At 35.1% G+C, this 59,933-nt stretch overlaps 7 protein-coding genes, 1 long non-coding RNA gene and 6 pseudogenes across 20 annotated transcripts; 3 read left to right on the top strand and 11 right to left on the bottom strand.

The window, feature by feature from the left end:
- Window positions 1-2,264: 2,264 nt before the first annotated feature.
- LOC18606320 (auxin-responsive protein SAUR36) lies at window positions 2,265-3,166 on the top strand. Its single transcript, XM_007039868.3, has one exon. It carries the CDS (start codon window positions 2,589-2,591, stop codon window positions 3,078-3,080), a length of 492 nt encoding a protein of 163 aa, XP_007039930.3. The 5' UTR covers window positions 2,265-2,588; the 3' UTR covers window positions 3,081-3,166.
- A 3,885-nt stretch (window positions 3,167-7,051) lies between these two features.
- Window positions 7,052-11,834, bottom strand: BETA-VPE (beta vacuolar processing enzyme). Its single transcript, XM_018117356.2, has 9 exons — window positions 11,613-11,834; window positions 11,117-11,281; window positions 9,604-9,760; window positions 9,174-9,259; window positions 8,885-9,084; window positions 8,541-8,589; window positions 8,225-8,428; window positions 7,586-7,789; window positions 7,052-7,498 (listed from the first exon to the last, which is right to left on the bottom strand). The coding sequence occupies exons 1-9, from the start codon at window positions 11,832-11,834 to the stop codon at window positions 7,316-7,318; spliced, it is 1,470 nt and encodes a 489-aa protein (XP_017972845.2). The 3' UTR covers window positions 7,052-7,315.
- Window positions 11,835-11,936: 102 nt separating this feature from the next.
- LOC108661343 (uncharacterized) lies at window positions 11,937-12,620 on the top strand. The gene is made up of 2 exons (XR_001927100.2): window positions 11,937-12,076; window positions 12,194-12,620. It is a non-coding gene; the product is annotated as an uncharacterized LOC108661343 (long non-coding RNA).
- Window positions 12,621-13,030: 410 nt separating this feature from the next.
- LOC18606322 (Terpenoid synthases superfamily protein) lies at window positions 13,031-15,416 on the bottom strand. 4 transcript variants are annotated; one of them, XM_018117359.2, is made up of 2 exons: window positions 15,126-15,416; window positions 13,031-14,268 (listed from the first exon to the last, which is right to left on the bottom strand). In XM_018117359.2, the coding sequence occupies exon 2, from the start codon at window positions 14,209-14,211 to the stop codon at window positions 13,414-13,416; it is 798 nt and encodes a 265-aa protein (XP_017972848.2). In that variant the 5' UTR covers window positions 14,212-14,268; window positions 15,126-15,416; the 3' UTR covers window positions 13,031-13,413. The 4 variants fall into 4 exon arrangements, with proteins under 4 accessions (XP_017972848.2, XP_017972847.2, XP_007039932.2 ...); XM_018117358.2 differs by having other exon boundaries at window positions 13,031-14,329; XM_007039870.3 differs by having other exon boundaries at window positions 13,031-14,340.
- A 377-nt stretch (window positions 15,417-15,793) lies between these two features.
- On the bottom strand, window positions 15,794-19,248 carry LOC18606323 (hsp70-Hsp90 organizing protein 3-like). 2 transcript variants are annotated; one of them, XM_088804284.1, is made up of 8 exons: window positions 18,189-19,248; window positions 17,086-17,374; window positions 16,772-16,857; window positions 16,454-16,677; window positions 16,297-16,363; window positions 16,147-16,206; window positions 15,926-16,041; window positions 15,794-15,830 (listed from the first exon to the last, which is right to left on the bottom strand). In XM_088804284.1, the coding sequence occupies exons 1-7, from the start codon at window positions 19,095-19,097 to the stop codon at window positions 15,928-15,930; spliced, it is 1,749 nt and encodes a 582-aa protein (XP_088660410.1). In that variant the 5' UTR covers window positions 19,098-19,248; the 3' UTR covers window positions 15,794-15,830; window positions 15,926-15,927. The 2 variants fall into 2 exon arrangements, with proteins under 2 accessions (XP_088660410.1, XP_017972844.2); XM_018117355.2 differs by having other exon boundaries at window positions 15,794-16,041; window positions 18,189-19,247.
- A 291-nt stretch (window positions 19,249-19,539) lies between these two features.
- SCO1 (Translation elongation factor EFG/EF2 protein) lies at window positions 19,540-23,717 on the bottom strand. The gene is made up of 4 exons (XM_018117354.2): window positions 23,278-23,717; window positions 21,173-22,587; window positions 20,339-20,851; window positions 19,540-19,936 (listed from the first exon to the last, which is right to left on the bottom strand). Exons 1-4 carry the CDS (start codon window positions 23,531-23,533, stop codon window positions 19,769-19,771), a joined length of 2,352 nt encoding a protein of 783 aa, XP_017972843.1. The 5' UTR covers window positions 23,534-23,717; the 3' UTR covers window positions 19,540-19,768.
- Window positions 23,718-28,777: 5,060 nt separating this feature from the next.
- Window positions 28,778-29,690, bottom strand: LOC18606325 (21 kDa protein pseudogene; annotated as a pseudogene). The gene has a single exon (XR_016025367.1). The product of XR_016025367.1 is annotated as a 21 kDa protein pseudogene (transcript).
- A 2,546-nt stretch (window positions 29,691-32,236) lies between these two features.
- On the bottom strand, window positions 32,237-33,171 carry LOC18606326 (21 kDa protein pseudogene; annotated as a pseudogene). The gene has a single exon (XR_016025148.1). The product of XR_016025148.1 is annotated as a 21 kDa protein pseudogene (transcript).
- A 3,203-nt stretch (window positions 33,172-36,374) lies between these two features.
- Window positions 36,375-37,657, bottom strand: LOC18606327 (21 kDa protein-like; annotated as a pseudogene).
- Window positions 37,658-39,179: 1,522 nt separating this feature from the next.
- LOC18606328 (21 kDa protein pseudogene) lies at window positions 39,180-40,195 on the bottom strand (annotated as a pseudogene).
- Window positions 40,196-42,457: 2,262 nt separating this feature from the next.
- On the bottom strand, window positions 42,458-46,422 carry LOC18606329 (ent-kaurenoic acid oxidase 1-like). Of its 2 annotated transcripts, XM_007039879.3 has the most exons (8): window positions 45,946-46,421; window positions 44,218-44,695; window positions 43,869-44,132; window positions 43,673-43,762; window positions 43,488-43,566; window positions 43,268-43,374; window positions 43,026-43,147; window positions 42,458-42,788 (listed from the first exon to the last, which is right to left on the bottom strand). In XM_007039879.3, the coding sequence occupies exons 1-8, from the start codon at window positions 46,176-46,178 to the stop codon at window positions 42,662-42,664; spliced, it is 1,500 nt and encodes a 499-aa protein (XP_007039941.2). In that variant the 5' UTR covers window positions 46,179-46,421; the 3' UTR covers window positions 42,458-42,661. The 2 variants fall into 2 exon arrangements, with proteins under 2 accessions (XP_007039941.2, XP_088661154.1); XM_088805028.1 differs by lacking the exon at window positions 42,458-42,788 and having other exon boundaries at window positions 43,022-43,147; window positions 45,946-46,422.
- A 1,924-nt stretch (window positions 46,423-48,346) lies between these two features.
- BSH (transcription regulatory protein SNF5, putative (BSH)) lies at window positions 48,347-51,797 on the top strand. 6 transcript variants are annotated; one of them, XM_088804949.1, is made up of 10 exons: window positions 48,347-49,125; window positions 49,261-49,349; window positions 49,482-49,570; window positions 49,678-49,743; window positions 49,848-49,895; window positions 50,040-50,123; window positions 50,286-50,324; window positions 50,416-50,498; window positions 50,696-50,758; window positions 51,461-51,797. In XM_088804949.1, exons 1-10 carry the CDS (start codon window positions 49,076-49,078, stop codon window positions 51,558-51,560), a joined length of 711 nt encoding a protein of 236 aa, XP_088661075.1. In that variant the 5' UTR covers window positions 48,347-49,075; the 3' UTR covers window positions 51,561-51,797. The 6 variants fall into 6 exon arrangements, with proteins under 6 accessions (XP_088661075.1, XP_088661076.1, XP_007039948.3 ...); XM_018118497.2 differs by having other exon boundaries at window positions 48,351-49,125; window positions 49,476-49,570; XM_007039887.3 differs by having other exon boundaries at window positions 48,351-49,125; window positions 49,672-49,743.
- Window positions 51,798-52,940: 1,143 nt separating this feature from the next.
- LOC18606331 (21 kDa protein pseudogene) lies at window positions 52,941-53,857 on the bottom strand (annotated as a pseudogene).
- A 1,269-nt stretch (window positions 53,858-55,126) lies between these two features.
- Window positions 55,127-56,337, bottom strand: LOC18606332 (21 kDa protein pseudogene; annotated as a pseudogene).
- Between the last annotated feature and the right edge of the window lie 3,596 nt (window positions 56,338-59,933).

Below are 59,933 nucleotides of genomic sequence, written 5' to 3' on the forward strand. Positions count from 1 at the left end.
CAATTCAAGTAGTTTAATAAAAGGAAGCAGACAAATTAGTGTATGATTAATGTTTTATCCTTATAAATTAATCTAATCAGCTATCATATAGAGTCAAGATCCTAATACAATAAAAGAATTGGCTGCATTTTTGTCACCATTGGGAGCAGATGTCATGTTGGAAAAAAAAGTAGCTAGTCCATATATTCCAAATATATATGGCAGCTAACTTTTTGCGTTAGATTCAAATATGGAAATGGAATTCAGTGGCTTAAAAGATTTGGCATTCGTGTAACCTTTGTTCTCTTCTTCAAGTCCCAAATGGTTGTATTCTCCTCTGCCTAATCGAAATTTTATGCTGGAAAAATCAACGCAAGTCTCATCAAATTTACAGAAAAGGTTAAAAGTAGAATTGGGGTACAAAAGGAGTACTTTCTCTTGGTCATAAAACCCTCTACTTCTTATGTGAATGTCTATTCTGTTTTATATATATATATATATAATAATCATAGGATTCTACTCAAATGTCCTTCACGAAAGGAAAGTATAACCATACATATGGATGGAAAAAGCATGATTAAACATACGAAAATAAAATATAAAATAAAAAGTATCTGATGTCTCATGGACTCTTTATTGTATACTAGGGTTTATCAAAGACTCAACCAATCAAATGCAAGAATTCTTTTTGGGGGGGGAACAGTGCTTAACGTTTAAAAGTTAATGATATCATCAAAGGAAAGAATGTAGCTTCTTTCAAGTTTCCTCCAATGTCATGGTAAGATTGACAGAGCCAGACGGCTTAATCCCCATTGCCTGCTACATCTTTTGTTTTCGAGCAATAACGTTATTTTTGTGCTCCCATGAGTCAGTTACATGCACTAAAAACGACACTACAATTTGCAGAACAAAAGCCTTGCCTTACGCCTTCCATGTTTTCTTGTCTTCTGGTCTAGCCAATTTCCGTTCGCTATTTCATGCACAAACACGGTTGTCTCTCCTCCCTCACCTGTCCAAAGACGGCTCTTAATTTCTTGGTTTTGGAATGGAAAATTTCGGCATTAGACTTATATACCAAAAGTGAGAAAAACATTTTGCTTTAATTAAAGGGACACGTGTGTGATTCTCTTGAGACATGGACGTCCCAAGCGTCTGTAGCTAAAACGTTTTTGCGTGTGGTCCATTGTTCCAAAATTCCATATGTTTAATATGATCAACACTTTCCAACAAAAATCTTTACATCAAAATAAGAAACGACTACTGAAAAAAAAATGCTACTATAACTTTTTTAACTATTTTTTCTTTTTTGTTTTAAAAAATGGACTTTCAATTTAAAAACTAATTATATATTTCAATTTCAATTATGTCGTCCTACTTTGTTACAATTCTCTTAGATCAATTAATGAAAATTAGTGAATGAGAAGGAATTTATGAAATTTTTGCTTACTAAGAACCTAGATATCTTGAATTCAATATTTAATTGATTATTGGAAAGAACCAAAACACTGTACCAAAAAAAGTACTACCTTGTTAACCCTGAGTAACTGCAAAATTGTTCATTACCCAGAAAAAGTCTATTAAGACTTTACTGATAATCAGTACGTGTTAATTAGATTTTAATGTAAAATTAATTATGGGGAAGTTATGAATAATTGTTAATAATTAATTAAACTGATCAATTAATTCAAATCCTGGCTCTCCGGGACACCTAAGAGCCTCAATCGGGCTGTTCGCCCGATCCTTGACGTCCTTGGTTTAATTTGATAGCAACAGCCAACAAGGCCTTTGATATTTTATATGAGAAGGATATTAAACCCCATTTGGTTAAATTTGTCTGATTTTTTTGCTAAAAGGAGTCAAGAAAATGCAATTATTTGTCAAATAGGTTGAAAAATATACCTAAATCAAATTACGATTTTAATACTTGGCTTGAAGAAACAAAATCCCATGTGTTACGATTATTTAGAGTAATGCTATTTTTAGATAAATAGAATAAAATTTTCAACATGACAATCCCAATAAAATTAATCCGAAATTATGGACTTTTAATACTAATACTTTTGAGATCTGATATGTGGATTGCATATGCCTCAATTTGAAACCCATGTTATCCTCACATAATTGAGGTTAGAATTCCAATATTTATATGTGGTACAAACTTGGTAACACCTCAAAACAAGAAAATTTTTAATTTACTTTATTTTGTTTTTTTCTGTCCCACGCTTCCGAGCATCAGCGCGTGCCCGGTGCCGACCATACCATATCTTTTTATGCACCTCTCTTTTCTTACGCTAGTCTGACAACTCAAAAGTCTCCTATATAAACTTCTCTCAATCTCCCACCGTCCGAACCTTATTCTGTCATACTTCAAACTCGAATTCAGGTATTCATCCACTGCCCAAAACCACCAGGGTCAACACTTCTTCTTTTCCTATAAAACCAAACTCAGAAACCTGAAAAATAAAATAAGAACAAGGAACAGAGGCATTGCTTTGACCCTTGTCTGAAAACAGACATCAGTAGCCAGTCTAGCGAAAACCCATTTCCCAAATCAGATTTTAACACTACCCATTTGATTATATTTCATTTTTTTTCTTGACAAAAATATTATGAAGAAGATTAGAGGGTTCAAGCTTGGACGCAAGCTAGTGAAGGTTTTCAAGTGGATAATCCGACCCAGAAGAAGAATCTACAGGAACAGTTTCTTGAGTCCTCCAACCCGAAGGTACAATCCGTTATCCAGAATCTGCTCTTTTGCGAGGTTTCTTCGACGTGGAACCAAGGGGCTGTGTAATTCGAATGCGGATCCGGGTTTCATCCAATTGGGTGAGGAGGGAGTGAAGCGGGTTGGAGTGCCGAAGGGGCATCTTGCCGTGTACGTTGGCGATTCAGAAGGTGACACGACCAGGGTGGTAGTGCCCGTAATTTATTTTAATCACCCGCTATTTGCGGAGCTGTTGAAGGAAGCCGAGCGGGTTTACGGGTATAATCATTCCGGAGGGATCACGTTGCCCTGCGGGATATCGGAGTTTGAGAAGGTGAAGATGAGAATTGCCGATTGGGAACATTGCCGACGGAAACCACACCGTCGTTATTTGTAATGATATTTTTTCCCCTTATTTTATGGTGGATAAAAATTTGATTCATCTAATTTTTGTGAATATAGGATGTCTATGATTTTTTCTTTTGGAGGCTCTATTCTCGCTCGCTCTCTGTCTTCTTATATTTTTATCTTCTTTTCTTTTTTAACCATTCCCAAGTCCCAAAGGCCCAAGTGAAATTTTTTGGGCATAATTTACGAGAATCACTGCACGAAGGCTCCTTCCTTTTTCTTCTGTTTTTTTTTTCCTGCTTTTCCATTTTTCTAATTTCATTGGTGATAGCTAAGCTCGTTTCCAGGTTAGCTTTATATTATTGCTTATTAATTGTTACTACAAATCCAAGCTTATCTTATTGGCTATTCGTGCAAAATAGCTACAATGCACCGTATAAGTAAACGAGAATTGTGATCGTCTTTCATACTGATTGTTTTGAGCCTTATCTTTTGCTTTTCTACTTTAAATGTCTTTCTACAGTTTAATACTCTGTTCCCTTAAATACATAGGAATCTCCTCATACTATGTGCGTTGAAAAGTAGTTTGTTGTCTATTTATCTAGATAAGAACTTTTAGCATTTTATAAAACATTAAAATGCTGTTAGAGTGAGCAAGTTTGACGTGATATTGGAAAATATTATTCAATTTTAAAACCTAACATGATTCATAAAATCAAAGGGAAAAAACTTATTTGCTCACGAAAAACAGACCCATGTGCAAGCTTGACACACTAAGAGGAAAAAAAAAATTGTTAGATTAGTATGTGAAGCCCGAGCAACACAATGATGGGAGTTGGTTAAGCTACATAAACTAAATAATTACGATTGGCATTATCCAAATACAAGAATCAACGTGTCCCGACAGATGAAGATTATTTAAATAAGCTCAAAAGCAGGAAAGATAAATCTAAAACTTGGTCCTCGGCTAGCCAAAAGGGCAGTAAACTAGGAAAGATAAATTCATGGAATCGTAGACGGAAGCTTGCTAGTGTTGTAAATAGTAGTAAGATGGAACTGAGAAATGATACAAAAAGCCGCCAGAGTTTTAGATTTTGATGCCGGCAATGAGTAAACTCAAAGTTAACGGCAGGAGCGTGCCATTCAAGGCATAGAATTGACGCACGATTGGATTCTTTTAATAAGGATGTCTTCCTTTATATGATTGAAAGGTCATCAAGAATTCCATCTTTTCTTTTGGCAGGAAACTTTGATGCTTTATGGACTTTTATTTATGGCTATGCTTTGTGGGAGAGAGCACAGCAGCTCTGTCGTGGTGGGCTCTAAAGAGAAAGTCCATGTTCATCTCTTAAGATTTTACTCGAATAAACTCTATAGCTTTTTAGCATTGGTTTTTCAGGCCACTAAAGAAAACCCTGGATATTGGAAAGAGCCTGGTTTAGATCAGCAATTCTCCAGGTTTTTAGCATTGACCATGACCATTTCATAGTCCGTTTAAGAATGGTCAATGGTATAGGTATCCTTTAAAATGAGATACCCAGGCCTAACGTATGTCAGCTCTCTCCAAGCAATATCATTATATAGATTGCTTTGGATACATCGTGCAGTTTTCGCTATTATCAAAGCAAGGAATTGAGGGGGAAAAAGCAAAAGAAATTCTAGGTTTAGTCAAACAAAAAGATAAGAAATTAAATAGTTAAACAAATTTGATTTTCATTTTTCTTTGAAGAGAGGATCTTTGTCAAACTTTCAACCCCTGATTTGGGGCTAGATGATGATCCCACCAGGAGACCAAGCACAGATTGAATTAGTTAGGATTTAACATGTGAAATGGAGAAATCGGTCCGCCGTTGCTGCCAAAGTCTCAAGAAAACAACACTTACAATTGATGGATGTCTATCAAATAATTGTTTCCCACTTCATCAAGATCAAGAAATTAATCGACTCTATCAACATCATAGCTTTCTTTTGATTGCAAAAATACAAAGTCAATCCAATTAAAATTTTAAGGCCATCGATTATTCCCATTATCCAAAATGATAAAATTTACTGTTAGGTTCTACCATAAGTTTTAACTCAAGTTCTAGGTCAATTCCTCAAAGAATTGTTTTCTTAGTCAATGTAATATTAATAACAATATTTATCTCTTTACAATTTATAATTTAAAACTAAATTTAGTGTCTATAATTTAAAGATTCAAAGAGATATCAATCTTTGACTCATTAAATAATATATAATTTTTTTGTTTAAAGAGTATGAGTTTGAATCTCCATTCTATCTAAAAAAATCACCAAAGAGAGACTCAAACCATTTATCCTATCATTACTAATTACTTAAATTGACTATTATCTTGAATTATTCAAGTTTAATGGTTGAAACTTCTGCATACTTTGAATATGTTTCTGTTCTTTCATACTTGGAAGAACTACTATAATATAAATATATATATATATATATATAAATTAAGTGCAAGTATGTGGAAAGTTTATCCAAGTTAGAATTTGTCCCACGAATTGTGAAAATCAAAGTGGGGTTTCAATATCTCAGTGTGCGTGACAAGTGTCACGAGTCCATTTCATTTAAGTCAATTATGATGAATTCTCTTCTATATTCGGACTCTGCGTATAGATGGAATATAAGAGAATATAAAGCTACAATTGAAACTTTTTCTTTCTTCCTTTTTTATTAATTATTTTTTGTCAAATCGCTCGTTTAAATAACGAAATTAATCTTAAATGTAAACTATTTAATAAAAATAAAATTTTTAAATATTAGAGACCAAATTAAATTCAAGTAGCACATGTATATTTAACTTATTATATAAATATAATGCTCTTTGTAAATTCTTATAATCTCCTGAAATCGGTTGATTACTTATTGAATACTTTTTATCTTATTTAATGTGATTGCAAAATCTTTAAATCAATATCATCATCTAAAAGATTTACAGTTTAAAATATGATCTTATGCGTTATAATTAGATGCGCTTGTTGTCATTGCTAAAATACGAGGGACAAGCCTAGAATGCCCCTTAAGGCAGCGATGAGTGGGTCAACGATCAAAGAAACTGGAGCTCAAAGACTAGAATTTCCAAACCCCCTTAACCATATGGGTGCTTAACTATTTAAAATACAGGGCCAGATTTTGGTAAGCTTGCAAGTATGGCAGCAACTCTAGGTCCCCTTTGATTAACGTTGAAATCATTTTTTGGTCCCCTATCTCCTTCTGTGTAGAACATAGAGAGAAATATAGGAGAAAGCAAGGAAAGCCTTATTTGCCAGTTGTCCAGAACTTAAAAGAATAACATCAAGTGATCATAGACATGAGAGATTGGGGGACCAAAGTCCACTAGTAGAGGTGAAAGAGGCAATAACGTGGCTATAGCCTTAACCTATAATTCAGGCCTCTCCCTCTATCCTGCTAGGTCTTCGCTACTCGATCGTTATTGTCATAATTGATCTTAACTTGGTCCATATAAATGAGAACCTCAAAGTATGTGACCCCAACTTGGCCCCAATTTGGGCCGTTACAGATCCCATACCCCCATCTCTTTCACCTTGTTTCTGGATATTCACCAGCATAAACGTTAAACAAGTATGGATCCACAAGGCCGAATTTCTGCCTTACCTCGTTAAACCGTTAAAATTTAAGTCCCTAACCAAAATTCCCCACTAGTCCAACTAGACCATAAAGTAGAAAAAGACTCCTAATCTTGGTTTATTCCGACTTCACCCCTCATGGCCGAGGTAAGCTGGGTGAGGCGAGGCTATAGATGTGGATTCACCCAATACCTAGTCCATTTTTTACTTTCAGACTGGCTTATCTTTGGAAGTTGAAGTTCAGTTCTCAATTAGCAAAGTTTGGACGTCAACATGCCCATGGACCCAAATTTTGGCAATTCCGATCACGGAGAGCTTCCCTCAATGCTTAAGCCCAAGGCTCAGCTGCCCAAGCCCAAGCTATCACAGGCCTCCTCTTGTCTTTGAAGAGAAGGAACTCACCCTGTGGCCATAGACTATGTTTTATAAATTACGGCTACTACTTTTATTAGTGCTACTATTTTGTATTCAATGTACATTAATATCAATTAATACGGTAAAAGAGTTCTTTCTGTTTACCTTGCTTTACCTACTTATGCATAAGCTTCATCTCTAAACAACTGCTAGGTAGCTACAATCATATATGCAGGAGAGAAGTGCAACTAGCAGAAATCCAAACATATAACACTAATTTTGGAAGATTCAGATATAATGGTAGCAAGTCCTTTGTGCATATTTTCCACAATCAAGCGCTATAGCCTTGATTTGAGGGATGCCACTGCCTTGTATCATGGCCGCTGCATGCAGCAACACAAGCTTGCTCCATTAAGGATTGGGAAACACCACTGTTGCAAAGGTTGGCGAATGCCCGCATGTGTTTCATGCCGTATTGGGTTAGTAACCCACAGTGTGTTTCAAACAAGCGAACCTGGAATGAAAGGTTTGGTTATGACCAACGAAGAAAGGAGACTAATTCAATTTTGAGAAGACAGTTAAGAGGAAAAGGGACTGATACCATGGATTTCAAGCACTGCCAGTCATCAACAAGGGGCAAACCAGGTTCCCTGACAGAGTTGAGAACGCCAGAACCTTTTGCTGGTCCATACAAGAGTGTTCCAATCAAGTCAATGCTGCCATCCAAATGGATCCTATGTCTGATAGTCTCAGTAATCTGTCTGAGTATTTCTGTCTTCTTTGATCCAGCTTCTGAATTTTTGTACTGTATAACAAATAAAATGACCAACATGGATATCAAGTTCAATGAGATATTATTTTGTAATTTAAACAAGGGACGTAATTTAAACAAGGGACTGAATTTCAGTACTAGTCAAGAAAGTGTTTCCGATATTATTTTGTAATTTAAACAAGGGACTGAATTTCAGTACTAGTCAAGAAAGTGTTTCCTCCTTTTATTTACTCTTCTAAATAGCTAGCCTTGTTAGGAAATGAGGGCTTCTGATTAGTCAGTTTAAGAATGCAAATCTCTTTTTGAGTTTTGATGAAACAACAAAGTCCAATTACAAATTTCATAGAACGATTTATAAGAGATTTAGCCAAGCAAAACTTCACTTAGGTATAAGGAGAAGTACAAAGATCCAATGCAATGTGACATTCTATGGTTAGAGGCTGAGAAAAGAATAGAGCCCAAGCTCACCATATGCCATAAAAAAAGAATATCTGCATCTCTCTGGTTAACAGCTTCCATGTGGGTCAATTCATTTGGAGGAAAGTTTTCGCTAGAAGGATCAAAACCTTGATACGAACAAAGCTTTTCAGCTTTAATGCTTGCATTCCCGTATTCCATCACATGCGATCCGCCTAAAGTGTAAGAGTTGAAATTGGAAGTCCGTTCCCTTACCTGCATAATGAGAATTCAAGAATTTCGTACGATAGTATTTTCCACTAAAGAGTTCAGCTAACCATAAGTGAGAAAACAACTCCAAAATTTGCTGAAAATTTGTTATGCTTACGGTTTCATACTGTTGCTTTACAGTTTCCCTCTTCAGATTGTGAGTTTCACTGCAGATCATAAGAGTATAAAAGAGCTAATGAGCACAACTCATTTGAGACACTAACTGAAATAAAACATCTACTACTGGTAATAATACCTACTTTGAGATCAAGATTCTTATATCATAACCGGAAAAGTGCTTTCCTCAAAAAACTAGATAAGGGAAAAATAGTTGGAACTGTGACAAAAACACATTCAACTAGAAAATCCCATGAATGTAAAGATCAAACAGCTTGTTACTAATCGCCTTTATTGAAGCTGATTTGTGATCTGAAAAAAGTTCAAAGGAGAGTAACCACATACCTGTCCTCCATCCAAGCCACACTGTACAAATCTCCTAAACAAGTGGTATACTCTGGAGGAGGAGAAGGTTCCATCCCAGGACAATAAGTTCCCCAACTACTCTCTTGCGCATTCGATGCTGTTGTTACATAAATGTTAAGATCTTTGGGCATTATGCCTTCAAAGACACTCCCACTTTCACAAGCTTCTACATATATAACCTGGTGGCATCAGAAATGCAATGTAAAAGATCATGGAATATGTCCAAGCGCAGAGCCCGAGTAATTTTGGAGTTAAGAAGATCTCTTACCATCTCTTTGTAGCTTCCCGCTGCATGTTTCTTCTTCAAGACATCAAGAAAATCCATTGCATACAGAAATGGCAAATTTGGCATCCCTAGAATCAAATATCAAATCAATTAGACCTTTAAGGCTTTTTTAACTCCTTTGGTGGGTATTTTTACATGCATCTTAAGTCTATGTTCTCAAGGACAAATATTAAACGGAGTTCAGATACAGCTTGGGATTTTATATAATCAGCTGCGATGGTACTACTAGTTTCATACAGAAGGTTATTTTAATATCATATATGCCAATCACAATTCTTGTATTTCAGCAAAGTTAGCAGAAGCTTGCCTCTCTTTTTAAACTTCTCATGGCGATTAGGTCTTATTTGGTTGAAACAAGTGGCTAGACGGAGTATATATAAATGATGCAGCACAAACAAAGTCTTTAACATACCAAGAACTCCAGGGCCTCCATGGTCTGAGTAGAATAGAAATATTCTATCATTGGGTTTGCTATCAACAACCTTTCCACTTCCTCCACTCAGAGCACTTTTATTACCAAGAAGTACTGCATACAGATTTGCTGCGGTAACATGCACACCCGTGTAATCCTAACATTATGATCCCATCAATACGGTCAATATGGTTATATTACAGTAAATTCAAATGATCAAATTTACAACCTTAAGCTCATCTATTAAAGCTTCCCCACTAAGTTAGAACATGCCTCACAAGTAAAAAGGTGACAAAACCTATTGATGATCAATGTATTTTGATCAGCCACCTAGTTGGTAACTTCTGGATTTCAGAAAGAGCTATTGTTCTGGACCTAATGAAGTGTGAATCCTCAGATAAGATGGTTGAAAACATCCACGTGAATTCAGGATTAAATAATAAATTCCAGGTTACTCAAACAAGAGATCCATCCAAGTAGCTAATCATTAGTCAAAATTAATTTGTAATCATTAATCATTTTATTTTCTTAGATTTAACATGGGTAGAACTTTGAGAAGGAGGCGAAGGGAAAGAGTGAGGCAGGCGGGGGAGCCACAAACAAGCACATACATAAAACAGAAGGAAATCACAAATCTACAAGCATCAAGTCATTTACAGGGCACTATTAGCCGGCTTTACAAGTAAATTTCATGTTCTCATTCTTATCCTTTGTCAGCTATTTTCCTTTGGAATTTTTTAACTAACAGCAGGCTTAAACATCAATTCTCTCTATCTGAAATGTCTTCTTCCCTTTGTTTTTTGGCAAAAGTTTACTGTTCCTGTCCAATTATAGTAGCTTTTTTTATGCAACCACTTTGGGGAGAGTGACATTAGATTGTTCATCCCTATGTTAATAAATTTTATGTGCAAGTCTACAAATAAATGACACCCATTATAATTAAATTAGGTCCTAGGATTACATCCATTAATCTAACCACTATATTTCAAAAGCAGCAATAATGACAAAAGGTCCACTCATTTTTATCACAATCAAAGTGGCCCATAACTATCAAATTGATGTCAGACGACATGAAAAGCAACCAAACAGCTCACAACACCACTAATCATGATTAGATTAATTTTATAAACTGAAACAGTTCGATTATGCTAAACAAATCTATGATCCCTATATTTTACAGGTATATGCCACAGATATTTTTCTCATTTTTTGCATAAATTATCTGCCTGTCCCTTCAGATTTTTTTCTTATTTTATACAACAAAATTCCTGCCCGTAAAACTTAAATGCTTGAGTCATCTCAACTCAAGTAAACCTCAAATTTCTTGATCATTCCTAATCCAAGTAAAACCCTGGATGCTCAAGTCATCCTTAGCAAATCAAGTGTACTAGATAATGAATCTAAGAGCTTAAGATTAAGTTTGGTACGATAGAGACTGAAGAGAATGCCCACATACCAAGATATTATCTAAACTGGCCCCTTTATTATTGTTGAGTGAAAGGATTGTTATTACCTTAGGCACGCCAGCATAAACATCATCGCCTTTGGGATGGTTGATGATGACTCCTGGCCTCGGATTCAGCTTATGCATGGCTATGTCATCGTACATAAACACCACTATGTTCTCTTCCTTCAATCCTCCTTTCCTTAACAGCTGATAGGCGTGGCATACATCAGCCTGTCCTTGCACCCAAAAAAGGTTTATGTCCCATTTAGACAAAACTAACCAGTGTTATTACACATTTAACATACAGTACCACTACGCCCATCACTAAGGGAAAAAAATAGTAAAGATTTGAAAACACTAGTATATCTTTTTGCCAAGGAGAGAGAGAGAAGAAGAAGTGAAAAAGGAAAGAATTCAAGAAAGCAAAGAGAATTTTTAATTCCTCATAGTGCAGATTTATTTTAAAAGAAAAAATGAAAGCATGTAAGGCTGGTGCTTGATCCTTTTGTCAGTCCATAGAAAAGAATTCAAACCTTATTATAAGTTGATACTAATGCTTTACCTGATGCCTGTAATTAGCATAGCCAGATGAACCAGCCACCAGAACAGCCCATCTTGTTCCAAGTTGCTGATCATCTACATCTTGCGGTTCATCTATGTCTGTAGACAGCCGGATTCCAGACTCCCACTGATTCAACCGGGCGGCTCGTCCTGCTTCAAAAAGTAATAATAACACTAGAAGTAAAGATAGGTACTTGATGAAAACCGAATCTTGTTTTGCCATGGATATTACAAGTAAATAGTGAATCCAGTTCAAGAAAGCCGTGAACAAGTAAGAGGAGAAGGAAACGAAAGGAAGTGGAAACTGATGCTTGAAGGGAAAGCAGGGATGAAGAATGGAGTCCGGGAGAGAGTCTTAAAGTGAAGGTGGTAAAGCCGTGTAAGATGCCATGCAAAATAGGAGGTTGACACGTGTGGAATAGTTGCAGAACTGTGGGTCCAAAAATCTACTGCTTGAAACAAATGGTCGGTTTTGTTTTTTTTTTTTTTTTTTTTTCTATATTTGTGAAGATGCATATGCTGTTGTCTTCTGTCAGTAGTTGAATTTTCTTCTGGGCTTTACTTTCTTCTACTTCTTGTCAGGGAAAGGGTAGCAGTTTCCATGGGACTAATACTAAAAGTGATACAATGAGAAGTTAAAACTTGGTTGGATATGACTCATGTTAAAAAGTTTCCCCCAAATTCCGCAAGTAAAGTTTGGTCTGTTAAGATTTGTGTATCTGAGAAAAAGATTATGCAGGCAAAAAAGGTATTGTACCAGTACCAAACTCCGATTAGATCAAAGTATATGCTGCCAGATACTTTGATATTCTTCTCCTGGAAAGGAGTTTTACGGGGCTAAAAAGTGGTAATTTAAGGGAAGCTGTTACACCTCTACCTATTACGTTATGCAATTTGTCTTTCTTTAGATTAGAAATTCAGGGAAGATGTATGAAATGTGATGCTGGTCAAATAAGGCTATTGTTCAAGCCAAACAATAAATAAGTAAAGAAATAAATGATTACAATCTCGATCATCACCAAGCTGGAGTAAGCTCAGCAGCTTTGATCCTCTAGCGTTTTGAAATTTTATTCCTTTAGTCCACTGTTTTCTGTTTGTTTGTACTCTACAAATATCTGTTTTAATTAATTCTCTCTAAGTACGATTGGTCGGTTTGGACTTTTATTTGTTAGTCCGAAAGTTTTCATTACGTTGAAAATAAAAATGGTCTTTCTTTCACATTATTAGCCTAAAGAATAAATAGCCGCTTGTGGTCTTCCAATAAGCAGATCTTTTAAAATCTATTCTTCTCCTCTGATTGGAAGATTTCATCCCATTGCTTGTACAATTCTTCCGATAAAGATTAGCCTAACCATTGTCAATTATCAACTGACTATAATTCACTAATTATTCACTGTTGTTATGGGACATAAGGAGATATTGTGTAGAAGAAACAAATACAAGCTTTCTCTCACCGAAACATCTCGACATGAAATCCTTGGAAGCAAAAGTTCTACTAGTGGCAGACAAACCATTACTGCCTCTGTTCATTCACTTGGAAGACAAGTTAATCCTCCAACCTGTAAATTGCATACGCTAAGCCATCTATGATTATTAAACTTCCAAATGATATCACGTAAGAGAGTTTTAGAATCATGCCAAATAAGTCATAAAGGAGCACAAAGTTAGCTTTTAACATGTTTCATGGGGACACCCAATCCCCTTATTGTGAAAGAACAAATACAACAAAGCTCTTGCTTCTGGTTTCCTTTGCCGCCTGCTGAAAAGTTATCCACGCAACAGACACGGTAAAGATAGAAGTTTCAATATTTGCCCCGCCATGAATACCACTTCAATTTCAATTGGAACGACAGTGGAGGTTTACCCAGAATCCCTCTTGCTAACCTTGAATCAAACACATCGAACTGTACACGACTGAGGGAATCCAACAGAACTTGGGCGGGCACAGCTGGTAGAAGTGCTTTACGAGCCTCAGAGGGAACAGCGTCTGCTAATTCACGAGCTTTCAGCAAATGTGCATTGGCTGCTGATGCAATTTCAAAAACCGCATCACATAAGCCCTCACGAGAATCCAAGTGTATCTCTGATCGACCTCCCTCCTTAACTAGCAGCCCATGCTTGGCTGCCACTTTAGCTGGTATGTAAGAAAAGTGACGGTTGCGGCTAGCATGGTATGGCAGCGACTTAAGTAGCAAAAGAAGGCCACTTGCCTTACCAACATGCGATGCTGCATGGTCAACTGCAGTGGACCTGATACCACCAGCTTGAAGAGTCATGTATAGAAGAGTTGATGCTGTATTCTCTGCATATTTCTCTAAGTCCTCAATACTCTCTGGTAGGTCAGTAGCCTCTCTACTTGCATCATTGATCCGAGCTTCAACTAACCGTTTTAACCAAGCCTTGCTAATTTTACTTTCAGATATCACTGAGGAGAGGGCCTGTGCTGTTGGGTGTTCAATCAATTTGTGAGCATAAATTTTGTCAATGGCTTCTTGCCACCAGACAAGGCGCATGAGACCAATCTTGGGATCAGAAGCAACATCCATAGCTCTGGCAGTTTCAACATTGAAGGCGCGGAGTGCAAATGCAGCCTTTCGCATGTTAGGGGGAAGCTCAAGAAGGCAGAGGTAATGATGATAATCATAGCAACGCACTTGCTGTACACAGTAGGAGAAAGCTGCCCGTAAGCTACTAGAAACACCGTTCATCAAATCCCTACTGTGGTTCCCCTACAATGCATTACTACATTAATGGAAAAACCAAATAATGCTTCCAAGACAATTTCTGTAACTCCGTCGTCAACGAGTATTTTCGATTGATAAAGCAAGCTGATGAAAAATAGAGAAAGAAGATCCTAAATATTTATTTCAGATATCTCTCAAGAAGTGACCAATTTCTAAGACCAATTTCTCATTTGTCCCATAAATGCAATGATTTTAACTTTTATGTTCATAAAATTAAACTTAAAAAAGAAAAGATGAAAAGCAGCGAAGATCACAAGCTACATAAGAATAGATAAAAGCACCTTAATGCAGGCAATCTATGGCAGGTTACAAATCCAGGTAAAAGATATTGGAGTTGACTGTAAGCACTGATACAAGGTGAGCTTATTCAATTAATAAACAAATCCATTAATAGATGGATTGGGGTGGGAACTCTGTCCAGCTTAAAAACAACGGGCACCCAGAAACCAACATTGACTGTAAGCCATTTGCATCCAAAAATTTATTCCAACTTTCACAATGAAGAAGGAATTAGGGAATATGGGATTTCTGAATCTTAAACAAACTTACGCATTTAACTTTTAGCTATTGCACAGAACAAAGCAAGTATCGTAGAAACAGAGTAAATCGAGAACTGATAATTCTTAGTGTTTGAGACATTTCATCGAACGTGCTCAATGCATTAAAAAAGCTGGCACATGTTGATCCAACATTAAAACAACTGAATTCCCGATTTCATCCCTCGCAAGAAATTATAAGAGGAAAGAAAGGGGATAAACTGGAAAGCATACCGAGAGTGATCTAAGCGTTTCAAATGGAACTAGAAAGCCAGAGAAAGAACGCGGCGAGCAAAGCAAGCAGTTGTTCGTCTCGTAGGGAAGCCAGACCAACAACAGAAACGGTAGAGATTTTGGGGGAATGCGTTTTCCTTCGATAAAACGACGCCGTTGGAGAGCTTTTGAACTTTGACGACGATTAAAGCCAATTAATTTCAACTTTTAAGATGGCTTTTAACAGCCTCTTTTCCCAATTCGTTTAAATTTTCAACGCCACAAGTGTAAAAGAATAAACTACTAGTTCAATTAGTTAGTTCTTCGGACATCATAATCTTCAACTTTCATTATTCCTCAGCCCATTACGCTAAAATGCATGTTACTTGCTTATTGCTATTCACTTCAAATGCAAATTTTCGTAAAGGAAATGTAAAAATAAAACACTAAAAAACAATAAGCCAAACAAGCGTCATTAAAGTCAATTTCCGGATACCCATGCACATAAAATAAAAGACTAGACAGAACCACAATGATATTCTTCTCTGTGCTGAAGAAACTGATGAGTCCTCTGGTCACTGTTGATGATCTGCCAGGCAGTAGGGGAGAGGTCTTTTAACAACCGGAGCAAAAGCATCCAGTGACGCATAGAAGGAACATAGAAAGTCTATGAAAAAGGTTCACAGCCGAGCCAACAAGCAAACTTTTGAAAATTTCCAACTGAAACTAATAGTTTTTACAAATTAGACCATTCAAATTCACCCCGCAAAAGTACAAATTTACTAAACTGGAAAATCAAATAAGGGAAAACTCTCCCTCACATTTATCTGATCTGGACAATGCCAGCAGTGACCAGCTTTTGAATCTTGTTCATTACCATAGGGTTCTTCATGTGCTCCTGTGCCGCCTTTGGATTTTCCTGGAAATCAATCAACACCTGCCCACATCCCACTGTTTTAGTACACCATATAAACAACAAAGAATCCAAATAAAATCACATTACAAGTACTGCAACACTGAACCAATATTTTTCAGTTCTTACCTGTCTCATGACAGGATCTGAGAGAATGTTTTGAATTTCCGGATCTTGCATTGCCTTAGCCTGCAACATTACACCAATTAAAATTTACATCGGCATCCAACACGGATTTTAGAACCCATATGTAAACAAAGACATGAAAGAAATCCTAACCTGTCTTTCCTTCAACTCTTCAGGGCTCAAATCACCACGGCTTGCTTTGTTAATCTGTTGTACACATCTGCAAAATAATTGAGAGAAACAATTAATTATAAGATACTGTTGAAACAGGAACACAATACCAAAAAATCTGAAGCAGAAAGCTACACACTTTCTAGCACCATCAAGTAATTCCTGGTTATTAGGGTCATGTTTCAACCCTTCCTGGTATGTATCTAAAGCTTTTTCATACTCCTTCATGAAGAACTGAACAGCACCCTTTCTTGTGTAACCCTTGGAAAATGTTGGATCAAGCTCAATGCACTTCTCAGCATCCTTCAATCCCTCTGGCAATGCACCCAATTTCGTGTAGCATGCAGCTCTATTGCTGTATGCCTGATAAGGCCAAAATATTTTAACAGTCAATAAGATACTATATTTGTGCCTTGGTCAACCACAAACTCACATAAACAGACCAAGGCTTTCTTACCTTTGGATCTTTAGGATTTCTTCTTAATGACTCTGTATAATGCTTCACAGCCTCTGGGTACTTCTGCTGCTTGAAACATTCATTCCCTGCATATATATTTGTCCAGTCAGCTAATGAACATGATAGGGGACTACTATTTTTCTCATTCCAACACAATTATAATACATGGACTCAGACCAAACTCAAATAAACAGGAGAGCAAGATGCAGAGCAACCTAGGAAATATCAGTGACAAGATACAGCATAACATAGTAAAGAAACTTAAAGTACATGACAGTGCCGGCAAAAACTAAACAGAAACGAATAAAGAATACCTTTTTCACGCTCCTCATCAGCTATCTTTGGATCAAAATACTCTTGTTGCTCTAAATCCTTCTTTGCTTTTTCTGCATCATTTAGTTTCTTCAATGTTTCAGGGTTGCGATGCTCTGTAAGGGCTTTCTGGAAAGTCTCAATAGCTGATTCATAATCTTTTGAGCATTTCGCCATTTTCACCAAAGCAGTTCCCTTCCTAGTCAAAGCTCTTGCTACCATCTTAAAGTCTGATCTAAGCTCTCTACCTCTTTCAACAGCCTTGTCACAATCCTTAATGCAGTCCTCATACTGCATTTAACAAGGATGTTAGGCAAAGAAAAAGGGCAGTGCAGTTAGATATACATAAAATCCATTGTAAACTATAACCCCTATACATAAAATCCAAGAACATATACACTAAATCACATGATGTTGACTGAAAAATTATCTCTCCTATTAGGTCCAGTGGAAAAAAGGGGAGCCAGAATATAATTGGCATAATGAGTTCACAACCATCCACACCCAAAAATTTCAACCTAACATAAATGGTATTGGTAGGAAAGAAGACGAGGTTAGGAAAAATCAACTAAATAACTCCATTTCCTTTGGAGGAAATAACTAGGCTTTTCCCTACAATCCTCCCGCTGTCGTCTTTTCAAGAAGAAAGCAACATGTGTTTGTGCTGTAAATAAGCTTATAAAACCAACATAATTAAGCAAATGACATACATTCTAAACGATTAGTAAGGCCTCATAGAACACTCACAGTCATACCATCATACTCCGCAATCATGCCAACATGACATTCACAGATGTACTTTCATAAGCAGGGCTCTATCATAGAACTATTATTAGAAAGATTCTAAAAAACAGGGCTCCATCTTAAAGCAAAAGCGACCTGACATTCAAAATCATTCTAAAAAAATTGTGGTCATTATTATTTTATACCAACATGAAATTAGCATTATGCCACCTAAATTTTGAGTTCAACTAAAAAGCAACTATAAAAACATATAATCAGCCAACAATTTCATCTTTTCATATGTTATAAATTTCATACCAATAACTAAATTAAAACAAGTAAAATTTCTAACTTATAAACAAATTAAAATAAATAACCATACCTTGCCCATCTCCAAATAAACAGCAGCTCGATTGGTGAGGTACGAAATATCCTCGTCATCAAGCTCCATTGCTTTCGTGTAATGCTGAATAGCCGTCTCGAAGTCTTTCTTCTTATATGCAGCATTTCCAGCCTCCTTCTCCTTTAAAGCTTTCTCCTTCTTCTCTTTTTTCTCCTTCTCCTCTTCTGTAATTTCCATCGGTTCTGGTTCAGGCTCAGGCTCTGGCTTCTTCACCTCCTCTTTAGCCGGCTGTGAAGGCGGTGGAGGACGTGGTGAATCCGCCTCTGGAATTTCCATGTCATCCCCAGCACCATGCGCCTTAAACTTAACATTTAACAAAGCCCCCAAAGCTTGCATAACTCTCTGATCTTTTAAATGCTCGTTCAATTTGCTAGGATTTCTCTGAATCTCCTGCATCGCCTTAACAAAATCCGGCTGCTGTAAATAAACCCTGGTTGTCGGATCCGCCGTCAACTTCGCCCACATCTCCGGCCCCTGAAAAGCATCACCAAATGGGCTAGGTGGCGGCGCTGCCCTAGCTCGGGAAGCCGAAGCCGTCGCCGCCGACTGAGCATCAGCCAAGCCGGATTTTAAGGCTTCATTACTAGGATCGATCTCAAGACCCTTTTTATAGGCTGAAACGGCATCTTGGTATTGGTGTAAACCTAAGTGAGCCGCGCCGAGCCGGCTGTAACCTTTCGACCAGTCCGGTTTAAGGTCCACAGTTTTTTTGGCGTCGGATAATGCGGCATCGTATTGATGAAGAGAAGCGCAAGCGGCGGATCGGTTAGAGTAAAGGACGTGGTTCGTCGGGGCAAGGTTTATAGCTTCGGTGAAGTGTTTGATTGCGGTGTTGAAATCGCCGGAAGAAAAGGCGGCGTTGCCTTTAGCTTTGGCTTCGTCGGCCATCTTATAGGAATTTGTGGGCTTCTATTTGCTTGGAGGGACGATTTGGATTTCGGGGGTTTTGGGTATTTTAGAGTGAAGGAAAGTATTAGAGCAAGGGATATAAAGGAAGCTAAGTTAAGAGGAGGAGACCAGAGACTTCTGGTGGTTCTGGAAGCTTCTTCGGCATTTGTGTAGGCTGCGTGGATTACGGGTTGTTTGGTCATAGATTTATTCTTTTCTCCAATTACCTAACATTGTGTTTGGGCGTATTATAAGAAGATTTGATTGCTTTGGGTTGACGCCTTTGGGCATTTTTTATGTATTTTTTTTCTCCAATGATTTTGTCCCTGCTTAACTCTACATCCTTGATAAAAGCGACAACCTACCTCAAATTTTCGCAAAACTTTACACTGAATAGACTAATTAGAACTTTTAAGTTCATGGAACAGAACCAGATAATTCCTTCCTTTGCAAATTCTGATTTATAGAGCATTCACAATTTCGAAGAGAAGAGCCCAGAGCAGAGTGCTTGTGCTTCAGAATGCTGTTGCAAGTTTATATCTCAAACTAAGACATGAATATTAGAATTTATAAAAAAAAAATGGGAAAAGAAGGGTAATGTTGCGCTTTTTAAATTATGGAGTGAACAAAAATATTGTGTTCCTGGTTGTTGGGACCCCAGGAAAACCAAATCAAGCGGCAACTTCTTGCCCTTTTGAGGCAAGCTCGTTCTGGATGTGTTGAGGGACAACGTCAAACTTGGCTAATTGCATGGTGTAGGATGCACGACCTTTTGTCATTCCCCGGAGAGTGCTAACATACTGGAACATCTCCGCAAGCGGAACAAGGGCGTCAACCACCTGCAGTTATCCAACAGCAAGCCGTGAACGATAAGACTAAAAGAAGAGTTATTTACCATCCCTAATCCAAAAGCAATGCCAGAGGAAACTTCCATTTGGAAAATCCAAGAGAACACTACGGTGCGTACTTCAATTAACATGTAGTTCGTGTTCTCATTGGTAGTACTAGCAAAGTAGTCTAGTGGATCTTTCCTAAGAATCGTCAGATTACACAAAGGAACAATTCATACTCCTATTTTCCCATTTTTTTTCTATTGGCAACATATATGCACATCATGACTATAGAACAATTATATTTTCATTCTGATACAAAGTTTGAATGGTTTAGATACGAAAATGGGCTGGTGCTGACAAATTTGAATGCAACAACTTAACAAGAAAGAACTTGGTAATGTGGCATACCTTGAGCCCACCGGGCTTATCACCAAAGCTGTTAATCTGGCCTCTCCTTGAGTTGAGATCACCAATCACATCACCCAAGTGTTCTTCAGGTGTGACAACCTCAACTTTCATTATAGGTTCAAGCATCCTTGGGCCAGCCTTCCTAATCCCCTCTCTGAAGGCTCCTCTGGCTGCCAGCTGAAATGCCAAGACACTTGAATCAACATCGTGGTAAGAACCATCTACTAGCACGGCACGTACATCAACAACAGGAAAGCCGGCAAGTACACCATTATTCATACACTCCTCCAGTCCCTTCATGACTCCAGGAATATATTCTTTTGGCACTGCTCCTCCCTTGATTTCACTCTTGAACTCATATCCACTACCCGCCTCCATGGGCTCAAAACGTACAGTAATATCAGCAAACTGCCCTTGTCCACCTGACTGTTTCTTATGCACATACTTTACTTCTGAAACTTTAGAAATGCTTTCACGGTAATTTACTTGGGGTGCACCAACATTAGCTTCTACCTACATACACCAAGAAACCAAATTTATGACAATTAGTTTACTTTAACTGAATACCTAGGTAAAAATGATTGGGGGGAAGAAGATGAGCTGATTCTACTTAGGACAACTTCATCACACACAGACACTCTCCCCCACATACAGAGACAAGATAATGAGAATAGATCCAATTGTGCAAACGGTAATCTCCAAACAAATCAAAGGGATACCATGCATGCAGATTTACTTAACATTTATGCATCAGTACAGTTATTAAATGCACACACAGTTGAGCTGAATGATCAAGAGTATTAATATGTTTCACAATTAGATGTTGATACAAACCTTGAACTCTCTCTTCAGACGATCAACAATAATCTCTAGATGCAGTTCTCCCATTCCTTCAATTACAGTCTGGTTTATCTCTTCATCCCGTGAGAAGTGGAAAGAAGGGTCTTCTTGGGCAAGCTTGATCAAACCAGTAGCCATTTTATCAACGTCAGCTTTAGTCTTGGGTTCAATAGCAACCTTAATAACAGGATCAGGGAAGTCCATCCGTTCAAGGACAATGGGATGGTCAGGATCGCAAAGAGTTTCACCTGTAATGGTATCTTTTAGACCTGCAAGAGCAACAATATCACCAGCCATAGCGACCTTAACATCCTCTCTACTGTTGGCATGCATTTCCAAAAGTCTACCAATTCTCTCTTTCTTTCCTTTGTTTGCATTCAACGCATAAGATCCTGCAGAAAGCTTCCCAGCATACACCCTGACAAACGTAAGGGACCCCACAAATGGATCAGTCATGATCTTGAAAGCTAGTCCAGAAAATGGTACATCATCACTTGCTTTCCTTTCAATTGTCACTTCAGGGTTCTCAGGATCAGTTCCCTTCATTGCTGGCAAGTCAAGAGGTGAAGGCAAGTAATCCATGACAGCATCAAGTAATGGCTGAACCCCCTTGTTTTTGAAAGCTGAGCCACATAATACTGGAACAAAACTGCTTCCAATGGTGCCTTTCCTAATTAATTTCTTAATGGTTTCCTCATCAGGTTCAACACCTTCAAGATAGTTCTCCATAGCTTGATCATCTAATTCAACTAAAGTTTCTATCATCTGTGACCGGTACTCTTCAGCCAACTCCTGAAGATTAGCTGGAATATCATCATAAACAAACTTTGCACCCAATTCTTCCCCTGACCAAAGCACAGCTTGCATCTTTACAAGGTCAACCACTCCTTGAAAATTGTCTTCTGCACCAACTGGCAGTTGAATCACAAGCGGTTTAGCACCCAAATTTGTCACTATCATGTCTCTTGTCCGGAAAAAGTTTGCTCCTAGACGATCCATCTTATTGACAAAGCAAATTCTGGGTACTCCATACTTATCAGCTTGCCTCCACACAGTTTCAGATTGTGGTTCAACACCAGCAACACTGTCAAACAAGCATATAGCTCCATCTAAAACCCTGAGAGCTCGCTCAACTTCAAGTGTGAAGTCAACATGGCCAGGGGTATCAATAATATTAATTCGGTGGTTTTTCCAAAATGTCGTTGTAGCAGCTGACGTTATTGTAATACCTCTTTCCTGCTCTTGCTCCATCCAGTCCATTGTAGCAGTACCCTCATGAACCTCACCAATTTTATAGTTTCTTCCTGTGTAGTATAGAATACGCTCAGTTGTTGTTGTCTTTCCTGCATCTATGTGAGCCATAATTCCAATATTACGATAATCTTTCAATGGTACTGCACGCTTTGTCTCTGCAAAGCAACAAAAAAGATATTCAGCTGAGTGTTAGCAAAGTAGCAAGAAATTTGTCCTAACATATGGAGCCTACTGTTCTCTTTTGATTGTCTCTTAGAACTTAGGAGGTTCCTAGGGGAGAATGCGCCTGACCTTATAATAAAAATCCAGAGTATTTGCTTATGCTTCTTAAAAGAAAAATTATCAGCCATTTCATTGATGTGCCTGGGCATTTGAAAAAAGTAAAAAATCTACATTGATATACTTTTTCACCATATATTTTGGTTGAAGCTAAAACTTGGAAGTAAATTCATTGTAAAAGAAGAACCGTTTTCTTCATTAATGCTACCCAAAACCAAAATTTTGATTAAGTGACCACGTTATTTTATGTTAATTATGAATAATATCAGTTAGGGACAATTAAAATTTTGAAAATGCAACTCTCTCTGAGTGTCAGATGAACCGGAAATTAGCCTACACCAGCAACTATACCAAAAATCCAAATCTCCAATTGCCAAAGAATGAGAGAACTAAACTAAAGCTGAAAGAAACGAAAACCCAGGCGTAAAATATTCAAAGCATAACAATCCCAATTACGAGAACAACAAATTACCGCATAAAATGAACAAGTTCAACCACATAACTTATATATACTACAGAAAACAAGAAAAAAAAAAGCAAGAAACAGAGAAATAAAGCATATTTACCTTCAGCGGCCATAGCGAAGACAGAGAAGTTCCTTCTCTTGCCCTGTTGGTGACGTGAAATAGGAAGTCTTGAGCCAATTCGGACACTTCCCAAGAAATGAGAGAGAGAAGAGGAAACTGAGGAAGAAGAAGCTCGAGGAGGCAGACCCAGAAAACGAGTTGGAGAAGATAGAGGAGTTGGTCTCCTTTGAGAACCATTTAGATTACAAACTGTAGAACTCGAACCCGTTATCCTTAGCGCTGTCTCAGCTGCCATTTTTCTTCTTTTACTGGTTCTCAGTTCTCACTCTGCTTCTCTCTGTTTTCTCTTCTTCTTTATTTCTACCGGATATATGGCTTTGGGTCGGTGTTTTCCTTCGTGTGTGGTTAGGGATAACGATAACTAAGAGGTTCTCACGAGTTTTAGCTTTGATTGGGCTGTTCTTTTCTCTACTTCTGTTTTGATCATTTTCCTTCGAACTGCTCTTTCATTTCTTTTTTTGTCTTTTGCAATAATTTCTTTTTCATTTTTTTTTTGTTTATGGACCAAAAAATTAGAGAAAATTACATGTCTTAATAAGTTTGCCATCAAGCATGACTATAAATAACCAAAAAAGCCTTCTCTATACTGTATTTAATAATTCATTATATAATTTATTTGTTTTGGTAGATAGGTAATGATATATTATAAAAGAAAAAAAAGTCATTCAACCTCTCCAAGGAATTTCTTAATCATGTCTTCTAAAATTTCAACTTTTAATTTGTGAATCATAATAGAATTCCAATCATTTATGTTTGTGGAAAAATATGTGCAATTTGCCTTACTACAAAAAACAAAGACATCAAATTCATAAAAATTTATATTTCATATGCTACCATCATGAAAATTTATAGGCATTTTTCTCACTGAAAATACAGGCATGAGGGATAAAGTCTTAGGTTTGGATGGTAGCTAAAATGTAAAAGGAAAGAAGATTGTCAATAGCACTTAAAGATTAAAGTTGAATTAATAAATTAAAAATTAAATTATCGTGTGAACATTTGATTAAATAATAAATATATATTTTATTAAAAAATTTAAGTTCAAATCTCTCATTCTCTTCATTAAAAAATAAAAAAACAAATTCTACATGTTAAAAATTGATGAAAAATATTAACTCTTTATGATCTCAAATTTTTGGGCATTGGAGCTCTTTGCAAATAGATCAAGGCAGCTTGAAACGTCAAAATCTCCTAAATGAAAATACCTTTCCCATCCAAAATAATAACAGACGAGGCAGTTGTGTAAAAGATGTGAGTTATTGGGGGCAAAAGTGTTCAAAACTCGAAATAACAAAACGACGTCCAGTTTGCAATTCTAAGGTTGAAAAACAACGGCAGTGAAGGTGCCACCTGAGTTAGAAATTGTATATCCGCATATTCTGGGATGGTGGGGTAGGGGTTCCCCCGTGGCCTCCTCTGAGCCAATCCAATTGTTTGAAGTTTGGATCATCCACACGTGTCCACTAACTCGCACTAGTCAACATTCTTTCTTCCCCTTTTTTCCTTTTCTTTTGTCAATATTAAAAGAAAATTTTTGGGTTCCGTTCCTAGTTTTTACGGGCTGGGCTCTTCCGGCTCCTCTAAACATATCAATTGTTTAAAAGGGGGAAAATAGAGACAATTTTAAAACACAAAACATTATACAAATAGATATTAGAAAGGAACACTCCAAGCCTCAAGAAAATGAATATCTAATACTGTAATGCATATCTGATAATATAAAAACTATATCTTATTTTTGAAGTTAATATGATATGAATAAAGAATTAAATTGCTCCATCATGTATCCATTTGAAGTATGGACGACGTTAAAAAAATAACAATCATCATCTGTTATTTGTTTTATTTTTTATTATTATATATATAAAATTTGATACATATAATATAATTTTTTTTAATCATCTTCATATAAAAAATTTTAAATTCACTGTTAATTCGAAGATGTTGATGAACTTGGCAATAAGACCTTCACTCTTGCTTGCCGCTACAAAAAATCCCTCTCACAGATTCAGATGATTTGTTCGGGTTTGTAGTACCCAAACAAAGGGTCCAAACCTTAAAGGCCTAACAAGCATCAAGGCCCATTTAATTGTTTAATTTTTTGGGATGGAAATTAAGATTAAACTTGTACCTATTTTATGATTAATGTCGAATTTTTATATTATATTTTAATTTTATTGAATTTTGAAATTATATTTTTATTTTATTGATTTTTTAATAAAAAAAAATTAATAGAAATTAAGCATTTGCAAATTCAATATGAAGTTATAATATAATGATAAATTTGAGATTAATTCTCTATGCTTTTTAATTAGAAATTATAATGAATTAAGATTATCATTTACGAGAAGATCATCTAGACCGGCTAGTTAGAGAAAATTTTATTACTACTTAGTTATTATACACTTAATTAATTTCGTACTTTTCAAATAAGTAGCAAGAGAATAAGGACTCAAATTTTACTATTTAAACAAGAAATCATACATTAACTAATGAGTCAAATGCTTGAATTTAATCATTTTCTTAAGTTCAATATACAGCAATTTACATTTTTTTAATTGCAAGGTTTATCATTGCCAATAAAATTAAGATAGTATAAAAACTGTGCTTTAGGAAGCAAATCCAAGCTACTAATCATTTTATGAAAATATTTTCATTTAAAATAGGAGGAATATATATATATATAATATACTATTACTGATCTTAAAAATATTTTGTTCCTATAAATATAATGAATTGTACTATGCTTGTTATGATAAGTAACAATGTTTCTTTTTTGTATATTAAATGGCTATAAAAATGGAATCCACGCTTATTTTTTGTGATTCCCTATATGTTAAATCTATTGGAAATCCTTCTTACATTGGGTGTAATTATCCACAATTATTGGAATGAATTAATAAAAGTCTAGAACTGATTTAGGGTAAGGATTGGTTTTTTCTTCCAAGGAGCAAAAAAGGACTTCATATGATAAGAGCCCAAGTAATCCATTGCACTGCGCAATTAGGCGTAGTAGTTTGTTTTTCTCCACGAAAATGAATGGTTGATATTTAGTCCAGGCCACATGCGATCAATATCAGCCTCAGCTCTGATTCAAGGTTGTTCAACTTCAACCATGGTTTTTTACTGGCCAAAAAAAGTCATTACAAGTTACGACGCTAATGGTGGCTTGTTTGATCCTAAGAATCTATGTGGACCTCCATTGACACGTCCAAAACACAACATTTTTGTTTTTGGTAAGAGTTCAAACAGAGCAATTAGGTTCATGTGAATCCTTCGATGTTCTATTCATACACAAAGGACTTGATTCGATCACCAAAATCATTCAATCAGTTATCTCGAGCAATAATTATTTAGAACAAATTATTTGGAAATTATTAAACATAAAATTTCAATTTCAAAAGTGAACATTAAAACGAGATGCTTCATTAATTTTGATATGAAGCAATGAGTCATTTGATAACCTAACTGCCTAACTTTATAGCTACCGGAATCTGTTGAGATGGGGCCATGGTTTGGAACTCAATAAAAAAACAAAAAAGTATTCGTAGAGTGTACGACAGCAGAATGTGGCCTAACTGGCAGCAGCTTTGAGATCGTCCTTGTGGCTGGCAAAGGGCCTAGTGATGAGTAGGGTCCGTAGGGAAGGGAACTAGTTACCCTTGCAGTTTTTTATTTTTTTAAAGAAAATAAGAAACGTTATTGTCTAATCGTCCAAGAAAAATATACCTCAATTACATTATAAAACAATAAGACTCCAACCCTAATTAGAGGAGTGTCATAAACTAGAAAATTATAAAAACTAATAAAGCTTTTATTGACCACGAAATCTACAACTCTATTACCTTATCGAAAAATATGACTAATATGAGCCCTTGCAGAGTCGCATGGCATATCCAACCTTTCATTGGCCAAGCCCTTGCAGTTACTAATTGCAGATAATTAGCTTTAAGAAATGGCTTGACAGAATTTTCGATGCCTTTTAAATAATTTTTACATAATTTTAGTAACTTAAATTATTGAAAATATTTTATATATGTTTAATATTTTTCAATGATATTCAATGTGATTTCAATAATTTAAATTATTGAAATAGTACATACAACTTATTAAAATTGAAAATATTTTTATTAAAATATTAACATAAATGATTAAAAATTAATATTTTTTCATTTTAAGTATGTTTAGTAATTTTATAAATGATTTTAATAATTTAATATTATTAAATATTCATACAAATTACTGAAATTTTAAATACATTTTTAATAATTTAAGTTCTTAAAACATTGTATAAATGTCAAAATATGAATTAATTGAAAAAATAATAAATTTTCTTTTTTTTGAAAACTTAAATGCTTCATTGATAACTCAGGGAAAAGGGGATTCTTTGAAAAATACAACCAGGATCTGATTTTGGATTGCTATGACCCCTTAACCAACACAACATATCAAATCCAAAACCGGAGAACATGTGAACCAGCTGTCTTTAAGATTAGACATGACAAACAGGCATTTGAAGCAAAACATTAAACGAGGTCTATAGTCATCACAAAATACTGTCTTCTGGCGGGATTTAGTGCCTGAGGATTAAACCTTTTAAATAGAGCTTTTGGCTTGCTTTATGATAACACAGGACATCATGCCCTTTAAGCTTTCAAAGCATCAATTTTCATCAATGAAACACCGTTAAGAACTATCATGCTAACCCTCGATCATGTACAAGACATTAACATGCTAATTCAAACAGCCAGAGACTGTACATAGTGCAAGTTCGGTCTTATGTATTCTGGGCTGCAGATTGACAGAGCTGGTAATGAGTAGTTCAGACTTACCTCAACAAGAAAAGCAAATAAAACTCTGAATCTTTCGTGGCTAACGCTCCGATCAAAGAGAACTGCTTACCTCTTTCTTTATTCCATGGCCGCAAAAGCTATAAAAGCTCTGTAAGGAGGGATCCCTAACTGTTGAAGAAAACCACATTCAACACCATTTTAAATACTACTATAACTTTCATGTGGGAAAAACATACACGGATTTGGTAGTTGATTTAAAGGGTTAGGTAACGGATTAAGCATGCTGGCGTTAGATTAGAAATCAGTAAGAAAGGTGAAAGGAGGTAGTGCTCCAATAAACACCAGGCAATTTAATGGACGGATGGTTAATTTGGTGTGTCTGTTGGGCAAGGATAATGTTTCCATGTTACACTCATCAAGTCCAGGCGAAGAGTGAATCTTATAGACAAAAAATGAAAATTTTTACTGTATTACATAAGCCTTTGTTTTACGATGTCAACTGAACAACTTCAAACCTTTATAATTTTTATCCTAAAATGTAATTAAATACTTACTGTAACTTATTTGTGCGAAAGGGATTTTATACTTGAAAAAGACAGTAAAATGATGTGAACAGGTAGCAGCAGAAGAGCAGTGACAAGCAACAACACTTTCATCTATAATCTGTTGCCAAAATGAAGAGCATATTAATGGATTTAAACATCAATATTCAGTATTAGTATTTACATTCTGACAGAATAAGCACGGATACCAAACTCAATAGTTAATACACCTGTTTTCCCAAATCCCAAAGTAAAAAGACTAAAACCAAGATTTTGCATAACAAAAGTACTAAGCTAGTAAAACATATATAGGAAATGCATATAGAACATCTACACTAGTCTAAAGTTGATCACGGGTTCTGTACAGCAGCTGCATAGCTGTTGACAAAAGCCAAGGCATTGCTTGTCATATGTGCAACTTTAACAATTTGGCTCCTCACAGAGTTTTTAACGTTCCCATTCATGGCTTTACCAGAGAAGCCATCCATGCAGGTATGCTCACCAGTCAAAGCTGCGCTCACCCATGTTTCTATATCATTCATTTGGAGACCAAAATTTTTGCCTCCAGGCTGATCCATTTCACCAACTGACCTCTGGAGCTCGTACACCGAGTCCCTTAGTTCTTCCATGCAATCGCTCAGGGCTTCAGCCTCTCTAGGCTTCATGCCCTGGCTTTTGGATCGTTTTATCATCATTGTGGAAGCGGAACGAGTGGCATTAAGTGTCACGGAGAGGGCCGTACTGGCTAATAACTTGGGACTGGCTTGGATTTCGCTTGCGTAGCTAGAGAGGGTCGCGAAACACAAGTCAGGATAGACTGTGCTACTGCAAGAGGTTTTGATGAATTGGGTGTTGGCTTCCTTACTAAGATTTGTTCTAGCTGCTAAGCATGAGTTCAGATGAATTGTTAACTGAAAGACGGCGGCAAGAACAGTTATTGAAGCGTACAAACTTGCCATACCTTTCTCTCCTTTTACCTCCCTTTCTCTCGGTAGAAGTAGTCAAGTAGAAGTGCTGGGAATTGGATGCGCCTTTGGGGGAAAACAGGTTATGTCAATTTATAGAAAAGGCTCGTGCCTCTGGTATGCCACATGCAGAGCTTGGAAATAAGAAAAGGAAATTAACCAATGAGGCCAAATGTCCAATAATTTAATGTCAAATCAAGGTAGAGAATAGCAACATAAGTTTTCACCAAAAGCCTAATCCTATGAAAGCAATGGTTCACTTGAACTTAGGACCTATTAATTGGATAAATAGATTATAATTGTCTACAATATGCTTCAAACTATCCCTTACGTCCTCACATAAAAAGTACTAGTATTACATCGACTTGAAAATATATAATAATATTACTAATTAAGAATTATATACAAAATTTAGTTCTAAGTAACCACTGGCTAGTGAAGCAAAGTTAATACATTGCTTGACTTAAACAAATATAGCATAGAATTGATATAAAAGGAGACTTGCTAATTAACCGTGCATCCTTGACTCCAAAATTGATATCATGTGATTATTGATTGCTTAAATTAGTTGGATTAAATTGAAAAAAGCATTGGAGGGTCCCTAATCCTTGAATTATCAGATGGATAAGCACCACTCAATTCTCATTACTAAAAAGGAAGTGAAAAGGCAATGCGGCTTGAAAGATGCTGCTTTGCTTGCTTCGTTTATGTCACTTTCCTTTTTTATTTTTTGAAAAGTATTTCACTTTCGAATATTATTCACCAATTAGAACAACAATGCTGGTAGGGTGTCACTCTCAAACGGTTGAGTTTTCAAGATCTACCCGTCGTTAATTTTCTTTCCTTTTCTTTTTAATTTGGTAATACGTTAAATTAAATTGAGATTATTATTTACCTTTCATTATTTATGATGGAGTACCTTCAGGTGACATAACTTTTTGGATTATTGGAATTTTGAAAGAATTAATTTGAGGAAATTAAGCAGTTAGAAATGGAAGTTCTGCAAAGCAATAATGCATTATTTTCTTTTTTTTTTTTGTGAAGAATAATTTCTTGGGCTGGGGTATATAATAGAAGGTCCAAAAATCAGTCAAATCAGAAAAGAAGAGCTGCCAAGCTCTGATTCTTAGATGACTAAAACAGCAGATGAAGTATGAACCACAAATAGTTAAGCAGTTAAGAAGAAAAATCGAAAATCAACCTCTTAAAAAGTTTTCAAGATTCAATCGTGTATGGAATATTATATAGAAGACGTACATGGCATATGGTGGCTGAGTGGGCTGTTTTAAATAATGGAGTCTGTATGGCCCTTTTTCCATTAATTTAAATTTTTACCATTAGACTAGAACATCCTGGGATTCAAACCTAGAATGAGTTTAATTACAGCTCATATGATTTATTGTACATTAATTGCCCCAAATTTAATTGGATTAGCTATCAATTGGACGCGTGGCGCTTTAACAAGTGGACTTAACACTAAGAAATTTACAAAAGAAACCCATCAGTTGATGACTTGACGTTGACAAATTTCCCAAGTTTGATGTTGGTTTTTCAAATAATCCGGCCAGACCATTTAAGGATTGATGATCCTTTTTTTATTTTTGTTCTTTTTGGAAAAACAAATGTGCTGGACGGGTTTAGGTCAAGTTCGAATAACCCAAAGGAGTTCAATCATTGAAAATTAAAGTTTGAAGTAGTAAGGACTTAACAACTGGTAATTAATCCTTTATAAGCCAAATAAATCCTCTGTTTAGCTGATATTGAAAGAATGTGGCCTAGATTAAACACCAAAGTTTCATAATACCTAGAGGGGTTGATCTTCTAAGACTTGCACGACTCTTGATCTCTTCTCTCCCTCACGTGTTGCATGTTTCATGTTTGTCAATTTATCAGAAAAAAGACAGAGCTGATTACCCTTCGCTCCCTAGCTGACAAAGAGGCACAGTTTCCACGTGAAGCAGGTCGTTTTGGACCTTCTTGTTGTGATAAGTAGGACCAATGGAAACAAGTTTGCGCATGAATCTCCAGTTCGATTACTGGAAGAATTTGTTACAATCAACTTCGGTAAGAGACTTGCACATGATTTTTTTCCCAGTTGTCTTTATCAGCTGGGGGCACGTGTTTGCATGAAAAGGGAAAAATGATAAAATTTCCCAGACAGACTAGATGGTATGAAACTCATCATGACAAAGCATTACAACAATGAACTCCGGCCCTGTATTTGGCGTGTATATTCATTGTTATCTAAGCTTATCAATATCCACAGAAAATTTTTGTGTTCACCATCTAACCAATGCAGAAGCAGAACAACTGGCAATAGTTGCGACAAAGAGTACTACAAGTCCTGAATATACTATAACAATGAAACAAGCACAAAATTGGCAGCTTCTTTAAGCAAAAACAAAGCAAATAAAACCTTAATTAGCATTAAGCATTTAAGCATTAATAGCCAGAGTGTGACAGCTATTACAAGTACTCAAAACAAAGTATCTGACAGCAAAATACGAGAGAACCGTAGACTAATTCGGTGTCAAACCGGCTGTCAATGTGAGTCACCATGTTTTAAGCTAGAAACATTGGAAGAAGGTAAACAGGTAAGGCCAAAATCTAAGCAGTGTCATTTGCCTTTGTCCATATATTGTTTGCATAACATAGAATATATTTATTGATGGAAGACTGTAGTTACACCGTTTGCATCTTGACAGCTAAATAACCTTAAATAAATGTACAAACTTGCCATAGCCGTTAAATTGAACTCCATTATTCTCTGCTACATATAGCAGCCATGCTAATCGAACTCAAACACCAAATCACTTGAGGAACTATCAATCCAAAAGCTAAACAATTCGGAAAAGAAATCTGCAAATATGATTACTGACCAGACATACAATAGCATAGGAAATGAATGGTATAAGTTTTTCGAGTGACAGGTTAATTTTTGGTGCCAGCATAGCGGTTGACAAAGGCCAGGGCAATGCTTGTCATGTGTGCAACTTTCTCAATTTGGCTTCTTACAGTGGCTTTGACATCTCCATCTGTGGCATTCTCAGAGAAGCCATCCGTGCAGGTATCTTCGTCAGTCAAAGCTGCACTCACCCATGTTTCTATATCACTCATTCGGAAAGCAAAGCTTTTGCCTTCAATTTCATCTATTTCACCAATAGACCTTTTGAGTTCATCAACTGAATCACTTATTTCTTCCACACAATCCTGAAGAGCTGCAGCCTCTTGGGGCTCCAAGTCCTGGCTTTTGCTGAGTTCTGTAAGGAATTTCGAAGCAGAAAGCGTGGTGTTAAGTGTCAAGGAGAGGGACTTGCTGGCTAATATTTTGGGGCTGGCTTGGATTTCGCTTGCATAGCTAGAAAAGGTGGTGAAACACAAGTCAGGGTAGCTTGTGGCACCGCACGAAGTTTTTATGAACTCTGTATCTGTTTCAGAGCTCAGAATTTTTCTAGCTGCTATGCAAAAGTTTAGGTGAGTTGTAAACAGGATGAGGATGAGAATGGCTGCTATTGAAAAGTATGAACTTGCCATTTTTCTTCTCTCTTTCTGCAGAAAAGCTTGAGAGATTGATAATTCTTGGTAAAGATAGGGATCTTAATTTATAGAAAAAGCTCATGGCTGTGGTTCCCACAAAAAGAGCCCGAGAAAGGAAGCTAGCAATGAAGCCAATATAGAATTTCAATTTAAGATGGGGCTAGAACAAAAACAATGTAGATATTGTATGTGGTGAGAAGTTTTTCCATTTAAAATCCATGACAAAAAAAAAAAAAAAAAATATATATATATATATATATATATATATATATATTTCTACTTTTTTTTAGCGACCAATTCATATTTCAAAGTCCCTTAATACATTAGTGCTAATTTATTTAAAAATGAGTAGAGATTTTCCTTATTATAGAAGTATGAGCTTGTTCGGTTTAATTTTTTTTAGTTTAAAATCTATTATGAAGCTTTTATTAAAAATAATAACTTTTAAAATTAAATTAAAATTATTTGATAAGTTGTTTGATAAAATAAATTTACCATAATGAATATCCATGTCATCTTCAATCACCTAATAAATTAAAACGGAACAAGTTTGCTTCAATTTTATATCTCATTTCAAATGTTAAAAATAAAAAAAATTCCTAAAAAAACGAAACAACTCTCAAAGTTGTATAATAGTAATAGTATTAGATTTTTTAGTAAAAAAAAACCTTTAAATAGTATCTGAATGTAATTTTAAATTTTGAGTTTTCTTTTTTTTTAATTTTTATAAGAACTAAAAAATTTTAGATTTTACTATTCTGTTGCTAAGTTTTTTATTTTTTTTTCTAATAGTCTTTATAGAGTGAGATAGAAAAGAAGGAGTTTATGATTTTGCATTGGAAAGGATGATTTGTAGAGAGAGAGAGGAGAGGGAGACTAATTGAAAGAAAGGGATATTTTTGAAAAAACTGGTATGTTTTTAAAAAAAGAGAAGAGAAAGCTTCTTTTTGGAGTTTTTCTTTAAACTTTTTTTTAAAATTTTATTCTTCAAAAAAATGTTGTTTTTTTCAAGAGTTTTCTCTAAAATCTTGTTTAACTTGGTTTTTGCTTTTAAGAGGTAAATAAGTTGAAAAAAAATCAAGTCAAATAGACACTTAATTAATATATGTTATTTTTCATCCACAAATATATAAAGGGCTTGAATTTCGCTCAGTGACCTTAATAAAAAATATTAAGCATCCTATGATAAATTAAATTATATGAAGAGAACAGCATTTTAACCACTAATCATGTTGTCAGTACTTATCAATTCAATTATGCTTGATAAAAAATTGTATGTTGAGAAAGAAAGATATTTTATCCTCATGGACCCTCACCTGATGAAGATTGAGATATTTTGTAACGGATTCTCGAGCATATTTTCAAGGAGATAGTAAACGTGCAAAACTTTGTTTCCGCAACATGATAGAAAGCATACAATTAATGTAATAATATATTTAAAAGAACAATGATAGCACACTCGTATAATTCAATGAAGGTTAAAATTTTATTTTATATGAATAAGAGGATCAAAAGTTATTTCTTAGAGGAATATCATATGAAGGTGAGACCCCTTTTTGTTTGTGAAGAATGAGATTTCTTTTTTCGAGAAAGTTATTATTGTCTGAATAAGGTAATTAGATTGATTAATTGTTCATATATAGACATATAGACTGATCAAATAACCGTTTTATAGATTAATTACCATATATAATGTTTTTCCCTTCTAAGAAAAAGAAAAGACTTAGGTAATTACATAGCCAAAAAAAAAAAAAAGAAGCTAATTCGTAAAGAGGAAAGTCAAATAGTGACTGGCTAGCTAGGTTCCATTCCTTATTTACTGCATCTTAAACAATAAGAGATCCCTTACATGGTGCACAGGCACATGGTAGATAAGAAATTCCTTAGCAGAGGCACATGAAATCACGGAATATAAAGCACATGACAAAATCAAAGTCCCTCAATTCTTACTTATCTTGTCGATCTGTTAAGGAGAACGTCAATGGATCCAAAACAGGACAAGAAATTAATAAAAGAAAGGGATCTTCTGTGTGCTGACCGATAAAACTCTCTCCCTCTTTTACTTTTTTTTTTTTTCTTTCTTTCTTCTGGTAGAAGGCTTGAATTAAAGTCGGGGCATGTGAATATTCTATGGAAAATGCTCTCCGCCCACAATCTTAAATTAATGTTAATTTGAGGTAAGCTCGTTGACCTCACAAAGAAGGAATCTCTCAGATCTCTCTCTCATGGACCTGTTACAACTAACGAGCAAATTATGAAACTGGGCTCACCTTTCTGATTTTTTCAGTTATTCTCGACTTGAGATTTTCACATATGGGCGACCAAGGTAAGTTCGCCGTCCTCCTGGCTACACCTAGATATCTTTATCAATTTAATCCCCAAACTTTATTAAGCTACTATGAGCCTATTCGTCTTGTTAACTTGCGTGTGGGAAACCATTCAAATTTAGCGTCACGCTTCTTCCACTAGCAATTCAAGCTCTCCATTCTCCATTCATGTCTATGAAGTATGATTATGAAGTCTCTATCTAACCAAAATTTTACCTTTTCTCTTTTAAATTTTCTGATCAACTTAATTTTTAGAGAATTTTGATCATAAAAAACTTTCTGGCTACTTTACCGACCTTTTCTTTTTCTTATAGATTAGATTATGATAATTTGTGAGTAAACAGAGTTATTCTTAACTAATGCTGGAAACTTCTAATGAATTTTTTATTAAAAAAATGAGTACAGCTGATGGTATTTGTACCCAATTTCTAACTCTCTAAAAACATTAATAAAAAGTCTTCAGTTTAGTTAATTCTCAACTAATTAATATTTACAACTAAGTAAAAGTAAAAGCAGTAAAAGTAATTAATTAAAATATATATATATATATATATATATATATATGTATGTATATTTGAAATCCTCAAGTCATATAGGAGGAATGTGAGTTCTTCCTTTACTATATTTTGCTTCTGCAAAGCATTCCTTTAACAGCACTGTGCCTTGATTTCAATCAACCAAACGTCTTTTAATCTGTATTCATCTTCTCTGGCTGATATAGATATTAATTTTCATTTAAAATTAGATTGACTTTTGCATGATTAATGATTAGAATTGAATAATTATAAATTTGTAATAAAATGATGAAATGTATAATTGATATGAACGCAAACCGCTAAGTCCAAAAAGCAAGTTGACAAAGGAAAAAACTAGAATGCAAATCCCTAATTAAGGTGACGGGTTTTGTTACGACTAATTGTACGTGGCAGCACAGAGATTGACAAAAGCCAAAGCAGTGCTTGTCATATGCATACAACTTTCACAATTTGATTCGTCACAGTAGTTTTGACATTCCCATCACGGCTTTCCCAGAGAAGCCATCCATGCAAGCATCCTCATCAGTCAAAAGCTTCGTTCACACAGGTTTCTATATCTAGGGGTGTCTCAAATCGAATCAAAATAAATTTAGTTTTTTCGATTTGATTAGTTCAGTTAATTTAGTTTTTCGAATAATGTGATTAGAATAATTCGATTATTAGAGTTAATTTGACTCAGTTTCAATTAAAAATTTTCTTAACCGAACTAATTGAATTTGAATAACAATATAATGAAAGTTTCGTATGAGAAATAAATCATAAACTATTTGTTGTTATTTTTATTTACATTTTTTAATTATTTATTGTTTGTATGAGTATTCATCTTATTTATTCTAATTGTTTATCATCATTTTTAATATTTTTGTAGTATTAATTTATAAAAAAATGCAACGTAAATAAATATACCTAAATAAAAAAAATTTTCAAATTCGATTTTTGAAAACTAAACCGAACTAATTGAATTAATTCAGTTTCGGTTAATTCGATTATTTTTGAAATTCGATTCAATTCGATTTTGATTATTTTTAAATAGAAATTTATTAATTTAATTATTAATTATCTAAAATTGAACTAATCAAAATACCCGTTTGCTCTATCTTATTTGTATCACTCATTCAAAGGCCAAAACTATTGCCTCCAGTATCCGGACCCATTTTACCAATAGCCCTTTTCAGCTTAACAAGTGATCCCTTTACTTCTTCCACGCAATCACGCATGGCTGCAGTCTATTTGGGCTTTAGCCGCTGGCTTTTGGAGAGTTCTATACGATCGTTGTTGAAGTAGAACGTGTGGTGTCAGGCGTGACCGAGAGCGCGGAGCTGGCTTGGACTTTGGATGCATAGCGCTGGAGAAAGTGGTGCAACACAGGTCAGGGTAGGTCGTGGCACCGCATGAGGTTCTGATGAACTCGGTGTTTGTTTCAGTACGAAGGATTTTCCTAGCTGCTTTGCATGAGTTTAGGAGAGTTGAAACATGAAACTGAATGAGGATGAGAAAAAGAGCTGCTATTGAAAAGTGTAAGCTTGCCATCTCTCTCTCCTTCTCTATAGAATGAGTTTTAATCGATGACTTTATGCAGGAGAAAGATCTCATCAATTCATACCCAAAAAAAAAAAAAGATATCAATCTATAAACACCAAAGACGACCATGGTTCCAAAAGAAAGAGCCAAGTTTAAACCCTTGATGAGGTATTTTCATCATTAAACATTTAAACTAAGGTTTATTTATATTAATTTGGTCATTCGAAACAATAATGGGGACTGTAGTTAATTTGAAGTTCTGTCAGCATATATATATCTTAATTAAGCACGATATGTTTCAGCTCTTAAAAAATGGATAGGTCTTTCTTTTGAAACTAATTTAAGAAATTAATATAGTTTTGTCTATTTTTTAACTAGTGTTTCATCCAAAAATACCTAAAAAATAGCTGGAAACGTGCTAGTAGGCCCTATAGAACCATATTAAGCAACATATGATAGTTAATTAAAGGATTACAATTAACAGCATCCACTGAACCACCAATAGTGCCAGAATTTGGCAATTAAAATATGCCCAAAGGAATTTCTTTGTCAAAGATGAAAGCAAGACATATTCTATCCTCATGGACCCCCATCTAGACATTTACATATTTGTCAATTCATTCTTAAGAGAAAACGTGCAAAACTTTGGTTGGTAATTGTCATTATAATTAATATAAACAATAATTATTAAGAGAAAAGTTAGCAATCAAAGAGAATAATGACAGATCAGACGCTTAATTCATAGTAATTGCGATCGTTGTTGGAATATTATAAGTGAAGATAATGTTCTTCAAAGAGGCTACAACTAGAAGAAGACAAGAATGATGGAGAAATGTCTTTACTTTTTTTATTCCAATTTCTTTTTCAAAACAATGTATATCATACTTAATTATTCATTTTCTCACCACATTGTCATTTCTATTTAATATTTTAAATATGAGTTTTTTTTTTTTAAGTTGACACTGCAATCTCAATGTAATGCTAGACCGGACCTCATCAATGAAAATTAGGTGTAAATGAGAACAGAGATATAAAAGATAGAAAAAGTGTTTCAATATCGTGCAAAACTAAGACCAGAGTGATTGCAAAGGGGTGATTACAATTAGGGACATTTCTTTGGTCTATGTCTTGTTTGCCAAATATATAGTATAAAAGATTAAACAATAATAGGTTGAGCTATCGTTATCTATTTGAGTGGTGGAATTTTTCTGTAATTGTATTATTATCTTTCTCTATAATTTGATTTGATGAGCTATTGCTAGTCTTTTATCTTTAAGATTTAAGACTTGTTATAGTTTGCAGACTATGCTGAGTTAATAAACACATTTTTCAAAAAAAAATTAAACATTAATGAAAGATGAAGAGTTTTACAATTGACTTAATTGAACCAATAATCAAAGTTCATACTTATGATTACTTGAACATTTTTTTATGAAAATCTTATTTTTAATAATTAAATTGTAAAATATTAGTATATATGTATGGAAAAAAAATAACTCTTGACTATTTGAATAGTACAGGACTTTTTTTCATTTTAGCCAATGAAATTGTAATACATATAGCACACATATGCTAAAGCTTTAAACAGTCACATTTTTTGTGAATAAATCATAAATCTTAGTAAACTTCGCAAACAGTACAAAAATATAAAGCATCTCAATGTAACGACACTGATCACTCGATCTGAAATATCGCCAAAAAGCAACAAAATCGAAGAAATTAAGCTGCTAACAGATAAAGTGACCTGGCTTTGGTATTTCTCGTACATTTTGGTTTTACCCGGCAAGTGTCAAGCCCTGAACAATATTGTTATTATTATTATTAAAACTTCCCATTTGTGTTTGATGAACTCAATTATTCACTCCCAAAAGTCATGTAAATTTAGTCCAAAAATCAATTTACTTGTGGAAAGATTATCAATCAGTCCATAAGCAAAACGATTCCGAACAAGAATTTGCAAAATTTTAGCCACCTATAGCCAGCAAAAAACATATGAATAGGAAATGAAATAGAAACTCTATATAAAGGCAAAACCTCACTCAAAATGCATAACAGGTAAGCTATATATGATTAATGAGTGGCAGCAGCATAGCGGTTGACAAAAGCCAAAGCAATGCTCGTCAAATGTGCAACCTTCACTACTTGTCTCCTCACTGTCTTGAAATCTCGTTTCATGGCTTTCCTGGGGAAGCCACCCATGCAGGTATCATCATTAGTCAAAGCTGCACTCACCCATGTTTGTAAATCACTCATTCGACTACGAAAATCGTCGCCTCGTCGAGGCGGACTCATTGCACTAATAGAGTCTTTCAGCTCATCGACAGAGTCCCCTAATTGTTCCACGCAATCACGCAGGGCTGCAGCCTCACTGCGCTCTAGGCCGCGGTGTTTGGATAGATTTATAAATGCTTTCGTAGTAGAACGAGTGGTGTTAAATGCCATAGAGAGGGCAGTGGAGGCTAACAACCTGGGGCTACCTCGGATTCTGGTTGTATATCTAGAGAAGGTGGTGAAACACAAGTTTGGATAAAGAGTGGCACGGCAAGAGGTCCTGATAAATCGGGTGTTTCTTCCACTAGGATGAATTGGTGCAGCTGCTAAGCATAAGTTCAGATTAATAGTGAGCTGAATGAGGATGGCAAGAGCAGCTACTGAAAAGTATGAACCAGCTGCCATCTTTCTCTCGGTGGAAGCTTGTTGATGGACGGATCTCAATTTATAGAAAAATATGGACCATGTGCCCGTGAAACGATTCCGCAAAAAGTGCTAGAAGTACTTTTAGGAGTAACTAATAAAATATTACTATTATTTTCTTCTTTCGATCATATACAATGTTGTTGCCTACGAATTAATTTGTTTGTTTGTTTAAACGAAGACCTTAATTTTAGAAATTAGTTCATATCTATAAGTTTTTCATCAACAATTCAGAAAGAGAAAAGCTGGACCTGTGCTCATTGACCCCTATATAATTTATTGGACATACATTTTAAAATCAATCAATGACAGTTAGATCATGGAAACAACACCTATTCCGCTAACCAAACTGCAGGAGTTTGGAATAGAAAAGGTGATTTCCCTGTCTTAGAGTATTCTGTTCTGAAGCATATTGGCAAAGAGAGAATGAACGTGCTTTCACAACATTATCCCTATTGCCAACAACAACAACATAGTCAATGGCCTGCATATTCCGCTATAATTAAGATCTCTCACACCAAACAAGCTGATCAATCTAACCTCTGCGCAAGTTTCAATCCCCAAACAATACCAATATCAACAAAAATCAAACCCAAGGCAAAAAATTATACTAGTACATTTAAGAAAAACAATTTAGAGAACAACGAAATATCATAATGGTCATGCACTGTGAACCAATGGTCAAGGAAATTACTGAAGCCAATGTTTATCAATGTGAGGATGGGAAGAATATATAGAAATCCTTATATTCTATGTCTTCTGATTTCTTTTTAGTTCAAAATTGAGATTGATGAATACATGTAGTGAACTAGTGATAGATATATCCAAAATTTCACAGATATCACAATCCCTTCCTCCTTGACATCAAATGAAAAACCACCTAAATGCGCCATATGTTTTCTTTTTAATCCATCAATTTGTTTTTTTTTTTGTTCACTCTGTTTTTTTATAATTTCTTGATTATTATTAGGTATAGTGTTAAAAAAATTATCTAAACTTTTCAATAAAATTCAAATAAGGCTTTATTCTTCTATTACATTCAATTAAACTTTTATATTTTTATTTTAGATCAAATATACTTTTATGACTAGTTGTTGACTTAATAAAAATACTACTTGTCATTTTACAGTGACATGGAAGGTGAAAAATGCAAACATAATCATGTAATCATGTCACGTGTCACATGACAAAAATTATTATTTTTAATTATCTAAGTAACTAAATTATTGTTATTCTATTCTATTTTTAATTTTTATTTTATAATTGTTTAAAATTAATCTATTTTTTATTTATTGCTTAAATAGTTTTTAAAAAAAAATTCATTTTAAGGGATTTTGAATTTTAGTTTATTTAATTGTTTAATTTGCTAAATTATTTTTTATGTAATCATATAATTATTTAGAATTAAATAATCTATCTTTACTTTTATTTATCGCTTAATTTACCTAACAAGCTATGTGAATCAATAAAAAGGCTTTGGGCCGAATCTATTGGGCTTACCCACCAACAGCTCGCTCCCATTTCCCTCTCTAAGCCTGATGGTCATTTTCTCTCCCATTCGCCGCCGATCCTTCCTTTGAAAAACCTAAATTTGTGGTTGAAGTTTTGGGTTCCAGTGTGTGGTTGGAACTTGGATGATGTTGTGAACTCTTGGATTTTTTGTAGGTGAGTTTTTTAAATGTTTCGTATGCTCGCTCATGTGGCTTTGTTGTGGGCATCCCTGAAGTAATCCACTTTTAAGAATGGCAAACTCCTAACAGTTTGATAAATACTTGGGCTTTTGTAGTGTCATTGATGAATACACTAACAGTTTTTAATTTAGTTTCTGCATTGCTGCATTGAGATTCTGTACAATGAATCATAAACCATATTTCGGAGATTGTCGGCAACTAAGAGTAACTCTTTCTTCTGCAATGCTGTACTAACAGATGAATTTAACACAGAAAACTGTGATAAAATCAATCTTAGCTCGTGTTAGAGCAACATTAATCCTATACCAGTCTATGACTCTTTCTTTGGACGGTAATCTTGGTAAAATTTAGAGGCACAGATCGCAGCTTTATGGGAGGCTTTCCGTGTTCCGAAAGAGTTACATTGATAGGATCACAATAAATTTGCAGTTAATTTACGCAGGCTTGGACAGTGTACTATAAACTCACTTCCTATAACACTTGGTGATCATTTGTGAGCTATAGATCAATAAAGTTGATACTTGTTTTCATTTAATTTGGCACAAACACCACATTTTAGCCTTAAGAACTGATTTATAGATTGTGAAACATTTCCAAACAATAGTATGCCATGAGTTGGATTACTATAAAGTTGATAAGGAAGCAATATTTCACCACCTGGTATTAGGTGGGTGAAATATTGCTTTAGCAATTATTTATTAATATTATCATAGGTAGTCTTTCAAAGAAGAAATGATCATCATAGGTACAACCCTATTTATATGTTCCATTTTTCTTCCTTAGGCAGAGACACCGGGTGTTTCTTGATTCTTGCCATGCAGTTATCTGCGGGCCTTGAATGCGGCAAATACCTAATTTTACTCTCAGGGTTAAGCCGCTCCAGCCTGCAACACACCAGAACAAAGGAAAATATTACTAGTTCATTCTTAGAGAAGCATGCTCTAATCGAAGTTGTGCTTAAAGGCATTTCCAATCACCAAACTGTGTGACTTCAGCGTTTTTCTTGGATATTCGTTGGTGTTTGTGATGATATAATGTTTCTTTTAATTATAAAAAAAAATGTGAAAACCGATAATCACATTATAAGTAAGATAAATAACCAACATTGCAAAATAACTTACTGATAGTTAAGGAGAAAATGATGAAGAAAAATAGCAATTTCAAGCTTGGCAAGATCATTTCCAGGGCACAATCTGCTTCCTGCTCCAAAGGGAAGGAAAGTCCCTGCTTTGGCAGCATAATCCTGCACAGGTTTTTAAATTTGTACAATTAAAAAGTAATATGTTATGCTTATAGCTGATGCACGTACATACAGAGAGAAAAGCATTAATATAAAGAAGCATGAAAGAGCTCTAAAACTTACATCCCAGCGAGAAGGATTAAATTCTTTTGGATTTGTATAAATCTCAGGATCCAAGTGAACGCTTCTGAACCAGGTTAGAACTTTCCATCCCTTGGGAATGGTGTAACCTGCAACAAGATCAGTAATGTATGGTCTTGCAGCATATCGTAAACTGACCTAAATTAAGAAATTCTATAATATTGTTGAGAAAAGAAAAAGGAATTCTAGAATATCAAATTACCGCTTATATTGACATCTGTTATTGCCTCGCGGAAGACCATCAGTGAGAATGTTACCAAGCGAAGCGTCTCATCAATCACCTTCAGAAATCAAATTAACGAGTGAAAGGAAAGGTCCTAAATTATACTCAATATCGTACAATCTCCGCCCAAGCCATAAAATTCACTAGATATAACAAAGAGGTACCTTAGAAAGATAATCCATTTCTCGAATATCCTTAAGCGATAAACCCTTCTGTGTTGGTGGCCTTTTTTTAATGATCCTCTCCTGCTCCGCCTGTAACATTGTCAAGTCTAATGAAAAAACAGCAAACGAAAGTTCTAATAATGCTCAAGAAAGTAAATTAACTAATAACAAGTTTACAACATCTAAATTATGTTACCTTTGCTTTCTCTAGAAATTCCGGGTGTCGTTGCAGGAAAATAGTGGCCCACATTATAGTATGACCAGAAGATTCATGGCCTGCATTCAGGTACATTAACATAATATCAATGATTTCCTCGTCATCCAATGTTTCACCTTTCTCGTCTTTGACATCTATCAAGGCATCCAACATGTCTTTCTTCTTGGTTGAGTTATTTATCTTCTTCTGCTTTCTCCGCTTATTCACTATGGATTGAAACACTGCCACTAGGTTTTTCCGAGCCTGAAGGAAAGAAAATCCAGTTCTATCCCTCATTAACGTACCATAATCATTTTCGCATGCAAGAACAGAAGTAAGAAAATCTCACCTTGAGGGCTTTGTAGTAAGCAAAACCCGGGATATTGATGGCCATGGCTCTAACTCCATAGTTGAGTGTTGTGTACTCCCTTTCCAAGGCTTCCATTTCCTCTTCGCTTTCTGAGCTGAGGAAAATATACATTATTATCCTAAAAGTGAGCTTTCGGAGTTCCGTTAAGAATTCAATTTCTCCCATGTTGGACCATTTGTCCAAGGCAGATATCACATTCTCTTCAATGTATTGGATGTACAACGACAGTGCTTCATGGCCATTGACAGGAGCTGCAGTTAAACGGCGGAGACGCTTGTGTTCTTCATAAGAAATGCCAATAAATGATTTCTTTCCAATGAGCTCCACTGTGGCAGTAGGCCATCCAGGCTTAAATGCATCATCATCATTCAACACTCTCTTACATGTTTCGGGCATTGTAACAATTACACTCGGGTTCCCAAACATGAAGGCCTTGTAGATGCCAATGTGTCCGAACCTGCGTTGTTTGTTCCATTACACAGCAAAAGTTATTAGCACATTGGGAAATGAGCTCGTGCATCAATGAAGTTCTCATAAAAATGCAGAGAAAAGCTAAAGTTTTTGAGAGTTAGAGTATATATTTATAAAAAATAAAATAAAAATTTATTTATTTATGCTTGATTATTCAGAAAAAATAAATATTTTATGAATTAATTCATTACTTTATAGCATTATCAAAAACATGTAAGTCCCTAAAGTTATTCAAGTTTGCACAGATACTGTTAAGCCCAGGGTGTTTTCCTTTATGACCGCGATAGCTATACATGTTGGTTTGTAAATTGTAAGTGTTAAGGGGAGAGAGAAATACTCAAATTTACCAGCTCTCTGATCGAAAAGGAAGTTGTTTGTTTGCAAGCAAAAAAGGAAAACAGACGCTCTGTGTTTGTGTTTGCAAACGTACAACATATCAACGCCAAGTTATTGCAGAAAAACACAAGTCTAGGATAGTGAAGCAGACTCTGTTGATACGCGGGTTTAGCAAATAGCAATAGTAGGCGACAAGAGAGCCAGCTGCCCCATTCCTCAGACTTGAAGTCGTGGGTCCAGAAACAAAGTTCGAGCTCAACTCACTTGGTGCCAGAAACATGTATTTGTGTTGAAAACTGAAAAATGAAAACTGAAAGTTGGCATAGGATTCGCTAAGATGAACGGTGAAGGCTTGGAGTATTCCATCACAGACTATCCAGCTGGGCCTGGGTCATATCCTGGATGCTCCTCATGACACTAGCTAATATGCATCTATGATAAATTGATCATGTTGTACAAAGTACTAGTACTCCATTAAAATTGCCAAAGGCCGCCAACGTTAATCCACTAATAAACGCAACGTATTACTGTAATTAAAGAAAACACTTATGTGGCAGCAAAAATGACAGAGGCCAGCCTCTCTCTCCCTATGGACTCAATCAAAGTATGAAACTTATTGCCCTGAGATGACACGCAGATACAAACAGTTGGCCGCTCCATTTTGAACCACTTCCCTACTTTAAACGATCCTCCATCCCAACAAATTCTATTTGGATTTTCCTTTCCCTGTCTAATCGACAATTTTAGCTGGTGGGGATAGCTATTGCCAGAGAGACTAGAGTATAGAGATTGAAATTCCTGTATGTATATCAATACAGACATACACTGTTTTGGGGGCACATCAACTTGTATATAAATACCCATAGAAACTTGAAGAGGGAGAGCGGTGAGGGAAAGTACCTGGAAACGAAGGAACGGATGAAAGAATCAGGATCGTCGGACTTGAAGGCTCGCAGAAAAGACCACATGTTGCCAATAAAAGGCCAACCCAAATCCCCTGGCGGCAGAGAGTACTGCTTATCACCCAACTGGGATTCATACAGCCACCAATTCACTCTCTCCAGAACCCATTTTACAGACGCCAAGCCAGCGAATATTGCTAAGAGGACCATCCACATCGACCCTATCTCCATTACAGGTGTGCTGCACAGCTTTAACACCGATATTTGTGTATCAAACTTGATACTTCTCTCAAGGATGTGAGTCTTTCTCTATCGTACGTTCTCAATGGCTATTAGAGCCACTATATATAATAGACTATCTCTGAAAGTGATAAAGATAAAATTGAAGGCAGCATTTAGAGCATTTAAGGACAGTGACAGAGAGAAAGGAAAGCAAGATCAGAAACCATACTAACGGAAGGCAAATGGGGAAAGCAAGCTGGAGCTCCATTAACTTTCTATATTAAAGGACCTAGGAAATAGAAAAAGACAGGAGGGGCTTCCCTGCGTTATTTGCTCTTTTGTCGTTTCTATGTTGGATTTGATTCTCTTTAAGAGGCTTCTCTCTACTTACCAAACCATATTCAAAATGAATTGATTAATATATATTTGCTTTTATTCAAAATTAACGTACAAACATGCTACTATCATAGAATGAATTAATTAACATTTCTAATTATGCGTTTGAAATAAACACTATACGATACAATCATTCCTTCCCCTATATATTTGAGCTAAAATACTTTCATTAGCATTACATAAAATTTTAGGAAAGGAAACCTTATTTTTTTCATCATTTCTGCCTTCTTTAAAATGAAATTTACTTAATATGGAAGATGCCGTGAATTAATCTCTACCAATACATGATATCTATAGGTTGAAGTAATCTATCACAAATTAATTTAATCTTTTCCTAAATTCTTTTTTTCATTTTTGAAAGTCAAAGTGTCAGGACTGGCCCTTGGGTAGGGCCACCAAGCAAAAGCTTTTGACCCTAAATTTAAAAAAGCCTCATATTTTTATAATATAATATAATTAGTTATATAAAAATTAAGATAATTAATAAAATATTTACCTATTCTCTAATACCTCTCACTTTCACATTCTTATTAATTCTCAATTAATTATTTTATTTTTTTATTAAAAATATATAAAAATAAAAGATAATTAAGAAAATGACATATTCTCTCATTTCTCAAATTATGTGTCTAATAAATCTCTATTTTTTTATCATTTCTCAATTCTTATAATGCTATTAATTTGTAGCAATTTCTCATATTTTCAATAAATTAATAGTAATATTTATTTAATGATTTTCAACCGCTATTTTTTTCTCATCTATTTCTCCTATTCCAATCAACTAACGTAATATGTATTTAGAATTTTTAACAGCTATTTTTTTCTATATATAAAACTAATTATTTTTATCAATTTGTAATATCCACTTTTAAATTTTTCTTTACTCATTTACTCTTTCTTCCTTTAACTTTAGTTTTCTTTCAAAAAATACATAGAAAATTTGTTATACTATAATCTGCATAAAGCAGTTAGCCTCATTTGCGGCTTGCATTAAATATTCAATAATTAAGTACTATTATTTTAATCTTTGCATACTTTTTTTTTTAATTTAAAGTTTATGTTATATTGTTATATTATTTTTATTTTATGTGATAGTTGATTTATTTGAATTAGAAATTGTGATTATTGATTTTATATTAGCCATTTAAAAAATATAAGATAATTATAATAACTAAATATTTTTTGTATTTTATAATAAATATTTGAATATGTCAAATTAAAAATATGAATCTGATTATTCAAAGCTTAAAAAAGAAAAAATGAAAGTTTAATACAATCTCAAAAGGAGCACTTGATAAATTTTTTACAAGTAATAAAAATAATGAATAAGAAATTATTAAAGAAATATTAGAAGAATTTGATTATAAAATTTTAATTAGAAAATTTTCATCTCAAAAAATTAAAAGAATAAAATTTTAATAAAAAATATCTCATTTAAATATTTTGTTTTAAGTTTTTGAGATTATTGAGCCATTCCTAAAAGTGTTCATTTCAAATATTTTATGTGATAGTGGGCTAGGCAGTTGGTCCTTACTGGGCTTCCACGGGCTGGGCCCACTCCTATCTTCTCGGCCTTTTCAGCTCAGCCGCCCCATTTTTTTTTTTTGTCACTCTGAGCCGGCCATTTCACCTATATGGGCTGCTCTCTTCCTTTCTCTTCCCCTTTTTTAATGGGCCTTTCTCTTTCATTTTTTGCATCGTTGTTAAAACGACGTATTTTTGGCTCCTTTTTTGTTCCCTCTTTGGCGGTAGCACCTTTCTCTCTCTAGAAAATCCTTGAAAACCTTTCTTGGGCCGCTCCTGCCATCGCCGGCGGCCTCTAAACTCCCTTCTTTTCCTCTTTTCTTTCCCCGTTTTACCCATTGAAAACCCTCAAACACTCCCTAGAAATCCAACCCGAACCCAAATCTTCCCTTCTCTTCCTCTCTACCTACACTAGCACTAAAGCCTCTTTTTTTTTCTGCATTTTCTTCTTCTCTGTTTTTGTCTTTTTTTCTTTGTTGTTTCTAGTGATTTTGTGTGTTTTTTGGCTGCTGCTCTATAGGATTTTTTTTTTGTAGGGTTTTTCCCCTTTGATTTTTGTCGTTTGTCCGTTTCTTTTTTTCTTTTGTCTCCGTTTTTCCTATTTTCAGATTTCTTCTGATTTTTGTTTTTGTTCATTCTTTTTTTCTCTGTTAATCCGTTTTGGAAACTCTAGTTCCGTTTTGGAAACCCTTAAACCGGTTCTAGAAACCTTAAAACCGGTTCTTTGGAAACACTAATTTTCGAAAACCCTAAAACCGGGCTTTTTCGAAACCCTAACAGTGGTTCGAACGAAAGGCTTAGGAAGCCCGTTTAGAGCCTGCGTAAATTGGATATTATGAGCCCAAAAGAGGACTGAAATTTCAAGATATATCTGTTTTCTTAGACAAAAAATCGAAATTAAAGAAGGAGAGGTGATAAGTAATATATCCAATTATCGATTGATTATCCAAAAAAAGAAAAAAAAAAAGTTCCAATCCTCTTTCAATATGAAAGCGCCGGCATCAGCCTCTTGGAAAGCCCCTCTCAAGTTCAGGATGTAAGCTTCTCCTCCTCCCCCTCCTTATCCCCATTCCTTCTTTCCCTCTAGGTTTACTTCTAATACTTTTACGGCCTCGAGTCTTCATTCTTATTAGCATAAAAAGGTTGATCGCTAATTTTTTTTGACTCAAAGGCCTACAGCTGAAAATTTAGTACCCATTCGGCTGGACATCGAAGTGGACGGGCAGCGCTATAAAGACGCCTTTACTTGGAACCCTAGTGGTATGACCTTAAATATCGTTTCTTATGAATTCAAGAAACTTCTTGGAACTTTTAGCTACAATTTGCTAACCAAACATGTTCTCTGTGTGTGTGGGTGCGTATACATATAATTATGTGTAAATAAAGATCCAGATTCGGAGGTGGTGATGTTTGCCAGAAGGACCGTGAAGGACTTGAAGCTTGCCCCTGGTTTCATTCCGCAAATTGTTCAATCCATTCAGGTAACTATCAATTGTCAACAATAATAATTGACACTTTAAAGCCATTCTGTAGTGTTGAATTTAACATTCTCCTATTCTTCACTCTGCGCATCATTTATTAGTCACAGCTCGCTGACTTTCGATCTTATGAAGGCCAAGATATGTATGCCGGTGACAAGATTGTTCCAATTAAGGTTTGCCTTTCATTAATAAAATACCAACAACATATATATATATATTGCCAATTTCCTTTTATGAATTTCTAGCACCTACTTACCCATCGCATGGATTTTATCAGCTTGACCTTCGAGTCAATCATACTGTTATCAGGGATCAATTTTTATGGGTAAGAATGTAGAAGTGTTTTGTATCATATTATATGCTTCCAAGTTGCGAATCCCTCCCGTGTTTACTCATGCTTGTTCATTCTTTATCTTTCACATTCTATGTCAATCGGATGCTTGAATGTAGTTATCCTAATTTGTTTTAGGACTTGAACAACTTTGAAAGTGATCCAGAGGAATTTTCTCGAACTCTATGCAAAGATTTAGGCATTGAAGACCCTGAAGTTGGGGTAAGTAGTATGTTCTTAGAAGTATACCAGTAACATATTCTTCCTACCAGAAAGGATGAGAAACAGTTACCACACAGTATTTTTCTTTTCAACACTGTTTCCTGTTCTGTTTCTGTTCTTTTAAAATATTTAATATGTATACCATTTCTTTATTCTTCGCAGCCTGCAATTGCCTATGCAATTAGGGAGCAACTTTATGAGGTAGCTACTATGTGTTTATAAAATCTTATGTTGTATGGCATATTGGTTATTTGGTTTGAGTTGTTTATCATTGTAGTGCTATGTGTTTTAGATTGCAATTCAAAATGTAACTTCAGCAAGAGAGAACAGAATAAGCAAGAAGGGTCGCCGGGGTGCTGAACATTTCCCTCCCAGGTTTTTGTGTTGTTTGCTTATAATATAGCCAGAAATAGGGGGAAGGAACTTCTTTTTTTCTCATCAGAATGGTTTAATACTTTAATCTAAGCATTTTTCTCCCCTTTTTCTTACTACATTTATTTTGTCTAAGCATGTAAGACCTCATTGTTTTATGTATGTCGATGACACTACTCTCTGTTTTTCCTCTCTCACAGTAAAGCAGGTGGTGCTGCACTGGATTTGATAAAGTTATTCAGTTTCAGATCAAGTGTGGTTCGGTAGGCCCTTTAAATAAATCTTATGCAGCAAAATTCTTTCGTAATGAGCCTTGAAAATTTGTTCATGGTCTGGAATTTTGTATTTAGCGGGTAGGATTTGGATTTTAAAATCTAAGATTTCAAATTAGTTCTTCTAGTATGTAGTTGTTAAAGCCAACAGTTAGGATTTCTTACATACTCCCATATTAGAGAACATCCCGAATTTATGATAGGTTGAAATTTTGAAATCAAACCTAGATTCATTAAAACAAAGAATTTGAAATTCATGAATTTGAAATCAACATTATTGACGTTTATAAAGTTTAAATCCAAATCCATATTCAAATTTAGGTTTCTAACCCAACCTTTGATTTTATTGTCATGGTGGTTTAAAATTTGCATGAAAGCTGCATGTCAAAGTGAAATGATCTTGAGACTTACCCCAACAAGTTTAGGATCTAAGTACCTTGAATTTTAAAGCATTTTTTAATTGATTTTGTTCAAAGCAAGCTAATGAGCTTTTCTATAAGCAATTTGCTCATTGCTTACATCACAACAGAGCAAATGTAACATTGCTCTCCATATGAGTTGTGCATTGCTTTTCCTATAATGGTATAACTACATTCAGTTTATTTGATCTCTGATCTCTATGATGTGTCACTTTATTGGAAAATTTCATGAGAGAGATACTTACTGGTTTGCCCTTTGTTTCTGATGTATCAGGAAAAGAAAGGAATGGGGTTATTATAAACCTACTCTCGATCTTTTATCAAATGAGGACGTGGATGCCCTTGAAGCCAAAGAAGAGAGGAGCGGTCGGTAAATAAACATAGTATATAGGATGCTTGTGGGTTTCTTTCTTTCTTTCTAAACAATAGACATTTTGGAAGGCAGATTTTGGTGGTCATGTAGATTATTGCAGCTTAGTTGTAGAGTCATATTTCCGTTCTTACTTTATGTGAGTTTAACCAAGGATACAACAGTTAGATTTGTAGTCCACCAAGATAGATTTCTGTTATTTTGTAACATTACAAATTCATTATAATGCTTTTGTAATTTATCTGTGACTGTATAAATGGTATACCAAAACTGATATGTGCATTACAAACATTATCAAAATCCAGGTTTCCTATAATTATCAAAATCCTCATTTCCTTTTCAGTAACTACTCAGTCTCATGTTAGTTAATTACAAAAAGAAATATATGACCCAAAATAGTCAAGGTCGGGCTCAGGTTCTTCACATGGCTTTTAGACTTTCGGTTAAGAACTGAGCCTGACTTAGCTTATTGGAACTGCCGGTTGAAAAGAGGCTGTCGTCCCTCTTATTTAAAGATTAATGGTAAGATAGATTGCGCACATAAAATACACGTATTCTACATGATCCGTTCGACAACATGAATTTGGATTAATGCGTTTGACTTAGAGACCCAAATTAAAAAATTCACTATTTAAATTTAATAAAGTTGTAAAAATTTAAATTTGAATACATAATTCATGATAAATCTTTTTAAAAGTTTAAATGCGTATATGTGAATAGTATTTTGACTAAATACTCAAATAAGTTTTTGAATTATATCAAAAAAATCAATTCAATCCTTATTTTTTTTATTACGTTCAGATAAGTCTTTGAACTTCTATTTTGGGTCAAATAAGTCATTCTTTTTAACTATTGTCTAATTTTCATTAGTCAATGATACATGTGACACTTTTATACTATGTCATCTGTCACGTGGCAAATGACGTGGTATTAAATATTATTAATTAGGATTTATGCGTTTACGTTTTTACCTATTTACTCAATCCTAATTAACAATATTTAATGCTACATTATCTGCCTCGTGGCAGATGATGTGGAATAAAAATACCATATGTACTTTTGACTAATAGAAGTTAGTCAACTGTTAAAGAAAGGGGTTTATTTGATTCGAAATAAAAATTCAGGGATTTATTTGAACGAAATAAAAAGATAAAGGTTGAATTGATTTTTTTGACATAATTAAGGAACTTATTTGAATATTTAGCTTTGTATTTTATACAAAAACTTTATAAAAAATCATTCGAATATGCACACAAATTAATAACCCAAGAAAAAAAAGTGAAATTCAATTTGATACAGAATAATAACAATAATAATAACAATTAAATTTGTAAAGAACGATTGGAAGCAATCTATATATATATATATATATATATTGCTTCCATTATGCAAAACAAGCTTTCTTCAATTTATTTCCAAGAAAAAAAGGAGAAAAATTCAATCTGATACAGAATAATAACAATTCAATTGGACGCAATCTATATATTAATATATATATATATTGCTTCCATTATTCAAAACAAACCTTCTTCAATTTATTTCCAAGAAGCAAATTAACGCCTAATTAGGTTAATTCTTCTGAGCCAAGGCAAAGCTCTTAACAAGGTTTAATGCATTGCTTGTCAAAAGTGCAACTTTAACAACGCGTCTCCTGACTCCACGCTTCACCTTGCTTCTGATGGCCTTATTAGCCAATGCATTCATGCAGGTCTCCTCTTCATCCAATGCTGTGTTCACCCACATCTGAATATCGTTCATTTGAACCTGAAGATCAGAGCCTTCGGCACGGTCCATTTCCTTTATAGACTTTCGCAACTTCTGCACTGAATCACTTACATCCGCAATGCAATCCACCATGGCTGCAGCTTCATTAGGTCTCAAGCCGTGCACTTTTGACGTATGGGCTAGCAACTTTGAAGTCGCTTTGGCAGCGAAGAAGGTCGTGTTGAGAGCTGCATGGGCTAATAGCTTGGGGTCGGCTTTGATTTTGCTTGCATGGCGTGCAAGAGATTTAAGGCACAACTTAGGATAAGTTGTGCCTCTGCAAGAATTTTTTATATACTCTTGGTTTGTAAGATACTCATTGCTATGAGATTTTCTAGAGGCTGAGCATGTGTTAAAGTAGGAGGAGAATTGCAGAGCAATAAGCAGAATTATTAATGCATGGATTGAAAATGTTCTTGCCATGTCTCAATTTTTGGTGTATTATGGGGTAGTTTAATGAATTGGAGAGGGGAAGAGAAAATCCCAATTTATAGAAAATCCTTCCTCCCCTCCAAAGTCTGAGAATTTGGGTTTCCTTACAGGGAAAGGCCTGTTTCAGAATATAGTAGCTAAGCAATAAAGATGATATGATAGCATTAATGATTCCAGAAATCCAAAATTTGTATTTCTACATTGTCTATCGCAATCCTAGTTTAAGCTCTGTTCATGGAAGAGTTAATATATATTTATTTGCATGTCAATTGCCAGAAAAAGATTTTTACCGATCCATTTTTACATTAAAAACAATATTAATTTGAATTCTATTTATGATGTTACATGTGCAAAATGCAATGCATGTGTTTCATTGTCTGGTTTTCTTTCATTAAACCCCAACAAGCAACTCCCTCCTTATTCTTGCAATGGGGTGACTTAAGTATCTGTTTCTCATTCTTCTGCTAATCTGAGTAACTCTCCTTTTCTGCTAATAGAAGATGATTTATCAACGTTTGAAATGTATCAGATAAATATTACTACTAGATTTTGCAGGTTCGATTTTGATCTGGGTCAGCCCAGATCATAATGTTTCTACTCTTTAGCCTTCATTTTTGTCCAGATAATTCAAGTATCTCTAGAAATTGCTGTAATGATATTGTTTTCTGTTCAGGCAAATCATTGAAACTGTTCTCTTCCCTACATAACAAAGTGAAAAGAAAAATGGAAAATAAGGCTGCAATTTTGCTGTTTGAAAGAGAAACCAAATGTCATATCACTCAAATTTGAATTATGAAAATGTCACCGGTTGGCCTCAAAAGCATGAGAATCCATGCCTCCACAAATCCTGTCTAGCTTTTACATCCTGACTGGACCCGCAATATGATATTTCCTGAGAGCACTAAAATATCTTATGCAATTTCTAAGGAAACCAAAGATCAAGCAGGGTAATAAAACATGTTTATATTTTGATTCATCAGTTAGGCTTTTGTTTGGACAGTTGTGGCTTTGGGGGTGTAATTTTGGGAAAAGATTCAAAACTTTAGTTGGAATGTTTTGGACTTGTATGAAAAGAAACTGGATGATCCACAAACAACAATTTGCATGCGCATGCAACTGCAAAATCAGGAAATCCATATCATTAACCAACGGGTGCCTGGGGCTAAAGTAAACATCAAATCAGTTATTAACTTTAGGATTAGACAAGAAGCTTCCCCAAAATTTGTCGATGTAGATGTTGCATCTATAGATACGGATTCATGGCCAAAATAATTTTACAAGATAATTAAGGGGAAACAAATGAGTGTGTAGATTATGAATAGCTTAAATTCTGTCTTGTATACTTTAATCCAACAATAATTGAGAATTTTCAGGTGGGAGAAGAGATTGAAAGCAGACCTTGATTTTTGACATTGTAGTACATTTCCATAGCAGTCCACACACCAGAGTTCCATACTCCTTTGATACAGTACAGAAATCAAGAAACAGTAATAAACGCAGTGCACAACACAATCTGCCATCTCCTGCTATCTTACAACTCTATCAACTTGTGCTTCTAAATTTACTTTGGGACAAAATTTTCTCATTGCCCCGTTTGAAAGCATACAACTCCCAAAGCAAATTGAACATGAAGCAACAGCTGCATAATTCTAAAACAGACTAAGATAAATCCTGTACATATTAATCTTCACTGTGTTACTATAAGAAATTCAAATAAGGAGAAAGAAAACAAGGGCTTCCTTAAGTAACTTCTCTTCAAACTTTCACGAGAAGTATTCCAGATGAGGAGAAATTAAGGTAAGTTACTTTCAGTTGAGGCATAGTTGTTGATGAGAGCCAGGGCATTGCTTGTCAAATGTGCAATTTTAACAATTCGTTTTCTTACCATAGTTTTTGCATATCCATTCATGGCCTTGCCTGCAAATCCATCCATGCAAGTATCCTCGTCTGTCAGCGCTGCGCTAACCCAGGTTTGAATATCACTCATTGTAAGGGAAAAATTTGAGCTTCTAATGTGACCAAGTTCCCCTATAGACTGTTGCAACTCATCTACAGAGTCACCAATTACCTCAATGCAATCTGCCATGGCTGCAGCTACCCTAGGCCTCAAACCATGGATTCTTGAGATCTTTATCATCAACCTTGAAGTTGATTTGCTGGCTTTAAGGGTTACGTTGAGCGCAGTATGGACTAACAACCTGGGGCTGGTGTTAATTTTGCTTGCATAGATTGAGAGGGAGCGGTAGCACAATCTGGGGTAAGTTGTGGTGCTGCAAGAAGATTTGATGTACTCGATGTTTCTTTGGCTGTGAAATGGTGTATCAGCTGAGCTTAAGGCTGTGTAGGTAGTGAATTGAAGGATAATTAGCAGGATCGCCAGTCCATGGCGTGAAGATGAGCCTTCCATTCTCTCTCTTTCTCAGGATTGGTAGGAAAGTTAAAGGGTCGAAGTTTATGATTTTAGAGAGGGAAAAGAATGGTCGATTTATAGAAAACCTTAAGTTTGTGGTTCCCACGAATGAGGAAGGAAAAGCCTGATTTGAAGGGGAAATAAAACTACCATGGGTAGGAAAGCATAGGCAAGAAAAGATGCCAAGAAAACAATCAATATAGGTGGACAATGTACATTTCAAAGCTAACCGTAGGTTTTTTGAATATCAGTACGAACTGTAATTATAATCTTAGCAGCTGTGCCAAGAGTGCAGAGAGTGGTTAAATTGTCTATGAAGTAAGAATTAATCTGCTTGAATCCTAGGATTAATGGACCCCTCTCCAAAACAGTAAAAGAAGAAGAAAAAAAACCCTGCAAAATAAAAAAACTGATGAGAGAATTTTCAGATTTGTATCTTACCTACCAATTTTCAGATATGCATTACTTTATGAATTTTGACTGCATCAGAGGAAAACAGGAAATTTGAAATATTTTAACACTTTAATTACTCTGAACATTTGAGATTCCAAATTAGGTCAACAATGTAAAAGTAATACGTGAAAAAAATTGGGTTCAATAACTGTTGAGCACATAAAGCAAACATAAGGCAGACAGTAAAGCAGCAAAAGTTTGCAATTAATCATTAGGCTCAATCAAAACCCATAATGAGTCTAATGACAGTGAATTGAGCATCAGTGCATAAACATCTGATTCTGACTCGGGCAAGGATTTGATCCTCATCCTCGAACCCTAGCCCTAGCATCACCTCTGAATTTCTGAGCTGGGAGTTTCTGACTTGATCCTCCACGTCGTCAATCAAAAATAAAATTCAATCTAGGAGGTAAGGCCTGCCCTCAGAACGTCACCATCAAGCATTGTTTTAAGCGATGATAAAATTAAAGGAACAATAGAAATATTGTATCAACGTCAGGATGCTTTTTTTTTATTGAATCTGGCAGAACTAAAAAATCATGCGTGTAATTAATTGAGAAGTGGACTGACATGCCAAATGTCTTATTACCCTTTCTTATTCTGTCTTTTTCAGAGTTTATGGCATTATTGACCTAACCTTAACTGATTGAGGTGTTATCTGAGGATATTGAAGTTGGATGCAGATGAAGGACACCCATTAATTTTAGTGATTTGATTTGTTATTGCATATCGATCACATTGTTTGTGTAGGCCTCGTTCTATGAGAAAAAAAGAATTACAGTAACAGATTTGGGTTCTCTTCAGAAGATAAATGAGTGCATCCAATTATTGATGATGATGTGTGTATATATATATATATATATAGAAAAAGAGATGGAAAAAAAAGAGTAAGAGATGAGGGCAGAGGAATCTGAGCGATGTTTCCAAAAGCAAATCAAAACTTGTCCTGGAGGTTATTTCACAAAAACTTTAGAGATTCCATGTCTAGACTTCAAGCTTAAAAAACTAAAAATTAAAGGGAGATTTCTGTCGGCTTTGCCCAAGATAAATGCTAGGGAGGAGGAGGTCTCCAAATTTATGGTACATTAGGGTGGGGACAACAATTGCCCCCACTGATTTTGAAAAAACTCAAAAAAGCCTGTTTTCATGTGTAAATAATTGTAGTTGTGGATCTGGCCATGGCTGTGAAAGCTTTCAAGTTTATCATGTTTTCAGAGAAGTGACTGCAATCATTTGAAACACGAAAATAATATTTAGTGGGATAATTCAAAATTAGTCATCAATTAATGAGAAACAGGAGAAAATGTAATATGATAATTCAAATGCAACAAACTAATGGTTAGGACTAGTTATTTTTAATTTGAAAATTTTCGAATTTAAACTTATCCATTAAAAGGACAGAATTGAAATCTAGCAAAGTTAATGAATAATTTATGCAAAGTTAATGAATAATTATTCAAATTAATGCATGGGACCAGCGTCAGGAGTATCCAAATCCAAAACCCTAGTGTTTAGTCAAAATAAGCAGTGCCAACCCAAAGCTAACCTAATTTTCCTTTTTTGATCTTAGATTTTCCAGAACTCAAAGTTTCACAAAAAAAAAAAAAATTGATGATGTTAGTGCTGAAGATGTGGGATTTGTCTAGAACCATGTGGCCAGGTAGGAAACCATTCAATATAAGCTGCGGCTTGAGGCCCCATACTGATGTGTTTTTCACGAATTGCCAGAAAAGACCGACACAATGATAATAATAATAATAATAACAGTTTTAGTATTATGTTTTAAATCAGTTGCAAATTAAAAGGAAAAATCCTACTACATTAATCTAAATTAACCGCTAATTAGTACTAATAAAGAATGATAAAAAGGTTAAATATTCCATATGGTCTGATCATATATATCAGTCCCCTGTCTATTCCATTTACTTTTTTCTTTGCAGTTGAATGTCACATGGTCGCAGATCACTTTGTGGGGACTTGAATCTCTTTTATGGGTAGCTTTCAAGTTCATGAATTATTTTTTTTTTAGTTCTTATTATTTTCTGGATCAGAATCCGGAGGCAAAAATTTTCCTTCTAACAGCTTGTTTTCACCATAATCTTGATTTCTCCATGACTTTTTCCCATAGGATCCTAATCCTTAATCAAAATTGAAACTTAGTAAAGATATGGTTTTGTAAATATAACCTGCTACAATCTCAGTCACAAGTCAGGAACATTGCTAGTTGTCTTGTCCCTCTCAGCCTTAAAGATTTCCTCTGGAGGATTCTAGAACAGAGCTTTCATGTTGTGTCTGCCTAAGAGAGGAAGAGATAAGCTTGTACATGCTCCCCTAGAAAGGGAGATAAGCTTAAAAAAAAGAAAAAAGGTTTCGCAACTTTTTATGTTGAAGATTTGCGTTAATGTCATCGTTAGCACGAAGGACCAGGAAGAGGGTTTGCGTTAGAAGACAAGCAACTTAAAAAGCATAATGGGATGCGGTCGCCTGCCGGTAAAGGGGGTCTACATATGTCAAAAGGAAAATAAAATAATAATCACATTCATGATGACTTTTTGCTTTTAGCTTTGTTTAATCCGTTGATTCTGGCCCGACTGTCTCCTGGTTTTCTTTCTGCTTAACCATAAAGTTAGGTTCTGATCAACCATATAATATATAATCATAATTTCTACAAAAAAAGAAAAGCTTAAAATAAGAGGCCAATTTGTCTGTGACCTATCCTCCAAGGGTCCAAATTATTACCTAGATAGAAGTCCAACCCATCTATGAAATCTAAATGAAACGAATTATTCCTTTTACTTTAGCACCAATTGAACAGTAGTTCTCTGTTTTTTGATGCTTATTAATATAATCCGAAGTCGAGGAGCAGGTTCAAGCTCGATAATGGTAGACCTCAAAACCATTTAATACAAGCTCAAAGTGACTCATCTCCCATTCCTATCCGTCATTTCATTCTTATTGTGTTTGTCTTCTTCTGTAAGGGCTGGAAGAAATCAGGCGTCAACTGTCCAAACTTAAAAAGATCTTGTAACGCAAAATTAATAAAAAGAATAACAATAATATCCTAGTGGTCTGATTTCACATATAAGACAAACGAAATACTGGATGGAAATACGTTTAAAGACGTTTCTCATGCCATGTCTCAATGCAAAAATGACAGTTAACTGAGTCTAATTGATCACTGAACCGAAGCCCCAAGGACGTTATCTTCGACAAGTCACAATCTTTGAAGTAGATTCATCACAAAAAGAAAAAAGGGTTCTCTGCATTTGTAACGTCTGCTGGGGTCTCAGCCTTGTCTCTTGATGCGTCTGTTTTGTT

The sequence above is a fragment of the Theobroma cacao genome, chromosome 3 (genome assembly GCF_053813885.1).
Source record: "Theobroma cacao isolate CCN51 chromosome 3, ASM5381388v1, whole genome shotgun sequence".
In the NCBI taxonomy this organism is placed as follows: Eukaryota; Viridiplantae; Streptophyta; class Magnoliopsida; order Malvales; family Malvaceae; genus Theobroma; species Theobroma cacao.

Bases quoted from the DNA above. Each gene is read 5' to 3' on its own strand.
- LOC18606329 (XM_007039879.3), bottom strand. From the start codon at position 46,178: ATGGAGATAGGGTCGATGTGGATGGTCCTCTTAGCAATATTCGCTGGC. The intron at 43,763-43,868 runs GTAACATAATTT...ACAATGTTACAG, and splicing joins AATTTCTAGAGAAAGCAAAG to GCGGAGCAGGAGAGGATCAT. The intron at 43,148-43,267 runs GTAAGTTTTAGA...AAACCTGTGCAG, and splicing joins TTAATCCTTCTCGCTGGGAT to GATTATGCTGCCAAAGCAGG.
- BETA-VPE (XM_018117356.2), bottom strand. From the start codon at position 11,834: ATGGCAAAACAAGATTCGGTTTTCATCAAGTACCTATCTTTACTTCTA. The intron at 9,761-11,116 runs GTAATAACAATC...TCATAATGTTAG, and splicing joins TTTATGCTGGCGTGCCTAAG to GATTACACGGGTGTGCATGT. The intron at 8,429-8,540 runs GTAAGCATAACA...CTCATTATGCAG, and splicing joins TAAAGCAACAGTATGAAACC to GTAAGGGAACGGACTTCCAA.
- BSH (XM_007039883.3), top strand. From the start codon at position 49,076: ATGAAAGCGCCGGCATCAGCCTCTTGGAAAGCCCCTCTCAAGTTCAGG. The intron at 49,744-49,847 runs GTTTGCCTTTCA...GGATTTTATCAG, and splicing joins ACAAGATTGTTCCAATTAAG to CTTGACCTTCGAGTCAATCA. The intron at 50,124-50,285 runs GTAAGTAGTATG...TATTCTTCGCAG, and splicing joins TTGAAGACCCTGAAGTTGGG to CCTGCAATTGCCTATGCAAT.
- SCO1 (XM_018117354.2), bottom strand. From the start codon at position 23,533: ATGGCAGCTGAGACAGCGCTAAGGATAACGGGTTCGAGTTCTACAGTT. The intron at 22,588-23,277 runs GTAAATATGCTT...GTTGCTTTGCAG, and splicing joins CTTCGCTATGGCCGCTGAAG to AGACAAAGCGTGCAGTACCA. The intron at 20,852-21,172 runs GTTTGTATCAAC...TGGTGTATGTAG, and splicing joins GTCTGAAGAGAGAGTTCAAG to GTAGAAGCTAATGTTGGTGC.
- LOC18606322 (XM_018117358.2), bottom strand. From the start codon at position 14,319: ATGAACGGTGTTTCTAGTAGCTTACGGGCAGCTTTCTCCTACTGTGTA.
- LOC18606323 (XM_088804284.1), bottom strand. From the start codon at position 19,097: ATGGCCGACGAAGCCAAAGCTAAAGGCAACGCCGCCTTTTCTTCCGGC. The intron at 16,207-16,296 runs GTTAGGATTTCT...GTAATGTTGCAG, and splicing joins AAGAGTTGAAGGAAAGACAG to GCTAAGGCAATGCAAGATCC. The intron at 16,042-16,146 runs GTAAGAACTGAA...GGATGTGGGCAG, and splicing joins CAGATCCTGTCATGAGACAG to GTGTTGATTGATTTCCAGGA.
- LOC18606320 (XM_007039868.3), top strand. From the start codon at position 2,589: ATGAAGAAGATTAGAGGGTTCAAGCTTGGACGCAAGCTAGTGAAGGTT.